A 72089-nucleotide genomic window follows, 5' to 3' on the forward strand; every position below is an offset into this window, starting at 1 on the left:
CTGGGATTCTCAAACCTCCTTCCCAGTTCTTCCCATTTGTGGAAAAAAATTTGCAGAGATTTTATTTTTTGGAGGTCTTCCAAACAATAAGGGTAAATAAATGCAGGCAGTCCTGAAATAAAACCAGTGACTTTAATCTCATACCTCCATGAAAATCCAAAGAGGAAATTGCAATTCAGGAATCACACCACCTCCTATTGTTGTAACAAACACTGTGCCCCTTATTTCTTTGCCCCAGGGTGTCTATGGTTTTAATCTCTTACAATTCTTCTCTTACATAAGAGACACAGTTTTTTCATTGATATTGATGCTGTTGTTTTTACATGAATCTGCATTGCATTGTGTTGCAATTATTCTGAATGATACAAATAACCACTTATCACTAGTGATGGGCGAATTTATTAGCCAGGCGTGAATTTGCTGCGAATTTGCGCCACCAGCGAATAAATTCGCCCGAGAAAATTCGCCCGAAAAAATTCGCCGGAGTCGAAAAAAATTGAAGGCGGAGTCAAAAACGGGCACTACCGTTTCACGCATATTCGCCCATCACTACTGATCACTGATAAAGTACAGGTGTGGAACTTATTATCCAGAATGCTTGGGACCTACTGTTTTCCGGATAAGGGATATAATTGTTCTGCCTCCAATAAAGAATAGTAATGGGCGAATTTGTGCTGTTTCGCTTAGCTGAAAAAAAAATTTTTTGATGCCGGCGAATTTTCGCTGACGTTTCGCGAATTTATCCGGCGGCAAATCGCGCAAATTCACGCATGCCGAATAAATTCACCCATCACTAATAAGGAATAATTATACTTTGGGATGAAGTACAAGGTACTATTTTATTATTACAGAGAAAAAGGAAATTATTTTGAAAAATTTGATTTACAGGTATGGGAGCTGTTATTCAGAATGCTCAGGACCTGGGGCTTTCCAGATAGCAGATCTTTCTGTAATTTGGATCATCATACCTTAAGTCTACTAGAAAATCATGTCAATTTTAAATAAACCCAATAGTCTGGTTCTGCTTCCAATTAGAATTAATCTTAGTTTGGACAAGTGAAAAAAAGAAATAATAAAATGGAGTCTATGGGAAACGGCATGTCTGTAATTCAGAACTCTCTGAATAATGGGTTTCCAGGTAACAGATCCCATACCTGTATTTGAATAAAATGCAGTATGGAATTCTTAATATTCTTTCAGATAGATAAGACAAAGACAAACTAAGAAGCTAACCCCTGGCCAAGGGAATATTTTCCTTTAAGCAGGTGATATAGTAGACACAAGAAGTTCGGCTAATTGTACCATGTTGAATAAGTGCCTGTTATCTAATATCTTACAATTTAGTCATTGAAAATGTAATGGAACTGCTTAGATTTGGATCACTTGACCTTGTGCAATGGGGGTTACTATAAGGTGAGCAGAAGGTGTAGTTCCAAAGAAGTCTGGAGGGCAGCGAGGACCCTGGTATGGGGATAGGAGCAGTGATTTTCTAGGCTTTGCAAGAGATGATGGGCAGAAATCCAAATCCAGCCTGTTCCTCCTATAGGTAATGACCTACAACTATGGGAGAGGAGGATAGTCCGGAGGGCAAGTAGGTTTTTTCCTTACTGGAAATGAACATATTAGATGTGTAAATGATTTCAGATCCCCTACGTCCTCTTCTACAGAGCATTCTTCTATTTTTTTTTTACTACTTAGCTTTTTGTGCACTGTTGTGTTGTAGACAACTTGCCATGAAACAGCATCCCATGGGCATCTATATTCTTGTTGTTTACTAACATTTCTTTACTGTTGATCAAGTAGAGGGTCCTTAGGAGCCTGTCTTAGATTCACCAGATATGCCATCAGTGTGCACTATGTTTGTGAAGATTCTCATTCATCTAGGTCATGGTATATCTGTAGAAATAAGTCATCCAATTGGCTTTCTCAATTCAATGTGCACGTTTGTGCTTTCAACTTTAATTTGCTAACAATTCCAACAATTTTTAATAGATCTGCCACATGGTCCCTTCTCTGGCAAGACAGCAAATAAGTGGAGGTGGCACTCATTCAGTCACATTCATTAGTCTAAGTCTGAACCTGGTTACATTTTTCACATTATGTACACTTGCATGTCATCTGTGGGACCTTGGCCAAAACCAAAACATTACTCACTAACCATTTCTCCCTATTATTCTTTTAGTAGCATTCCACTTTTCCAAACCCCCAGGTTTAGGACATGAGCTGTAGTCAGCATTTCATCACAATATATGCATTTCCAGCTAAAAACATATTACAGAAGTAAGGAAAAATATGTTAAAAACAGACCTCCGCCTAAATCCAAGTAATTGGTACAAGGAAATGAGTTTTTAACGCAGAACAGATATTTTGTTATCATAATGCATCAAGTATCTTGTTTGGACATGGTGGCTTATGACACAAGGACCCCTGGTCATTCATTCATCCTAATTAACTCAGGAGCTTACTATTCTGTAACCCGTCAAAGCAGCAAATAGTTGCCTATTTTAGACACTGTATACACATATATACTGTAGCTTCCATATTACTTTGGAACGTGTTCTATACACAATTTTAAGACACAAAGCACCAGAGTATGGAAGGCTGGAGATAGCAAGGACTGGACAAGTGGTATATACCTAAACATGGGTTGAAGGAATGGTTTAGTGTCTTATACATTAAAATACTTAATACTTGTCGACATGGGAAAAGCAGCTGGAAACACTGAAAAGAAGAATAATGATCACATCTGGAAAACAGAGAGCTGATGAAGCTGAAACTGCACACAGATGAGAGATTTTGTCTATTTATATCGCTGTATGTACCGAAAATGTGCATTTTCTTATACAGTGTTTCCAAGGTCAACAGAAATGGGTTTAATGCCAAAAACAGATGAGCGATTCTGGAGCATCAAGACAAGTTTATGGCACATTATGCAAATCTAGTACAAGTACCTATTTATCTGCCACATTACCAAGTTAGCCAGTTTGTGACCAAGCATCCCCACAAGTGAGTAAAACAGCTGCCTTGGGGTTATGATTCAGTAGTCCATCACATTTACTTGTCAAAACATTATGTGCCTACAATAAAAATGGGTTGTTAATTCAATCAATGCAGATATATGTTCAATTTGATGATCATTTGAAATTTTCATGTAATGGGCATTTCATAGTTACTGTATGTTGCTCATGTGATCACCTTTGAACAGAAATGACTGATTAAGTAGGACCACCAGAAATAGGAGCAAATAAATCTATAGTACTTTCTATATAAACAGTTTCGGCATGTTGATACTGTACCTTCCACCTAGGGCTAGCAGAGCAGAATGGGAACCTGGAGGTATAAATAACTCCTATGGGTTCTGGGTGATGCTCAGTTTCAATATATGAATGTGAAACAAATCAGTTGTAGTGTTCAGTCTCACCATGGGCCAGTGAGGCTACTCATATCTGAATGTCCTGAACTGAAACCCGACAAGGTTGATTCATGACAGAATTCTGAATCGTAACATTATGCAACAAATGTCATTCAAGGTTTAACAGCATTGCAACCATTACAGCCACACCAAGTTTCTGAACCAAATGGATCATAAAGCAGTAAAGAAAAATTTGCAAGAAAAATCGTGAAATTTGAAAGTTTTCACGAAAAAATTGTGGAATTCTAACGTTTTCACAAAAAAATTGTGAAAATCTGACATTTTCACAAAAAAAAATTGTGAAAATCGGACATTTTCACGAAAAATCGTGAAAATCAGAAATTGACACTGTCGAATTTTCACCAGCGAAATTTCTCATGAGATTCGTGAATTTATTTGCTGGTGGGAAAAAGCGGAAATTCGCCACGAATTTGTGCCAGGCGAATTTATTCGCCATTACTAGCTATAAGCTTAGGGAGCCAGAAGCGGAACTAGAGGGGGGCGGGCCCTGGCACAGGACGCGCAGCCGGGCCCCCCGCCTCCCTCCGCAAACCCGGAACTGGCCGGGATATGCACGGCGCACGGACTGCCGGGGGGCCCGTAGGGGTTGCGGGCCCTGGCCCGCTCACACCCCCTGCTCCCCCGGTAGTTCTGTCTCTGTAGGGAGCTGATGCTGTTTTGATAACTATGAGGGAATACCTAGCTTGGGATAGTTATAGTATCCCCTAGTACAGACTATGAGCAAGTTCAAGGTAGTGCAGTTGCTGCATAGGTAAATGGTACTGGTATTTGTGGACTATGAGCAAACCTAGGCCTGCAAAATTCATACAGAGGAATGCAGACAATTTTATGCACAGAAAATACCTTCTTAGGTGATATGGTTGGATTGCATTTGCATTTTATTGCAGTTTTATTGCATTTCTCTCTGTCTGTCCCTGCTGAACTGTGCAAGGGAATACCTATACTGGTATAGTTTTAGGGTGATCCTCTGTACAGGCTGTCCCTACCAAATTGTACTTACTACATGAGTGTGCTGTTATAATTTAAATTATACCTCTCTGTATAGGCTATGAGCAAACATTGGTCACAGTCCCTGCTGAATGCTGCTTAGTACAGGGGTAAGGTTTACTGTAGCTCTCTGAGCAAGGTATGATAACAAGAACTAAATAGTTAGTGCAGGTGCTTGTGCCTCATTCCGTTCATGTACATGTCTAATAATTTCATTTAATTGTACCTACACCCTTTTGGAATAATTTTTTCAGTTCTTCTTCATATTGTAGCTGCTTTTTTTCTGCTGATTTTTCTTATTCTTAACTGCACAGTAGCAGTCTCTTCCTTCAAAGAGACAGTGACCTACTGTGGAGGCACAGTTGGCAATAGTACCTGGAACTGCCCCTCCATGGGGTTAGTGTTGTTAAGGAGCATGTAAGACCATGCATGGTATGAGGAGGGGGTGCCTGTGGATGGGTGCAAATTTTACACCTGGGCCCATGGATCTATAGTTATGCCACTGCAGAGAGCTACAGACATGGAAGTTAATTCTGTATGCATGTGTCAGACTTTTCTTATAATTGTAATTATCTTGCTAACTTTGGATTCTCCATTAGCTAACATGGGATGCTTATACAAGAAGCACTATATAAATAGCAGTATACTTACATGCATAAGCAGTGTCAGACTGGAATGTCAGGGGCCCACCAGAAAACCATAGACCATGGGTCAACTTTCCAAAATATTTTTCCTCCACTCCTCACTCAACCTCTTTATTCTCCTATTTTTTTTGCATACTGTACTCTATCCGTCCATCTATTAAGCCTCTTTGATCCCCTACAGAAACAGTAAAGAAAACAGTGTTGCACTGTGCAGAGAAATGTTGAAGATGTGAAAGTTGCACTATTCCTGGAGGTGCAGTGTTGCCACCTGCTCACATTACACTCACTGCTCACTTAACTGGCTGAGGCTAAGCCCACGGAGAGTGCGATGAGATGCTGCAGCTGGCACAGGCTTAACCCACTGGGTGCAGGAGCCAACAGAATCCCTCGTGCTGCAAATAGTGAGACTCAAAACAAATATATATATAGATATTATTAATTATTCATTATATGACTAAGGAACGTTTCCCCTATCTACACATCATTCTGTTTGTATATGTCCCATGGTATAGCTAAACCCAACCAAGATATAGGGAAACTGTCATATGAACTACTTGTTACAGACCCACTTACCCATCATTCTATTTGTCACATCATGGTAAAACTGAAGCAGTTAAAGCAGAACTAAAGCTTAACTAAAGAATTAGGCTAGAAATATTGTACATTATATTTTGGGTTTCTGTACCAGCCCAAAGCAACCACCGCCCTTTAGCAGGGAAGATCTGTGCCTCCAAAGATGCCCCAGTAGCTCCCTATCTTCTTTTCTGCTGATTCACTGCTCATGCTCTGTGCTGCTGTCACTTACTGACCTTAGGGATCCACTCACAATATACAGTACACATAGAATAGAAATGTCACAATATAAGGCTGATTAGTAATTAATACAGATAATTATACATGGCAGCACAGACACCAGTGCAATTAGCATCAGATTTTGAATAATCAGCCTTGTAACATCATCTTATATTACAGACAAACCTCATTTTCTGCTTGACTACCCCTAAGCTTAGCTTCTCAACAGCTGCTCAGAGTTCACTGAGTATGTGAGTGTCACAGACTCTTTCCAAGATGGTGACCCCCTGTGACAAGTTTGAAGTCCTTGATCATTGCAAGTTCAGTATATAAAATATGCCATTTTTAGCCATATTCATTTTTAAGGGTTTAGTTCCCCTTTAAGGCAAAAGGCACCCAAATAATACCGGGAGCCTCAATTGATAAGAAGGAATCTGACCCTTTCTTAGCAGCATCCTACTATTTACCAGGGGTGACAAAAAGCCACAACTTTAAGGGCCAAATTCCCTTTTATTAAACTGGAAATTCAGTTCTTCTAATTGTGCTCTCTGCATTAGCTTCATGGACCCCCCTGGAAAGATGAGCACTGGAACAGTCCAACCCCCAGTCCAACCCCTTTAGAGAGGAACTTCCATAGTATTTACACACGTCACATACTGTATGTGTCTATAGTATATATATAATTATATTACACACACACACTCAATGAAAGCTGTGAAACTGGATTTTTCTATGAAACAAATTACTTCCAAAGGAGCTTGGTGATTAAATTAATTGTTTTCTAGAATGAATGGTTTTACATTTGCTGACTTTGAAAGCACACCAATAATTGAACCAAAACACATTTATATTTTTAATCCACGATTCTAAATAAAGATTTATATTTTGTGCTTGGTAAGAGGCCAGTTCAATTCTGCTCTTCACACGGGAAATTGTGCCGAGCAGGCAAAACGCTGGCATTTAAAATCCAATGGGGGAGGCCCAGAGAACAGGAAAAAACAAAAAACTTCTTATTCTCTGTCTTGTGATGTTATTTAAATGTAGTTATCAGTAAAATATTCATTCCTCACACTGAGCAGCCTGACGACTTTCTGTTCTGCCCGGTCGTCCTAAAACAGGGAAATGAAAGAAGATATTTTAGGGGAAAATTGGTTACTTTTGGCAAGATTTACACTATATATTGTATATGTAGCCTGACATGACACAGTGCTTTACATAGATTATACATCAATTCTTGCCCCACTGGAGATTACAACATAAAGTTCTTATCACATTCAAGCAAACTAGGGCCAATTTTATTAGTAGCCAATTAACTTGCTGTTTTGGAGTGTGAGAGGAAACTGGTATATTTAGAGGAATCCTATTCAAACGCAGGCAGAAAATACAAAGACTCCTCATACCCAGGTGCCCAGGTCAGAATTGAAACCAGGACTGCAGTGCTCCAAGGCACTGATTTGATAACAATTAGTAAGAGGGGTTCTGCACCCAGGGGAGAAAACATAGCGAGAACATTCGTACTCCAGTCAGTGGTGGCAAGAGAAGCAAAGGTGCAATTTATTGGTTGGAGTGGGTGGGGTTTGGGCAATTAATGGGTGGGATTTTTGCATAATGGGGAGTGGTTGGACAAACCAGGGGTGTGACCGTGCATATACTGTATACAAACGTTTTTCTCACTGGGGCATCATTACTTTTATATTGCATCAAGTATTGGAGTGAAGTAGGGTTTGTGCCAGTCCTACCACGAAAACCATATGGCAATTATTGCCTCTCACAAGTGGAAGGTCTGCTTGTGCACTTGGACCCCCAGTAGTGATGGGCGAATTTGTCCCATTTCACTTCGCCAAAAGATTTGTAAAAATCGTGAAATCGGAAAGTTCATGAAAAAATGGTGAAATTTGAACGTTTTCACAAAAAAATCTAGCAATGCGAACGTTTTCACAAAAAAATCAAGCAATTACAAAGTTTTCACGGAAAAATCTAGCAATTCGAACGAATTTTCACTGGCAAATTTTTGTGGGAGACTCTCATTTTTTCGGCGGTGGCGAAACGCGGCAATTCGCCGTGAATTTGTACCAGGCGAATTTATTTGCCCATCACTATTGGTAAGTCAACCCTGTTACACACCACTACTATTACTGGATATTTGTCAGCAATTAAAAGTAAAATTGTTTAATAGCCCTGGGTTGAAGGGGACCATATAACTAGTGCAGAGAGCGCAATTACACTCTCTGCACTAGAAGAGTCAAAATTCCAAGTTAAAAATTGGAATTTCATCACTATAAGTTACCAGGTACCTGGTAACCTGCGGGCTGCTGTTGCCGCCTTAGACGAGTTTCTCAACTCGACTCATAGCAGCAACACCCCTGCTTCTTAGAACAGAAAAATAGTCAATATACCCAGTTTTTATGTACAGGCATTGGACCTGTTATCAAGAATGCTCAAGACTGTTTTATTTTTACGGTAAAGAGTGAATCCCTTTTAAAAATTTGGATTATTTGATTATAATAGAGTCTATGGGAGATAGAACTTTCTGGATAATGGGTTTCCGGATAACGGATCCTATACCTGTAATTAGATAAACGTTGTAAAAAATTGTCCATGCTTTTTATCAAAAATAATAGACACAAAGGAATATAGGGGTCATGTAAATCTTTCTGGTCAGTCTGCAAAGTGCAAAAAATGGGTTATGCAAAAAACGGGTAGAGAACTCTGATCATTAAAGGAACAGTAACGCCAAAAAAGTGTTTTAAAGTAATGAAAATATCATGTAGTGTTGCCCTGCACTGGTAAAACTGATGTGTTTGCTTCAGAAACACTACTATAGTTCATATAAACAAGCTGTAGCAATGGCGTAAATAGGCTATATGGCACAGGACAAATAGTGGATAAATTTGCCTGGCAAGAATTTGCGGCGAATTTCCACGTTTCGTCGCCAGGAAATAAATTCGCGAAAATTTGCCAAAGAAAATTCGCTGGCGTCAATTTCTGATATTTTAACTGTTTTTTTTAGTGAAAGCGTTTGAATTTCACGATTTTTGTTTGTGAACTTTCCAATTTCAAATTTTTTTGCAAATTTTTGGGAGCGTAACGGGAGAAATTCGCCCATCACTACAGGTAGCATTATGTTCTACAGAGCTTATCTGCTGTGTAACTTGAGCCTTTTCTCCTTTGAATGGCTGCCCCCATGGCTACACAGCAGCTTATTTATATAAACAATGTTTCTAAAGCAAATACAGCAGTTTTACCAGTGCAGGGCAACACTGCATTATATTTTTATTACTTTAAAACAATTTAATTTTTTTGATATTACTGCACGAGGGAAAGCAGAAACCTCATTGCAATTATCATCCAAGGTGATTTGTTTTGGTTCCAGCGTGTACCTTATGAACTTGCTTCAGACTGATTCTGGAAGTAAAAGAGTAATGTGCCTGTAGCTGCACAGTTAGTACATAGTGTAGTTTATTTGCTTAACATCCCCTGCCTTTGCCTGTCTTTCCCTGAAGATACCAGCAACACTGTTATTCGTCAAAGAAGGAGGGTCAATGGGTCTCGCTTTTTCTTTATCACAATGTGGCTGGTATCCATGTTTGTTACCCAATGAACCCCTATGCTGCCTCTGTTCAAATGAGCATCTGATCTCTCTAGACTGATACCCAACAGTCAGTGGAGTAACTAGATATTACTGGGCCCCACAGCAAATTATTTTTAAGGCCCCCAACATGTCTAGAGGTTGACCTGTTTTACCAATATTTAGTAAAATTTTAAATGAATTAATTCTCATGGGGCCCCTTAAACTCCTGGCCCCTCCTGCAGCCGCAAGGTCTGCTTCCTCTGTAGTTAAGCCCCTGCCAGCAGTTGATCTCACTGGCAAGCCTGGGGTTAATACAATACTCAATATCTCTTTTCTGCACGTTGTTATTGGCACATTTGGGGTTATTGCAGTGCTCTATATTTATTTTCTTCAAGCTGTTTTTCTGCTGTGACCTTGCTGGTATGTCTAGGATTAATTTAATATAATATGCATTTTCTGCTGTGACCTTAATGGAATGTCTGAGATAAATGCAGCTGCTAATTGTCCATTTCTTCAGTGACCTTCCTGGAATGTCTGGGGTTAATGTAGTGCTCATTATAGAAGGAAAGTGGTAAAGAGGTTGTGACCTAGTTTTTCAATGCCATGTCATTTGTTTTAGGGTCCCAGGTTGCACATTGACCTTAGGCACCACTATAGTTGAACTGTTTTATTACATTATTCCCAACATCATAAGTACTTTACTGTTGTTTTATACTGCTGTACTATCATTAGGTAGATTGTGCACCTGGTAGAGAGGTAAGCTGATGTGACACTGCAAATGTTGCAACTTTGAGTTTGACACATTTAGGCTTCTGCCACTAGAGTTCTCTTGGCTCTTCTGTATATTTGCTGATTCTGAGACTCACCTACTATTCAAAATGAATAATGGGACCAGTGGCAAGGGTTGTGGGGATGGGGCTTTTAGAATTGTAAATAAAGAGTCCCTTTTTAAAAATAACATCCAGTAAAAATATCATCCATTTGTTGTGTGTGAGTAGCACCAAGAGCTAGTGATGGGCGAATTTGCGCCGTTTCGCTTCGCCGAAAAATTCGCGAATTTCGCGCGAAATTCGCGAAACGGCGAAAAATTCGCGAAACAGCGCTGGCGTCTCGTTTTTGACGCCGGCGCCCGTTTTTGACGCCGGCGCCCGTTTTTGACGCCGGCGCCCGTTTTTCTGACGCCGGCGCCCGTGTTTGACGCCGGCGTCCGTTTTCTCGAGAAAAATTTTTTGACGCCGGCGAATTTTTTCGCGAATTTTCGCGGGCGTTTCGCGAATTTATTCGCCTGCCGCGAATCGCGCAAATTCGCCGCGAATTCGCGCCTGGCGAATAAATTCGCCCATTACTACCAAGAGCAACAATTATGAACATAAAAAAGTGAAAAATAAAAAAACAGGAACAAATCATAGTGGAAACATACTGCCACCTGCACTATTGCCCAGTTCCCATTGAGGTCAAAAAGAGCCACATTGGGAAGTCAGGTAATAATTTACAACATCAGACATTAGTATTATAAGTTATCCAGACCCAGCTCCAGTTGATTACAGACATCTTCCTACTCCTGATGTAAACTACACTAGGCCTGAACTAAATTAACAATGTTACTATGTTACTATGTTACTATGTTACATATAAGGCATAGTGAAATAATCAGAAAACAACCTGTGTGGACCAAGGACTATATGATGTAAATAATATGCAGTACTGCTTTTTGAGAAGTGTACATTTTCATTGATTGTCATTGTTTCTTTCATTTTCGTGACATACTTTCTACTATGGGGGAATACGTGGTATTTATACAAATGACCTGTAGATGTCACTGTGTATTACACAGTACATTCATACTGCTAAGAGTGATAGAGTAGAAGTTCCTGATAGAGTTTTAATGCCTGAATTAAGTTGTTAATAAAGGACTGTTCCACAATACTCATTTCTGACTATGAAACATAACAGGTGGTAAGGACAGGGCTGGTTTGTACCCCAAGACACTGCAATGTGCATCTGATACCAGATTTTTTTTACTGTCTGAATATGTACTAAGGGACATACTCTTAAAGTAAAGTTGAGGAACTTGAAGCCGAAGTGAAAGGCAAGGAAAGGCAAGGAGCAAAATTATCTAGATGACCCCTCAGCAACTAAAACTGATTGGCTCCATTCGGACAGATTACTGTCATTGGCCAATACTGAGTTAGCACAGAAACAGCTTAGGACACAGGCCCATCATATATTTATTATGGGTGATAAGTCAGGTAAAATGCTAGTGAATCTTTCCTGGGACACCCAGCAGACCACTGCAATATCCATTATAAAGGACCAACAGGGAGAGGAGGTGACTACTTCCCGCTAAGTTTTAGAGGTATTCAGGGAATACTATAGCACCCTATACTCTTCTAAAATAGGTAAAACGACCCCAGTGATTCAGCAATACTTGGAAGGTATCCCATTCACGCTTCGGAGTCTTGAATCCCAAGCAATTTTAGATGCCCCAATTACAAACGAGGAGGTGAAAAATGCCATTATGGACCTTCCTATTGGTAAAGCCCCAGGCCCCAATGGGCTTCCCTCTGAATTCTACAAGAAACATGCAGATGACATAGTACCCCATTTAACATTGCTGTTCAGTAAAATAGCTGAGACTGATATTCTGCCTGAAACTATGTCTAAAGCTTTATTAGTTATTATTCCAAAAAAAGGGAAGGACCTATCTGAGTATACCTCCTATAGGCCAATTTCATTGATAAATTGTGATGCCAAAATAGTAGCCAAGATCTTAGCTAACCTGAAGCCTTTTATATCTAGTCTAGTTAACTCAGACCAAACTGGGTTTATCCCAGGCAAAGCCACCGACATAAATGTGAGGCAGCTCTTTAATAATCTGCAGGTATCGCATGATAATAGTGAGAATAGAGTGATCGATTCGTTAGACGCAGAGAAAGCGTATAACTCTGTTGAGTGGACCTTTCTCTGGGAGGTTCTTAGGAGATATGGATTTGGCCCCTGCTTTATAAAATGGATTAGAGCATTATACTCCTCCCCAATGGCCCAGATACATGCTCATAATATGCTTTCCCTACCCTTCCCACTTAAGAAAGGAACGAGACAGGGATGTCCGCTCTCTCCGTTCCTGTTCTGTCTAGTTATAGAACCACTAGCAGAAATTACTCGTCATTCCAATGCCATCCAAGGATTAAGAAGGGGTAATCTTTGCGAAAAGATATCTCTTTACGTGGATGACATGTTACTGTACTTAGAAAACCTTGGGCCGGCCTTACAAAGCGCATTAGATTTGAACTGAATATGGTCTTCATGCGGGGTTCAGGATAAACTGGCACAAGTCCAATCTATTTGCCATAGACCAAGCCTCAAAGAATTTCCCCAACCTCAATACACCCTTGTTGTGGGTAGACAATCTTTTATATTTGGGAATCATGGCTACTCGGGAGATTAAGCAATACAAGCTGCACAATTGTAGATCCCATTACGGCAGATATGAAAACCAAACTGACTCTCTGGGAGAGGCTTCCTTTATCTCTATCAACCTTATTGAAATGAAGTATTTGCCCACATTTTTACATGTGTTTAGAAACACCCCATGCTGGTTAACTAAGGCCTTCTTTAAGCAGTTGAACTCCCTCATTATATCATTTATATGGAGCAAAAAGGCTATTAGGATTAGCATACACTCAATACAGAGGGACAGTACTACTGGGGTATTAGCTCTGCCAGACTTTCAAATGTATTATTTGGCATCTGTTTTGGTGACAGTGAGATGGTGGTTTGAATCACAATACTCAAATCCAGCTAAAGTGTTGGAAGCCATGGTAATGGGTTCAATGGAGACTTTACGGGTCTTGCCATATGGGGGGGGGAGGCACACCATAATCTTACAATGTCCAAATGAAAGCTTGGACAACAGCCCAGAAAATGCTTCAGACAAAAGGTGTACAGTCTTATTCTCCACATGCTCCCCTGTGGCAAAACCCAGGATTACAACATTTGCTGAGTGTGCCAGACAGTCATTTGTGGGCAAGGCTGGGAATTAAATATATAACAGACTTACACCCTGAGGGACAATTTATACAACTCAAACAGTTGAATTTTATAGAGCCGCTAACCCAAAATGTACGTTTTAGATACCGCCAGCTCCATCATGCGGCGTTGAGCCAATTCACTGTAAGGGGTCCTAAAGTGGAGGTCACTGTGCTTGAAACTAAGCTTCATCTTGAGACCATGGCTAAACCTCTCTCAACAGATAACGATTGGGTGACTGTGCTACGGCACCTCCTACCGCCTTTGGTGTCAGCTAAGGACAAATTTATACAAGTTAAATTTCTTCATCGCATCTATATTTCCACATCTAGGTCAAAAATCTGTCCTAGATGTGGATTGGAAACTGGTTCCACATGATACTGTGTTGAGATCCAAGGCTATTGGACACAGGTCTTGCTAAGTGCAGTGCTTGCAGAAGCAGTGTAACATCCTGAAACATCCAAGGCTACCCAGCCAGACTGTATTGAGAGCTGGGCGGACACGGAAGTGGATGCTGGCGGCTGGCTCTGGCTTGTGCGGGTTGCCACCCTGCTAGTATTTTACCAGCCTAGCAGGTAAAATACCTGCCAAGGCCGGGGCCGATATTACAAATTTACCGGCAATGTAGTAGCCAGTAAATTTGTAATACCCTTGGCCCGCCCCAATCTTCTTAAAACTTACCTTTTTTTCTGCCTTCTGACCATCATGCTAAGTGACTCCACCACCTTTTGCAACACAGTACGCTGCTCCATCCCTTTTGCATCATGGGCCGCTCTTTTGTTCCACCCCCCTGACGGCGTGTATAAACTTTAGCAACCCTACCTGTGCTGTGTCTGCTCACACGTAACCTGAAGCCATCATCCTGGCATGACGTGATACATCGCTGGCCCAGACCTGATACACAGAGCCTGACCTTCTCCGCTCCTGACCTCTGCCCTTCCACATGATCGTATAGAAATTATGGCATTGAAGCAGGTATGCGACACAGAGGGGGGTTTGCGACTGGGGAGGGGGCCCTTGGGGGGATTCGGGGGCCCTGATGTGGCACCCCCGGTGGACCCTGACCCCTCCAATCCGACCCTGAGTGGGATAATAATCTCTGGAAAGGGACGGTGGCTGTGGGATAGCAGGTATAGTAGGAAGAGATTGTGTCTATATTAGCAGTGGGATAATAGCCTCTGGAAAGTGACTGTGGCTGTGGGATAGTATGAATAGTAGTGTGAAATGGTGCCTACAGGATGCAGGTATAGTAGGGAGAGATGGTACCTATAGAAGCAGTGGGATAACAGTCTCTGGGAAGTGACTGTGGCTGTGGGATAGTATGAATAGTAGTGTGAAATGGTGCCTACAGGAACAGTGGGCATAATAGCCTCTAAGAAGGGAATGTGGCTGTGAAATAGTAGGTAGAGATATCGGGTATAGTAGGGACAATTTTGAACAGATCTGTGTTTTTTTGTAATTGGTGTAATTCAATAAGGGTAGGGACACACTGGGCGATTTGGGGAGTTTTAGTCGCCTGGCGACTAATCGCCGCGACTTTTCTCCCCGAATGCCTCCCCTCGCTCTGCGCCTGGCTAAAATGAAAAATCGCCTGCGCTAATCACACGCGGCGATTCGTTTTCCGAAATCGCCCGAAGTTGCCTCACGAGGAAACTTTGGGCGACTTCGGAAAACGAATCGCCGCGTGTGATTAGCGCAGGCGATATTTCATTTTAGCCAGGCGCAGAGCGAGGGGAGGCATTCGGGGAGAAAAGTCGCGGCGATTAGTCGCCAGGCGACTAAAACTCCCCAAATCGCCCAGTGTGTCCCTACCCTAAATGCTCAAAAAAATTTCCCATGAAGCGGCAGACTTTTACATACTCTCACATACTCCCAGGCATGTTAACATTAGAAGTTTAGCAGTGAAACACTCAAGGTAACCAGCTCTGGGCTTTAAATCCCACAACACATTTTTATGGCAGAGGAACAGTGTCATTCCAAGGCATGGACACAGAAACAACCTGTCTCTTGTAGTCATAAAGAAGGGGAGGAAGCAATAAAACATAGAAGGAGATGTATAGAGAGTAAGTTACACCTGCCTGGCATGATCTCCTGCAACCGATGATGCTTCTGATGAGAAGCTCAGAAGTCGGATTTAGGAGTTTAAAATAGCATCAGGACATTTAAACTGGTGTGTGCCAGCTGGTGTCATTAAACAGATCAGCGGAATTAGCCTTTCACTGCCAGATTGGTTAAAAAGATGCTGTTTACCTATTATTGGCTACAGGTTTGACTCTCGATGGGGGTGCACAGCATATGTTGCAAATGTTTGCCCCCCACTGCTAGTGATGCAGCACTACCGTTGGATCATTTTGTAAATTATGTGAAAATTGTGTTTCATGTCCTAAGCATAACATTTGTATGAAAGGAATCTCTAATCTTAAAGGGGACGTTAACCTTTGAATGAATGGATCTCTTAAAAGGGTGGTGCACAGTTAAATTAACTTTAGTAAGTCACCAAATTGCCAATTCGAAGCATATTTTCAATAGGTCTTCTTCTTCTGATTTTTTCAGCTTTCAAATGGGGGTCACTGACCCCATCTTAAAAAACAAGTGCTCTGTAAGGCTACATATGTGTTGTTATTGCTACTTTGCATTAGTCATCTTTCTATTGATGCCCTCTCTTATTCATATTCTAGTCTCTTATTAAGTCAATGCATGGCTGCAAGCGTGATTTGGACCCTAGCAATCAGATTGATGCAACTGCAAACTAGATAGCAGCTGCATAAAAAACTACAATTGGTAGAACATTAAAGCCAATTGCAAATTATCTCAGAATATCACTCTCTACATCATACTAAAAGTTAATACAAACGTGAACAATCCCTTTAAAAGAAACTATGAATTATTACCCTATTCTCCTTTTTACCACTCTGGATACACATGCTGTTCTTCTGTTGTTTGGCTGAGGAATATTTTAAATTCTATCTCTCATTTGTCTTTTTAACTGAATAAGATTGTATTGAGTTATATATTATACATTATTATATAATGTATATAATAATATACAGTGTATTATCTTTACATTTACCCAGCTGTTTATATATATATTAAATACACAGTGTATATAACATTTACAGTATATACAGTTTATATAACATGATGATTGGTTTTACTATTGTTTTTTTCCCATTGAACTTATGCACACAATATAATTTTGGGTCCTGCCAACAGGAATGAAGGAACTTTAATGGATTGTTTGGCCAAAGGTACAAAATATGGCCTCTATTATATATATATATATGTAGGGATGTGAAAATCTTAGACACCCTTACACTTTATTGACAGGCACATCTCTAGCTATTTGGAGACCTAAATGGGTCCTAAAACACAGTTGGGAGGGGTACTGTGTTCCTGTGCTTATGTAATCCCTGCAATTCACACAGTGACCTGAGTGGTGCTGTGCCAGAGTATAAAAGGGTTAGGAGCCATGCGGTCTGGAGTCCATTTTGCTGCTAAATCCTCCCTCTGTCTGCAGCAGAGGTTGGGAGCGGTGGAACTCATCTTAGTACTTAGTAAGTGTTAGTTATACTCTGTTATAGATCACTCTAGGAGTGACAGAAAGGTTAAATAGTTGAGCAGCTCAAGGCTCCACCGAGGAGATTAGTGGGATTAAGATCCCCGGGTATTACTAACCCAGAGAGGGACTTAAGTGTTGAGATTAGGGATAATAGGTTCCCCCCTAAGAGCACCAAGAGTTTCTATCGACTAATTGATCCATACCTGCTGTTAATTTACTCTTTGCTGTGAGTATATGTCTCCTTTGTGCTGCTGTGTTAATCTAGGTTATATATTCCATTGTGAATGTTGCTATACTGTTCAATAAATCTAGTTCCTTGTTTAAGCAAAACAAAACCACTGGCGCCCATCATTGTGTTACTGCACCAAGTTACAGTTGCACTACACCCTGCCTCCACCTTGTGCGAGGGCTTGCCCCTGGGAAAGAGAGCTCATAGGTGGTAAGAGCCCATCAAGGAAAGTAGCTAAACCGCTAAAAGACTAAAGCAGTTTACTATAGTGCTACATTTTGGCGCCCAACGTGGGGCTCTGAAGGGGTTAACTGTAATTCCGCACCGCAGCCTAGTGTGACAGGCGCTGCGAGTGCGGACCCAAGAGGCAAAAGGAGGATTTTGTGGTTTTTACCTTCGCTGATAAGTTGTTGGAACTGGGCCTACTCTTCCAAGAGGGAACATTGTAGGTCATCATGCCGCTACTTCGTCCCCAAGAGGTGTACGCGTGGGCGGAAGCAGAGCAAGTTAACCCCCGCTGTGCCTTTGCAGTGGATCGAGTTCCCACCGGCTGCAGCGTAAAGCTCATGCATCCTACCCTCATTTACCATGTGAGGTTAAAGGGCATCCGACTCGTGATGGAAATGGAGTCGAGAGTCCTGGGGTACCGGGCGAGACTGTACTGTGGCCCCCGGGAGCTAGGGGACGATGAAGGACCGTATACTGTTTACCCGGTGGGAACTTATCCCCTTGGCTGCCCTGTTGTATATGCTGGGTCTGCAACCTCCCTGCCACTTGCGCTGGAGGTAAAGACGGAACCTCTCGATTCCGCCACAGTGGTTAGTGGACTGGATTCCCCGGGAAAAGTAGAGGCCCTTAGCTCAAGTGCAGGGACGATGCTGCCTACTCTTGTCATTGCTGGGACAAAATACCCGAAGCTGAAGGTTTTTTCGGGAACTCTCCCTGTCCCTGAAGGAGAGCAGGGTTTTGAAGAGTGGCAGGAGGCTGCAGTGCAGATGATAGAAGAATGTCCATGCCCTGAGGGGGATAAACGGATCCGGTTAACCGAAAATCTGCGCCCTCCTGCCAGTCAGGTGGTTAAGTTATTTTGCAAGGCTCACTTAAAAGCTTCTGTTAGAGATTGTCTGAAAGCACTCGAGGAAGTATATGGGGCTTGTGACAATCCGCATAATTTGCTCCATATGTTCAGAAGCTTGTATCAAGAGGAGGGAGAGCTTGTGTCCACCTTTGTGCGTAGGTTACAAAGCAAGCTATGGACATTAGTTCACAAGGAAGTTATCCCTGTTGCTGAGGTTGATGAGATGCGACGCACCCAACTTCTACAGGGACTGCAGGCAAGCCATCCCATAGCCATGGAGCTGCGTATTATGTATCGGCAGGGTACCCCGCCCGAAATGGGTGCCATCATGGGTGTAGTAAAAGAAAGGGAAGCTGAACTTGAGAGAGTGTCCGCTCACAGTAAGAAGGTGACAACTGGGAGTCTTCCCTCTGCTCAGAAGGATCTAAAGGGAGCCCTTAGGAAGACCCCAGATTCGTCCCTCCGGCCTAGGATGGCTTCACTAGCCAAGACTTTTAGTGCTACTGCCCAGCTAGACTGCTTTCGATGTGGACATCAGGGCCATAGAGTGTACCAGTGTTACCCGTCAGTTGGCTCGGGTGAATTCCACAGTAAAGGGGGTCAGTTACCTTCGAAGCGAAAGGGCACGCAGAAGGGTTGGAAACCTCTGAACCTCCCTGGGGTGGGACGACGGTGTACTTTCAGCCTGCTTGTGAATGGTGTCCCGACCACCGCACTATTTGATACGGGTTCCCAATTGACCATTATACATCGTCCGTTTTACCTTCAACACCTCAGTCACCTTCCCTTGCAAACAGTGGGTCCTGTACCGGTGTTTGGTGTGGGGACGGGCCCTACATACATGGATGGCTGTGTGGAAGTACAACTGCACATCCCCGGACTTGTAGGAGACAACGATCCCCCCATCACTGTGGTTGCTTATGTGAGTCCCCCACCAGGAGGTAAGGAAGCGGCTCCAGTCATTGTTGGCTCCAATGTGAAAGCTGTTGAGGAGGCGTTTCTACGATTCCTTCAACCCCGGGAGGGAACCCCATTAACCGTGTTGCCCGTATCTCCAGAGTTGCAAGCAATTTGCCAAACTTTCGCTCCCGAGTCACCTGGGGGTTGTATAGGAAACCCTTGGTATCCGGTGGAAATTCCACCAGGGGGAGTACGGAACCTACGAGTGTATGTGGAAATTGTGTCTACTACCCCTGGCAGTTACTTTTTGTTGGAGACTGACCCGCACGAAGCTGTCCGAAATGGTTGGGAGATAGTTCCTGAGAGGAAAGATTACCGGCGTAAATGTCCTCGTACCGATGTGGTCACAGTTAAAAACATTACCTCTTATACTGTTACCATCCCTGCCTGGTATACGGTTGGACATTGCTACCCGGTGGAGAGTGTTAATCCCTGCTCAGTTCCTGAGGGGAAAGAGGACATTAAACTTAATTTCAAGTTGGAGGAGGCTGATGATCCGATGGAACACCGTCATATGCTTGAGCAGAAGTTATTGCTGTACCGGGATGTTTTCTCCGTAGATGAGATGGATGTGGGTTGCGCTAAACGTGCTGAACATAGTATCAGATTGAGTGATGATACCCCTTTCCGAGAGAGGTCCAGGCGCATACCTCCTCGTGATCTGGAAGATGTTCGGAAGTATTTGGACAAGATGAAGGATCAACGAATAATCGTTGAATCACGCAGTCCATATGCCTCACCAATTGTGATCGTACGAAAGAAAAATGGTAGTGTTCGCCTATGTGTGGATTACCGAACATTAAATAGACGCACTGTCCCAGATCAGTATACGCTACCCCCGTATTGATGAAGCACTGGATGCATTACATGGTAGTGCATGGTTCTCTGTGATGGACTTACGCTCGGGGTATTATCAAATTCCCATGAGTAGGGATGACCAAGAGAAGACTGCTTTTATCTGTCCTTTGGGGTTCTATGAGTTCACCCGCATGCCTCAAGGTATAAGTGGGGCCCCTGCCACCTTTCAGCGTCTCATGGAGAAGGTGTTGGGTGATCTGACTCCCAGGCATTGCATAGTCTACTTGGATGATATAATTGTGTTTGGCTCTACTTTGGAAGAACACGATACCAGGTTGTTTAATGTTTTGGATCGCTTGCGGCAGGAGGGTTTGAAGCTTTCTGTTGATAAATGCAAGTTCGCTCGTAAGGCGGTGAAGTTTGTGGGACATATTGTGTCTGCAGAAGGCATTGCTACTGACCCCGAGAAAGTGGCAGCTGTCCGAGATTGGCCGAGGCCAACCAATTTGACTGAACTTAGATCCTTCTTGGGATTCTGTGGATATTATCGGAGATTTGTAGAGGGATATTCCAGACTTGCTCATCCCTTGAATGGCTTGCTGGCAGGGAGTGCTTCCAAGCAGACCCATTCTGTCCAGCCCCCCCTTAAAGATCGGTGGTCCACCGATTGTGAGGAAGCTTTCTTAACTCTAAAGAAAAGACTCACGGAGGCTCCTGTCCTAGCTTATGCTGATCCTCAGAAACCGTATGTTTTGCATGTTGATGCCAGTTATGAAGGACTGGGCGGCATTCTTCATCAAGAATACCCGGAGGGTCTGAAGCCTGTTGCCTATGTTAGCCGAAGTCTTAATCCAGCCGAAAAGAATTACCCAGTGCACAAATTGGAGTTTTTGGCGTTGAAATGGGTAATTACCGACAAACTGCATGATTATCTCTATGGGGTTAAGTTTGAGGTAAGGACAGACAATAACCCATTGACTTATATCTTAACCACTGCTAAGTTGGATGCTGCTGGGCATCGGTGGTTGGCCGCTTTATCCAATTATCAGTTCTCTCTGAAGTACAAGCCTGGTCCTAAAAATGTAGGTGCTGATGCCTTATCCAGACGTCCTGGTCTACCTCCTTGTCTGGAAGAGGATGAATGGGAGGAATTACCTAGTTTGTCAGTAGCTGCTCACTGTGCTACTGCAGCTATGAAGAATGGTCAAGTGGCTTTTTCTGAATTGCGGTTGGTGGATTCCTTGGGAGGAAAAGAAGATTGCATTCCTTCTATGTACGCATATCCTACGACGTTAGGAGTATCCCAGAGTCTTCAACTAAGTAATGGTGATATGATTCGGGGACAAAAGAGAGACCCAGTGGTTCGGTATGTCCGAGAGGCTGTCGCCAGAAAGGATCCCGAGCTTATGAGAAAGACTATACCTAAAGATAGTCGGATATTCTTGAAAGAATGGGACAAGCTGAAGTTTATTGATGGGAGTCTCTATCGGATTCAGTTGTTTCATGATCACCCGGAGAGGAGGCAGTTGGTGTTACCTCAAGTTTATCGGGCGAATGGTATTGAGGAGCTTACATGATCAACATGGTCATCTAGGGGTGGAAAAGACTTTTGGACTGATTCGTGATCGGTTCTTCTGGCCCCGAATGAGAGAGATGGTGGTCGAGTACTGCAGGCGTTGTGTCCCTTGTTTGCAAAGAAAGTCTTTACCCACTCGGGCTGCTCCTATGGAACACTTAAAGAGCACTGGGCCGTTGGATTTAGTCTGTATGGATTTCCTGTGTATTGACAAAGACTCTAGTGGGATTGGAAACATATTAGTTGTGACTGATCATTATACTAGATATGCCCAAGCCTATCCCACAAAAGATCAGAAGGCCGCTACTGTGGCTAAGGTGTTATGGGAGAAGTTCTTTGTCCATTATGGTTTACCCAATCGACTTCACTCTGATCAGGGAAGAGATTTTGAGAGTCGGTTGATAAAGGAACTACTAGATCTGTTAAATGTGGCTAAGAGTCGCACGACTCCTTATCATCCTGAAGGAGATGCTCTTCCTGAGAGGTTCAATCGAACCCTGTTGGACATGTTGGGTACTCTTTCGGTCACAGAAAAACCCTCTTGGAGTCGTCATGTAAGTGCCCTGGTTCATGCCTATAATTGTACCCGGCATGAGTCCACTGGGTTTTCGCCCTATTTCCTTATGTTCGGAAGGGAAGCACGACTGCCCATAGATGTACAGCTGGGGGTTTCTACTGATGGAATTGGATGTAAGGAGCACTATCAATATGTGAATCGCCTTCGGAATAGCTTGAAGGAAGCTTATTGCCTGGCTGAGGAAAATGCTGCAAAGGTCAATGCTGGGAATAAACGTCGGTTTGATGCTAAAGTACGGTACCGTGAATTGAAGCCTGGAGATAAAGTGCTTTTACGTAACTTAGGTCCCAGTGCAAAGCATAAGCTGGCAGATCGATGGAGGAAGGAGTTATTTGAGGTAGTAGCCAAGCTACCCAGTGTTCCGGTGTATCGGATTCAGGGTACGGATGGAAGAGTCAAAGCTTGGCACCGAAACCATTTGCTGCCTGTTCCTCAGGTTCCTCAGATGAATACTAATTCCGAAGTGGTGGAGGACGATGGTTTGGTTCCAAATGATGGTGTAAGAGAAGAAGAAGTTCCATCTACTACTGAAAGTGGAGAAATGCTTGCACTTGGTGAAGGAAGTGATGATATACTTCACGGAGGTGAGTTAGATATTGATGCCCCTCCCTTCCAGCCGCATTCTCCAGGATATCCAGCCCCTGACCCAGTGGAGTGCAGGGGGTCTAACCCTGAACCATTGAGAAGAGGTGATCGGGTTAGGAGGCCTCCTTCCCTATTTACTTATGACACTGTGGGTAGGCCCACTTATGGGGTACCTGGATATTTTGGTCCTTCCTCAGCTGTGATGAGTCTGATTGATGCTCATGCCAGATTGGTACATATGATGCCTGTATGTTGTTAGAGATGGAACTATAAAAGGATTTTTCTTCAATTTACTCCAGTTGGAGTTAGACCTATGGACTGTCTTAGTAATACCTGCCCATTGGGTAGGTTCATTCCATTTTTTTTTCTTCCTCCTAAGTGCATTTGAAAGAGGACTGTGGGTTCGACTATTTGATGGACTAGAATACTGATTGTGTTTGAACTGCAGTATTTCTAACTTGTTTTTTTTTGAAAAGGTCTTGCATGATGTGCCTTAACTGCTATATTGATTCTTTGAAGGTGCCTTGCCGGGACGGAAGGAATTCACCAGGGGGAGAATGTAGGGATGTGAAAATCTTAGACACCCTTACACTTTATTGACAGGCACATCTCTAGCTATTTGGAGACCTAAATGGGTCCTAAAACACAGTTGGGAGGGGTACTGTGTTCCTGTGCTTATGTAATCCCTGCAATTCACACAGTGACCTGAGTGGTGCTGTGCCAGAGTATAAAAGGGTTAGGAGCCATGCGGTCTGGAGTCCATTTTGCTGCTAAATCCTCCCTCTGTCTGCAGCAGAGGTTGGGAGCGGTGGAACTCATCTTAGTACTTAGTAAGTGTTAGTTATACTCTGTTATAGATCACTCTAGGAGTGACAGAAAGGTTAAATAGTTGAGCAGCTCAAGGCTCCACCGAGGAGATTAGTGGGATTAAGATCCCCGGGTATTACTAACCCAGAGAGGGACTTAAGTGTTGAGATTAGGGATAATAGGTTCCCCCCTAAGAGCACCAAGAGTTTCTATCGACTAATTGATCCATACCTGCTGTTAATTTACTCTTTGCTGTGAGTATATGTCTCCTTTGTGCTGCTGTGTTAATCTAGGTTATATATTCCATTGTGAATGTTGCTATACTGTTCAATAAATCTAGTTCCTTGTTTAAGCAAAACAAAACCACTGGCGCCCATCATTGTGTTACTGCACCAAGTTACAGTTGCACTACACCCTGCCTCCACCTTGTGCGAGGGCTTGCCCCTGGGAAAGAGAGCTCATAGGTGGTAAGAGCCCATCAAGGAAAGTAGCTAAACCGCTAAAAGAATAAAGCAGTTTACTATAGTGCTACATATATATATATATATATATATAAAATAGAGATTGGTGGAATGCACAACCAATAGTCCAAGAACGCCTGGGTGCCAGTCCGTATTTAAACAGCATGTATATCAATGAGTGACAGCACTCCGAGGAATGTAATAACAAAAAACAAAAAAAAGGGAAAAACAAAATCAGGTTTATTTAATCCAACGTTTCGGTTCTATTTTGGAACCTTCGTCAGGGAATGTTATTACATTCCTCTGAGTGCTGTTTCTCTTTGATATATATATATATATATATATATATATATATATATATATATATATATATATATATATATATATATATATATATATATATACTGTATATATATATATATATTGAATAAAGTACCCCCTGCTGTAAAATATAAGGATATTATAAGTCACATAGGTGTTCTGTGACCATATAAAAGAACAAGGCCGAAGGCCTTTTAGCATTATTTAGACCCCAGGACTCATTTACAACTTCCCTGGATGCAAGTCTAGCAGTACTAGGGGCATAAAAGTGGTTGTTGCTGGCAGGGGCAGTTTTTAGCTTTGAAGCGTAGAACTGCAAACATTGGTCAGCCCTCTTCTTACTATATGCCATAAGTGCCTCTGCACCCCCGTGCCTGGGTCTAACGTTCAATTCCAACCAAGGCAATATCTGCTACAGGATTTATGCTCTCTCCATGTCTGTGTGAGTTTCTACCGGGTACTTATTTTTCCCCCTAAACTTCCAAAACATACAGGTAGGTTAACTGGCCTCTGATTCAAAAGATTTGATTGTAAACGCCACTGGGGGCAGGGACTGATGGGAATGATGTATAATCTCTGTACAGCACTGTGCAATGTAAGGGTTAACAACCTCCATTTCTCTGCAACCACAGTCATGTGCTGCTTTGTTACTATTCACTTTGAGCTGTGTTTTCTTTTTCTAGTCGGCTGAAGAATACGAAGAGGAGTGCAATCCTAGTTTCACTCATCAGCTGCTGTCAAGTGGATCCAACCTCACTAGATTTTATTGGCATATTTTCAAGTGCAATTCTCCCATACGTTCTACGTTCCTTATTTTCCAAATATATTCCCTCCAGCCAAACCCAACAATGAAATAATGCTATTGAAAGAAAATGTAGTCTATTTTGCAAAGTTGTTTGTACACATAATTGAGGTTTCTGTCTGTCTCTTTCTATTCTTTCCTCTAGCCGTTCTAACAATGTAGCAGAAGCCAACTGATCAACAGAGCTGACTTGCCTACATTGTTTTGAGAGACAGAACCAGCAGTGCAGAAATGGATTATCAAATACAAATGTTTTTGGGAGCAATGACATCTACAAATAAGTTTAAAACCATCGGAAATGTGTAATGAATGTAAACTAGAACGTTGCTTAGAATTACACTTGCTTTAGGCAAAATTAGATTTTTAGGTATACATTCCCTTTAAGCCACACACAAATGGCATTTTGGGTGGAATGTGCATGCTCAGGTTGAAGGATTTAGTTTAATATAAAAACTTGGATCTTACGCCTTACACTTCCGCTGATTTGCTCCTTTTCTGTGCTTCTAATTCTTTGTCCTTAAAGCTGGCCATAGACGTGCGGATATATCTTTAATTACGACCAATCGTGTGATCTCCCGACCTGCTACTAACCATTCAGATCAAATAAAGTAGTAAAAGAACAGATCAGACGAGGTTCTGCCCCTGACAGCAATCGTACGAAAGTTATGTCTGACAAAAGCTACAGTCTCCCATTGATATCGTCAGCAAAACATGTAGAGAAATTATCGGTAGCTGACAGGAATCTTCTAACCTGTCTGATCGACTAAACAACAGATTGTCATGGCACAAAAAGTTTTGGAAACTCCAAACACGGTCCGTAAATTGTACGAAACTAACATTCATGGAATCAAATCTTTGCACCTATGGCCAGCTAAACACTCGCAGCCTACTTTCCACTCATTCCATTGGTTCCCCACCTAAGATATTCATTCCACTGCAGAATGTTGCCAGACTTTCACCACAAACACAAACCTGCCTTAAAGAACAGACCTGTAAAACATTTCCTGTGAAAATAATTAAATTACTGTATGATAAAAGACCACATGCTATGTGTCCTGCATCTTAGGGGTCTGTCCTGATTGACATGAAGTTTTTTCCATGGCTTATTGTGTGCCCAGAACACTCCATTTATACATATGGAAGGGAGGTGCTATATTGTTTCCCACAGACAGTACAGTAAAGCGTGATGTGTGCTCAGAACATTCCCTGTCTTAATAATTTGATTTATACATACAGTATGCATACCTCCCAACTGTCCTGTGTTCTGCAGGACATCGAAGCCCTCAGTCCCAGATTTTATTAAAAAGTCCAGCGTTTCTCTTTGATCTCCTGCACTGATGCCACAAAAAAATACAAAGTTTCTGAAACTTAATTAAATAAGAGGCCTTTTAGCCAGGGGCGCTCCACCAATGAGGCGAGTTGAGGCACTCGCCTCAGGCAGCAGCTCCCCCCTGTTTCTCAGGGGCAGCAAAAATAGCTCTCCTGGTAACTAAGAGCCAAATTTCCACCTTTCAACCCCGAAATGTGGCTCTTCTAGTGCAGAGAGCGTTCTCTGCACTAGCAACGTGGACCACCCTCGACCCCTCCGGTGCAACGTGGACCGCCCCCGACTCCCTTGGGCACTGAAGAGGTGAGTGCCGTGGAGAGGGGTGGGGCAGCAAAAGGAGGGTCGCCTCAGGCGGCAAAATTACCAGGATCGCCCCTGCTTTTAGCAGAAAGCCAAAAACACTCAGTACCTGCTCTTAGATACATTTGTAACAATAGCAAGCTAAGCATAGATACAATACTAAACATTTAAGATAAGCAAGTCTCTTGAGAGAACTGAGACTCCGCTTAAAGGGCAATTTCACCTTTAATAGCAAAACTGTTATAACACATAAAACATGGCCCTAAAACTCCAAAAATGTGTTCAAACTTTCATAACCTGCCAAATTAAGTAAAATGGGCATGCTAATTAGGGGTGTGGCCATATAGTGAACATGGTCAAAGAATTTTGACATGTTACACTTAGGGGCAAATTTACTTATGGTCGAATATCGAGGGTTAATTAACCCTCGATATTCGACTGCCAAATTGAAATCCTTCGATTACGAATATCGAAGTCGAAGGATTTAACGCAAATAGTTCGATTGAACGATTAAATCCTTCGAATTGTTAGATTCAAAGGATTTTAATCCATTGATTGAACGATTTTTCTTCAACCTAAAAATTGTTCCAAAATCTATGGGGACCATCCCCATAGGCTAACATTGACTTCGGTAGGTTTTAGGCGGCGAACTAGGGGGTCAAAGTTTTTTTTAAAGAGACAGTACTTCGACTATTGAATGGTCGAATAGTCGAACGATTTTTAGTTTCAATCATTCGATTCGAAGTCGTAGTAGCCAAAAAAACATTTGAAATTCAAAGTTTTTTTTATTCTATTCCTTCACTCGAACTAAGTAAATGGGTCCCTTAGCATATCTTATACATATGGGTGGGAGTCTCCATATTGTTTCCCTTAGACAGTACAATAAAAGGGTAGAGCTTATTTTGTGACCAGAACATTCCTTCTCTATATATTTGTATACTGTATATACATATGGTTGCGAGGTGCCATATTGTTTCCCTTAGACAGTACAGTATGAGAGTATATCTTATTTTGTGCCCAGAATATTTCTTCTCTGTATATTTGTATTTTTAAGCTTATTGTGGACCAGGTCCCTTTGGGTTAAATGTTATTACAATAAAATTACAACTACTATACTATTAAAATAAACAACATTTGTGGTCAAGCTGTGTAAAAGGTAAGAATGTTCAGTGTATCTTTATGTTTAGAAGACTTATATGGGGCCACAAGAGAAATTGTCACCAGAAATAACCAGTAGTTAGCCTACAGACCTAACTACAGGTCTCTTTCTTCTCCCATTACTGGTTGATTAGAACTTGAGGGGCACATGGACTAGTATTCTGCATCCCCGTACAATTCCCCAAAGGATCTGAAGGTGAAGACATGAAGGTAAAGGGCAGCACCAAAGGATCACATAAGGTAAGTGGTGTGTGTATAAAAAAGGGGGCTGTAACCTAAATTATACTATACTGTCATCAGTATATATTTGTTTGAAAAAAAAACAACGTGAATTTTTTGAGAAATATTACACACCATGGCTGCTAAAAGTCAGAATCCGAAAATACTCCATGTCAAGCTTGTTGAGGTCATGTAGAAGTCAGTGGCAGAAGTCCTTTTTACAATTAGAAGATATCATGATCTGCACTCAGTTTTGTATAATAATCCAAATAATTTCGGATGGGAGTTTTCAGGTCTCAAATATGAAAAATTTGTACGGTTCAAATTTTTCCGCGATTTTATCTAGTCTTTTCCCGCACCACATTTTTCGGGTTCTTTTATTGATAAATAAGGTAAAATCGTGGATGGTGAATTTAGTCGAATTTGTTTTAAAGGGGTGGTTCACTTTAAAGTTAACTTTTAGTATGTTATAGAATGGATAATTCTAAGCAACATTTTAATTGGTCTTCATTATTTATTCTATATAGCTTTTACATTATTTGCCTTTTTCTTCTGACTCTCTCCAACTTTCAAGCTAAAACAAATTCTCTGTAAGGCTAAATATTTATTGTTATTGCAACTTTTTATTACTCATCTTTGTATTCAGGTCCTCTCATATATATATATATATATATATATATATATATATATATATATATATATATATATATATATGAGAGGACCTGAATACAAAGATGAGTAATAAAAAGTTACAATAACATATATATATATATATATATATATATATATATATATATATATATATCTATATATCTATCTATCTATATATATATTCCAGTCTCTTGTTCAAATCAGTGCATGGTTGCTAGGGTAATGTGGACCCTATCAACCAGATTGCTGAAATTGCAAACTGGAGAACTGCTGAATAAAAAGCTAAACAACTCACAAGCCACAAATAATAAAAAATCAAAACCAATTGCAAATTGTCTCTGAATATCCCTCTCTAAATCATACAAGATAACTTAAAGGTGAACATATTGAGTTTTATTAAATAATCCCCTCAAAATAGGAGAACTGTTATAATAAATTGTATTTATTATCGTTATTGTCAGCTTTTGTGTTTCCATGGGGGAATATATTTACTGCTGCTAAAAAGACCCCTTTAGCTTCTGTCTGTTCAAGCCTGAAATCTTGTCGTGCTTTATGGCAGGCATTCTAGATATACACTCGGGGCAGATTTATTAAGGTACAAATGGTAAATTTGAATTTTCAATTTTTTTTTGGAACTCGCAAATTCGAATTTGAAAGCACCAATTTGAATGTAAATTCGAATGAGAGATTTATCACACCCTGACCATGGAAACAGTTCTAATTTGAATATTCGCCAAGCCAAGTCAATGGCAGAGGTCCGTTGAACCATTTGAATATGTTAATTGTAGGGATGCCCTGAATCAATTATTTTAGATTCGGCGTAACCCCCGAATCCTTCGTGAAAAATTTGGCCGAATACCGAACCGAATCCTAATTTGCATATGCAAATTAGGGGTGGAAGGGAAAAATTTTTTTACTTCCTTGTTTTGTGACAAGAAGTCATCCGATTTCCCTCCTGCCTCGGTTCGGCCGGGCAGAAGAAATCGTCTGAATCCAAATCCTGCTGAAAAAGGCTGTATCCTGGCCGAATTCTGAACCAAATCCTGTATTCGGTGCATTCCTAGTTAATTGCCTTCCTGACAATCAAGTGACATTTTGAAGGAAAACGTATTTAGAATTTTCAGGTCGGGGTCTATTTGATTGAATATTAGTAGTGATGGGTGAATTTATTCGCCGCCGGCGAATAAATTCGCAAAACCGCCAGTGTAAAAAAAAAAATGGACGCCAGTGTCAAAAACGGACACCGGCATCAAAAACAAGAAGCTGGTGCTGTTTCACCAATTTTTCACCGTTTTGTGGGAAATTCGCCAATTTTCCAGCGAAGCAAAATGGGCAAAATTCGCCAATCAATAAATATTAGACGTTCAAGTTTTTCCATAAATAACCTCCCATTCGGGTTGTGAGTACGTTTGAATTTATTTAAGTAAAAATTCACATCAATTTGATTTTGACCTTTGATAAATAACCCCCTTAGGATCCAACCAATGTAGAAGCACCCAACATCGCTATGTTCGCTTCCCACTGAGTTGGAACGTATACATGTGACAGTGCCAGTAACTGGCAGCACCTATTGCTTTAGGTACGCAGGGGTTAAATGCATGTTGCATACTTTTAAATAAACAAAATTAGTTCACAAGTATACTTGCTTTTTATGTCCGATATTTGTGACTCCTGGGGTCAGAACCAGTGCAGAGAATATAAACAAATTGTTTTAAGGTGGAGTTTCCCTTTACATTTTTACAGTAATATACATCTTGCTTTTTTACGCTTAAAGCCACCAGTTCAATAAAAATGTGCCCTAAAATCCCACACCAAGCGCATCTATTTAAATCGTCAGCATTTCACTTCTTAGACATTTTCCAAACTCCTATTTTGCAAGCAACAACTAAAACTCAAACAAGCAAAATGAGTGTCTAGGGACTGGGGCGTAAAGGCCTTCCTCCCTCTCTCTCTCTCTATAAGCCACAAACTGATATGTCTTTGTTTACCTTAAAATGAGGAGGGGGGAATAAACCCACAGTGTCACTTGTGGGAGCTCCCGTAAGCAGAGAATTTAACAGGTATGTATAACAATTAATTACATTTTGCTCCAGCCTGGGACACACTGGTCAGGTGACTGACACCCAGACAAGGGCCCTAGTGTGTACACATAACTAAAAGCATTGCTTGTGCTGCCGGGGCCATTGCCTGTTCCTGCTCGACCCACATCATTATCAATCAGTGAATCTACTGACAAGTCCTATAAGCCGTGCATTCTTGCATCTGGCACATTGTGGAACATGGAGACGGGTCACAAAAGGGCTTCTGTTAACCTTCATATGTATGTATATGTGAGCATAATCCCAAAATCTATAATAGATCTATAATAGATCTGGCGATTTTGCTCACATATACATACATATGAAGGTTAACAGATGGGTTGCCACCTGTTTGGATTTGACCCGAACAGTTCGGATTTTGTAAGGGCTCTTACTGACGAGCGGTTGAAGCTGCGCTCCCCTGCATTAAGAATTAATTTTAGTAAATTAGCTTTTCTGCATTTCAGAGCTTTCTGGATAACTGTAATTAAAGGATTGGGTTTACGCATCAAGCAGAATATAGCTAGAGATAGGGTTGCCACCTGTGTGGTTTTGAACTGGGCATCAACATTGCATCTAAGTGATGCAATAGCCTCCCCCTGGTGTCATAACTCCACCAACATCATCGTGCCCACCTCTGATGTCATCATGCCTGTTCCTACATCACTGCCCCACCCCCAATACTATCTGCCCCACCTCCCATGTTCGGGTTTAGCCATCAGCAACTCTAGATCTATTGTCTGGCATTGCCATTTAGGTTTTCTCTTTGTTATTTTTGTGTTCTTTCTATAAATAATTGGAATGTCTGGTAAGAGGGACACACACACATATATATATATATATATATATTAATTTCCCCTTAAATAAACAGAACAGTGTGAGGACATACCTTGTCATATGGCTGATCTGTTCTCTGTATATTTTTGTTTATACATGTAGATGCTTGACTTTAACCCCAGAATTAACCCATTACCTTTAAGAGTGGCAAGAAATTTCTAGCTGTTGTTCATTGTAGAATGTCATTTCACAGACTCCAAAACCTGGTGATAGACCAAATAAACTAGATGAGGAAAGGGCACGGTTTTCCCCAAAACTCGGAATGTTCAGGTTGGAAAGTACACCTGGAGCTCATTTCAGGGAAAATGATGCAGAACTTGAGGATGTTGAAAAGCCCAATCTAATGCACAACAGAGAAATGGTGAGTAAGCCTTCCTTTAAAAAAAATGTGCCTGCGTCAATGCAATTCTCATAACGCAGGCTACACAGATTTTCATGTGGCCAATGTTTTCTGCTGCCAATGCCGAAAAGGTTTGGTTTGCTACAGCATCACTTTACTGAGGTAGAAAACATAAAATGCAAAAAATCAGTGCAACTTACTTTCTTTGCCATGCAGCATTTAACCTGCGGTGCTCAGGGTCAGACCGGGCCAGTAGGACACTGGAAAAAAACTGATGGGCCCTGGCCCTTGTGGACCCTTGCTCCCCCTGCCAGAACCCCATGAGCCGTCATCATAATTGCTGCTAAAGAGGTAAGCAATACAAGGTGTGGAGATTGGGGGTGGCATTTCTAGGAGCCGGATCTTGCAACTGGGATGGGGGGGTCCAGACACCTCAGTCCGACACTGAGGGTGCTTGTCTATCTTCAACTGCACAATTGTGTTGTGACTGGCAACTGAGGTGCAAAATAGGTGGGCTAATTTGCACTAGCCTGTAAGTGCTGTATGCTTTGTGTGTGGCTACGTTGTAAACACTGTGTGGTTGCAACAGTTTGTGTAAGGCAGTTTAGCACGTGCAATATTTACAACTAGCAGTTGCATGTCCAAAAGTTCCAGATCTGTAATTTAAACCAATGACTTGGCAACTAGGGAATGTGAGACCTCCACAACTAGATAACAGTTTTTAAAAAGAATTGCTAAGTCATGGCGAGAAACTAAAAAGAAGAAAAAAAAAAAACATATTTTGTAACAATTGTGAGATAAATTGTAGTTTTACACAAACTGTAGGGTTGCTAATACCTTCTCTCACACTCATATTGGGGTTCAAAGCTTGCTACATTGCTTTGGGCCCATTCACCCCTAGCCCTGATGCTGTGGCCCTCATGCTCACAAGGGTTCCTAGTGTAGGCAACATTTTATAACAACAGGTGGAAATTGCTGGCCTGTAATTAGCAGCAGCTTTTAATGAATGGGGTCAGGGGTGAGTTGGAGAGCAACACAATCTCAGCTCTGTAACAATGTAAATAATACAGACAGGGTGTTCATAAACAGCTCATTATACACACACTTCCATCATTCTGCCTGCCTGTGATGAAATCCAAGCTTTTCCAGGGAGCCTGCTGCCTGACACAATTCCCAGAAGAGTAAATGCTTGACCAGTCTCCTGAGCTGGGAAAATTGTATAGATTATCTGTACTGCATTTGTTAATGACTTCCAAGATGGAGTTGCATTTTCCCATAATGCTTCTGGTCTACATTTGGAATTCATGTGAGGGTAATAGGCAGCACAGTGCTGATTTTGGCCAGGGCACAATCTGCAAGGAGTTTCTATATTCCCCCCATGTCTTTGTGGGTTCCTCTTAATGGCAGATGAATTGTTTCCTGATGAAACTGATCATATTGTCAGCAAATGTAACAGAGATTTAGGGGCATATTTATTATGCTTGTGTAAAAAACAACGGTATAATCGCCAGGCTTCGGAGTGTAAAAAAAAACGGCGTAAAAAATGGTGTACATTTTTTATGCATTTTTTTTTAGAGTGACTTCCGCCAGAAACAAAATAATGAAGTCAAATCTTTGCATGGCGTCAAATTACCCAAACCTTGATGAATTCGCCAGTTATTTTACACAGCTTTCTGAACTTTTTTTTTGCAAATTGAGTTTTACACAGCATAATAAATATAGATCAATTCTTAGATTGTAAGGGACAATGACTGATGTGAATAATGTATAATCTCTTTGCAATATAAATAAAGGATAGTATTTGTAAACTACTGGTACAAACATGTTATTTCTCTTCATCTTCCATCTTCATTTCCTTCACCCTCCACCAGCCAATGTATACTTCCAAATCATTGGTAAGAGTCATCTTTTGTCTTTGTTTTATTGGAAATACCAGGATCCTCAAGAATCTTAAGTGCACCCCAACAAGCAGAAATCTGAGTTACACTATATTAAATGTATTAGATTTCAGAATTGCTATGTTGTTGTATTTAACCTAACAGGGCTAGTTTAGCTTATATTGAAGTTATCGGTAGAGTTCATTAACTAGCATTGGTGCAGCATTGTACCTTATCCCTGTGATTGATGTGCCTTTTTGTAAGAGATTTTGTGACACTATAGTAGACGTGCTTTGGAATATGATTATGAACAATGGTATTAAGTGCAAGACTGAAACTGCAGGCAGATGAGATAATATGGATTTACTTCTTAATATTTCCATTTTGCAGATGCAAAAAGGAAAATACACATATCTTTGGCATTTAAGCAGCCATATCAAAATATTCAAGACTCTTGTCTGACTGGGCCCAAGAAAAGATATGAGAAATGGACTGGCTTTAACAACCTCTCAATAAATTGTTGACAGAGTTAATACGTCAGAATGGGGCCTGTTATGTTTATTATTACATGGATCAGGAACATTGGCATCTTGCTAAGCAACAAATGTCTTTCTATATTTAATGTAGGATCAAGTGATTTAGAGATCTTTGTGTGCTGTGCCAACAGTAACATCCCAAAGTATCTCAATGACGTGGGCCTTTGAGAATCACACAGAATCCTTGAGTGTAAAATAAAAGCTAATGAGACATCCACTGGAATGTTCTGCATCACTAAGCAGACCATGACGTCTAAGCTCCAGCTATAGTACAGGTAGATTCCGGCATATGTATGGCATGGCTTTTGGTGCCTACATAAGTCAGGGTGTCTCCAATCGTACAACATCTGTCTAACCCAAAAGGAACCTTGGAGATATATAAAATGTTCCTTTGACCTATTGATGATGTTAGATGATGTTAGACATTGAAGATATTAACTTCCCTACACTGTCCAATGCACCCCTTCAGACTGATTAAATTTCTGTCAACCTCAAGCTGGTGGCAATTCCAGGATTTCCTTATTGGGTTCGTTTAATAGCTACAATAGCAAGCTTCAAATGCTAGACATGGTTTGTGAGGAGAGAATGAGGATAGTGGAACCGAGACATGGAGAAAATCTCTTTACATTTATAGAATTAAGGAATGCAATGAGAAAATGATTTTGCCTTTTTCTTTAAATATACCCTTTAGATAAATACAGAGGCAAAATGTATATTGTATGAAACGATGGTGTGCCTTTAACTGCAGGGCAGAAGCATAAACATTTGAAACTGATATTATTTGTGAAAATTAGTTACAAATGACTTCAACGCAGCTGCTGTTATTACCATTGACACCAAAGCTACTGAAGAATCTTCTTCCCCAGATAAAATTGTCAGAAATATGAAATATGGTCTGGAGTCCAGCAAGCACTAGGTCTTTAAGCCCCGGGAATGTTCAAGAAAATTATCCCTGTGGCTTACACCATAAAAATACAAGTTTTGCCATAGTAATGTGTCAGATCTAATTAGGAACAAGTTAAGATTTGCTGGCATTCGGCCCTCAGATATTTGCAAAGAATGTCATATGATGAAATATATCTGAGCAAAGAGTACATGCTGAGCTTGGCTACCATATGGGCAAATAAGCCTCCTAATTAAATTTCATACCAGCACAGTGTTCCATCCTTGCAGTGTATACTCTCAGGACATGTTCTGATAGGGAGACAATCCCGCCTAATTAGTTACAAGATGACTGAGTGTGAGTGGATCTAAGACTTCACACGTTCACGCTGTCCTGCAACAATTCTCAGTTTGCCAAGTGGACAGAATGGTTTAAGAGAGATTTATGCGTTTCCTCACACGGGACATGGACACTATGGGGTTGGATACTTTTTAGGCAGAAATATGAAGGACTCTAAAAGAAACTGAAACATTTAAAATTTGTACGCAAAAATACAATGCTATAGAGTTCAGCTGAATGTAAAGATAATATTCCGATTTTTTTAAGCTATCCTATCATTTGCTATATTTGGAGAGCTAAATATTTAAATACAGTGAATAGTAGCACTTTAGTGGTTTATTCATTTCATTTGTAAAGCCTACATAATCTGTTCAGACATTAGCAACGGTATGATGCTAAGGAAAATGCTCTTAAATGTCTTTTTTCTTTGCTGAAAGCAATATGTATGAGCCTTCCCTCAACTGACCACCCTATAAGACTCCATCATGGAACATGACCAATGAGTTCAGAATAAAATGTTGATACTGGATCACTAAAATTGTGGTGATACTGGCTACTGACTGCAGCACTCTTCACAGAGTTGGCAGATTAGTTAGTTAGCACTTTAATAATATATTTCATGTATCTTGATGTATTTTTATGAATGTACACATTATTAATAACTATTTACACATACTGCACCTTTAAATGTGAATTGATTTGCACTTGGACCCTACTTAAACACTTAGACACGTGATGTAATTGTAACCCTGAGGAAGTGTTGTTCACTTAGACACGAAACACGTAGGTTGATATAGCGCACCCACTGTGAATGTAACTCTACACTGTGTGAAATAATAAAGCCGGATTGATATTAAAACATCGGTGTTCCCTCCGTTGAATGGCCGGCGCTGCTAGCGAGAAATTATTTGCGTGAAGATTGGTGTACATTGGGCTAACACCCGAAGTCTCGCGAAAGCTGCGACCAGGAAGGGATCGCTGAACGCCGCGGTGAGCTCCACCATAACCGCTTCTCCAATTGAATAATCACATTGGCAGATTAGTTGCTTGTATTTGGGGTTCTAACTATGGCCTTCATAGCAGATTTCAGTAATGGAAAATTATTACTGTGAAGGCTTTATTTAGTTATGTATGACACCTCCAAGCTCCAAGCACAATCCAATAGCTTTTATATGTCTAAAATTCAGACCTGTAGTGTTCAAGTTAAGAAACACTATCATAAATCTCACTGCTCTCACCACCAATTCCCTAAGGTTGCCATCTTACCTTGCTGTCACCAACTTCTCTTATTGTCACCATTTACTCTAGTTACCATCTTGCCTTACAGTTGCCATCTGGTCCTACTGTCTCTATCTTACCCTGCTGTCACCATTTTGCCACCTATTGCCATTCGGACCTACTGCCACCATCATGCTCTACTGTTGCCATATTGTTCTACTTTCACCACATTAACCATCATCCCTATAATCCCCTGCTCTTTTATTAAAATTGCTGCTCACTATCCTTCAGGCCCTGAGTAATCAGCTTTATCTGAACCCCCTAAAAACAACATTTCCTTCCTAACAGTAGTTCAAGAACAGCTGTTAGAACCCTGGATATCTTCTGTTAGAAAACAAAGATACAAAATGGAATGTCATTAGACCTTATGAACCTGTGACTTAGCTATGTTGATGTTTATAAACTGGGATGACGCCCATTGACGCGGAACAGGATGTATGGAGAATTTGCAGAAGGCAGAATAATTAGTGTGGCATATCCCTAGAGGAGATGAGATTCACTTTACTTTGCTCTCACAGCCTCTGTATCAAGATCAAATCCCAAACCCTCAGTTACTGTATATTTAATTCTCATAATCATTGTCACTTTGAAACTAGCCATAATGTTTTGTAGAAATGAAATACAGTTAGAACTCCGGTGGAAATGTTACTGATTAACACAGTAGGATTCTCAGGGACAAGAGGTCAAGAAATACCATAAAATTTGCTTTGTAGAGACACTACCTGATAGGGAGCAGCTGTGAAATCCATTGGCCAGGCAGAACAAAATATTTCTCAATTATAGAAATAGGATCCTCATAAGTTACACAGTTCATTATCTCAGTCAGTCATCTCATGGTTTGTCCTGGGAAATCCATGTCAAATCCCTCTCTGTATTTCTTAGTAAGAGGAGGGAGCCACAGGAGGTTTCACATCATGTAGCTTCAAGGTTTTTTTTCCAAAACAGTTATTTTCAATTTAAAATGATAGAAACTGACCATTTCACTTCACACATACAGTAAGCCTTCGGTAATAAATGGGGGTTTTCAGTGTTTATATGTGCCCCATTGCCCCTGCCTCTGAATCGAGTTTTGAGTCTCACTTTCTAAAATAGAACTAAAATAGAATTACATTCTGCTTTTCTGAGGGGAAGCAATATGAAGGTTTGACTCATTTACATATACAAATATCTAATATGGCCTTCCATGTGTATAATGCAAATATACAGAGCCACAATGTTTTGGGCACACAGTAAGCTAAACCCTCATACTGTTTAAAACAATATGACACCTCTACCCATATGTGGGATAAATGTATATAATTAAGTACATGGCCCTTGTTTGTTACTTGGATTGAACATGAGGAAAAGTAGTGCTGAAGTTTGTTGTTGAAGGGTAAGGATTAAAGGATCGCAGAGAAATGGGGCTGAAGAATAGAATTTTCTGAATTTTCATTTAACCAAGATGCAACTGTGTTTTCTCAGCACACACTTCCTAATTAATGCATCTACTTGCCTTGTTTTTAATCTCTGTCTGCAAAGATGCCTTGGGTCTGCAGGTGGGCCACCTTTCTGATTATTACTGCATCACAATGTACTCTCAGACAATCCCATATAAAATGCCTTAAAACACTGGCAATCTTTCCCATATCATATCAAGGAAGCATATATATCTTTATGGCCTCCCAGTAAGAACACAGATAGATATATTATCAGATATCACACTGAGGAATGCCAAGGATAAATGTTACACTCTACAAAAAGGGGCCAACTCCCATACTGATACGGTATAAACAGTCTGCTTAGAGCTTCACAGATATCCTTTATGTGTCATTCCTTATCTTACTGAATTGTACATATCTGGGTTTTATTTTGATTTGTTTACTGATACTTATCTTAATAACTAGGGTCAGTAAACTTTTTGCAAAAATGTTATTCAATCAGTAATCTGTTTAACAGATAACCAAAGCCTTTGAGAGATACTTTTATTCATAAATTTGAATGAGTGACCCTTACTTTAACATACTGAATGCTGCAGAACATCTGCTTGTCCTCCCTGCAAATGCAAAGAACTTAACTACCCCCTTCCCATGTAAATTGCTATTAGAGTGTGCAAAGTCCGCTGCTTGACATATATACAGTATATATACAGTATGTATATAATATATGTGAATAATATATATATATTATTATTATTAACATGTATTTACATAGTGCCAACATATTGCGTAGCACTGTAAAGTAAATGTAATTATACAACTAAATCACATGAATTATATACATAGAATATATGGAGTAACAAACATCACAATCAATACAGGTACAAAAGGTGAGGGAGGCCCTATGCATAGGCATACAGTCTAAATGGAAGGGAGTAATACACAAGGTGTGGGAGTGGGCAAGATCGAATTAAGTGGGTGAGAAATGTGGTACTGTATGTGGTGTTGTGTTTGGTAGCTAAGCAGAGTGAGGGTAGGCTTCTCGAAAGAAGTGTGTTTTAAGAGATTTCTTGAAGGTACAAAGGTTGGGAGAAAGTCGGACAGACCGTGGGAGAGAGTTCCAGAGGAGGGGTGCAGCCCTTGCAAAGTCTTGAATGCGAGCATGTGAGGAGGTAATGAGAGAAGAGTTGAGTAGCAGGTCAGTAGAGGAGCGTAGTAAGCGGTTGGGTGAGTATATAGAGATGAGTTCAGAGATGTAGGGTGGGGCAGAGTTATGAAGTGCTTTGAAAGTCAGTGTCATTAATTTGATTCTGAAAGGTAACGGAAGCCAGTGCAGGGATTGACAGAATGGCGAGGCAGAGGAGGAGCGGTTGCTGAGGTGTATGAGCCTCGCAGCAGTGTTCATTATGGACTGGAGAGGTGTCTCTGGAGGGGAAGGTCAATTAAAAGAGAGTTACAGTAGTCTAGACGCGATATGATGAGAGAGTGAATATAAATTTTGGCAGCATCTTGGGTGATAAATGATCGTATTTTGGATATGTTCCTTAGTTGGAAGTGACATGATTTAATAAGTGACTGGATATGAGGAGTGAATGACAGAGCAGAATCTAGGATAACCCCAAGGCACCGGGCCTGGGGAAATTGGGTGATAGTGGAATTGTTAGCTATGTACTTCCGGGATGTTACTGGTGTTAGTTGGAGGAAAGAGAACCATTTTAGTTTTAGAGAGGTTTAATTTAAGGTAGCGTTGCGACATCCAGGTAGAGATAGCGGACAGGCAGGAGGAGACGCGAGTTAGGAGTTCTGGGTTGAGATCAGGAGACGAAAGATAGGAGGTATCGTCAGAATAGAGGTGGTAGTGGAAACCATACGAGTTGATTAATTTGCCGAGGGAGGAAGTATAGAGGCAGAATAGTAATATATATATATATATATATATATATATATATATATATATATATATATATATATATACACACATTTCCAAAAGAACCACACTCCAAGGACTTGTAAGGTTAAAAATAGAGTTTGTATTTTATTTCATTCATATTTCATTTCGTTTTGGCTGGCTCCATCACTTGGCCCGTCTTCAGAAAGTGTGGATCTTTTGGTAATGTATAAATTGTTAATTTGACCAGCACCTAGGCAATTGCTGTTTTGTGGTTGTGAGTGAAGTGCACCAGACTGGATTGGATTGATATAGTGTGTGTGTATATAGATATATATATATATATATATATATATATATATATATATATATATACACAGTATATATATATATATATATATACAATCCAGAAAGCTCCTAGCGCACACCGTTAAAGTGAAATACCTGGGTGCTACCTTCAATGGCAGATTACGTAGTTTGCAAAAACGAAGATGCACACCAGGATTTGGCAAAAAAGTTAAAAATTCATTTTTATTAACTTACATTTAAAAAAGAGCTGGTCAACGTTTCGGTCTAATTCTAAGATAATTCTTGATAAAGGTCTTAGAATTAGACCGAAACGTTGACCAGCTCTTTTTTAAATGTAAATGAATAAAAATGAATTTTTAACTTTTTTGCCAAATCCTGGTGTGCATCTTCGTTTTTGCAAACTATATATATATATATATATATATATATATATATATATATATATATATATATATATATATATATATATATATATATATATATATATATATGCGTGAGTGTGTATAATATATTATACAGACGTATCATATATATAATCATATATATAATCATGTTTCAATCAGATGAGACAAATCTGCTTCTTTATAACTGAAAGGTGTTATTTACAAACGCAGTGTAAAAAGCACAATTTCTAAAGTTTTTACAAACAATGCAGCATTTCCCCCCCTAGGATTCTAGTATAATTGTGATCTAATGCATCAAAATGATGCAATTATGATTGTGTTTTGATGAAAATCTGGTTCAAGTTGTATCTAGTATTTTCAGAATGGTAGTTCCGTAGGCATTCAAAATTGAGTTTGCTTGAATTCACAGAATACAGGCCTGGTGCTCCTATTGAAGTCTCCCTCTATGGGAATATTAGAGCTAAAGTCAAGTCCAAGGTAGTTGTAGCGCCAGGGTTATCAGCATCAATAGATACAATTGAGCAATCTTTTTCTGGAGTGGCAGGATACAAAGTAGAAATTGCATGGGCATGTTTGATGAACAGCATCTGTTTGTGCTCTCGTAAAAAGCCCTTGGAAATTAAATGACCCCAATTGTTGCCTCCGGGGGCCAGGCAGATAGATTCGAAAAGTCCTTGAGAATTTGCTCATGTTGTTATCTATGTCACCAAGACTTTTTTTTATTAATCAGTCCCTATATTGAACCAAAGCCTATTTTGATTGATTGTGCTCAATACTGACTGATATCCAGTTCTTTCCTCTTTCCAATTTCCGGTTGGAGGTTGAACATTAAAGCTAGAAAGAGTAGACAGTGGAACAAGATCTCCCCCTGTTGGCTAGAACATTGACTATATGTCAAGCAGGCATTCCAACATTGTGAAACCACGTCTCAAAGTGCTACATTTCTCCCCCTCAGCAGATGATTCCACAATGAATATTTCATAAACTCTCAAAGTCCAAAACAGTTGCGTACATTTGAAAAAGGCTAAACAATTATTTTAAGAAGAGTTAAATTAATAGGTTCTTGACCATGAAATCAGCTTCTAACTTTGTGATGAAATAAAGTTTAAAGAGGATTTTATCATGTACAAATGACGGGAACAAGAGCAGCCATCCATTAGTTGGAAGACATCTTTTGTGTGGGACTATACTACAAGTTTTGCTGCAGGCGTTTGGTAAATATGGGGTTCCAGTGGCCAAAGAAACAACAGAGGGACCTTTTTGCATCATTAAAATTTTGGGTAATTAGAATGAAATTGATTCCCAGAGACAAAATGCAGCTGCTTTTGTAAACAGCCCTTTTTTAATTCACAATTGATGGACTTTTTTCCATAGGAACTTCTGTTTGTAGAGTACCCCCCCCCTCTTCCAAATAATTGTTCTTGGTCCTTTCTGTTTAAAATAATACCATCGGCTTTCAGCAAATCCTGAAACAATGTTGTAGCCTCAGCCCTCTTCCAATCATTAAATGGCTTGAATGTTCTGTGGTTAACCTGTAAAGAAGCAGATCACTCAGTTTTAGCCAGAGTAGTCAGGACCAGCAGTGCAGATAACAGCAAGTGACATGTGTATGGTGCAAAGATAGAAATCACATTTACAAATGTTATTTAATGTATTTTGAAAAATGAGAATTGCATTTACTTGCACTTTGCATTTGGGCTGGCAACCTGTTTCATGCAGTGAGATATTTTATTGGCTTTATCTGCAACAGACGGACATGTGCCCAAATGACTGTGATTCTGCTGTCGTGCATGCTCTTCATGTCTGTTTAGTATCATGCTGTTATTAAAATGTTTTAATGTGCCTTAAAATGTTTATATTTAGAATGGCATTCCCTGTATCTGTTTTGAAGCTGCCTGTTTCTCTTACACTTTAGATCTAATTTTGGAGCGCCTTCTTCTTAGTCTTACCTTGAACAGAGATCAAGAGGCTTTCAATATTGCAGCAGCTGGCCCGTACAGTAAACTGGAATCATTTAAAAGAGCTGTTTTCCACTCTTTTTACTAATGCAATATGGACACTAAGGCTTTTGGCACAGTTGGGTGTAAACCAATCCTAATGGGCGATGTGAGTCATTGTTTAAAAGGCTTCAGAAATGGTGTTTGACATGAGCTAATCTCTTGAAGCCTCTCTGAACCTTTCAATTGTTCTTGTTGGACTGAAAAGAAGTTTTTTTTCCATTTCTAATTCACTTTCTTTCATAATAATCTCAAACCCAGCATTCTGTGGCAGAAATTGAGAACACCCTGTGCCGAGTGATATTTGGGCATCTCTTTGTTCCTGCTCCCAAAATACATTTCCAAGGTCATTTATTCAGACCTTTCTCGCTTACAGTGGACAACAGAGAATTGAAAAGGCTCAAAACTCTGTGCCAATTTTAATAGCAAAATTTCCCCAGTTCCAGCAATTCCATCAATATTAGTTTTGTCTCTGCAGACTCCATGATGCTCAAGATTTGGTGTGGGTTTCTGAAGCCATAATTATAGTCTCTGCCCACAGGCCATTTCACAAAGCCAGCAAGGAAGAACTGGAGAAAACTACAAAGATTTGAGGTAGTTGGTGCTATTCCGTGAGTAATGTTCATCCAATAAATAAGTTAGAGGAGATGCACAATCCAATCCAGGGTTTTAATATTAGAAAGTTGAAAATGGTGGCTGCCATATTTTTTGTCTCCTAACTGGGCCTTTCAAAAATGGCCAAAGACAAACACTCAATGTTTGCCTGCAATACTGGATGATTGCAGGTCTATGTACACTATGGGGCAGATTTATCAAGGGTTGAATTGAAAATTAGAATTTCAAATTTATTTTAGTGTAACTCAACTAGGGAATAGTCCTAATTCGATTCAAGTTTGCAGGTCGATCCCATTCACCCGAATTTAAAACAAATTAATTTTTTTACTAAATCTCAGTAGGTTTTTTTTTCCGAGTTTATGGAAACTGTCATAAACTCGACATTTGACCCTTGATAAATCTGCCCGTTAATGTACTGGAGTTGTAAAGGTATCAATATATTGTGATCTCACAAAATGGTACACTGTTATATTTATGTGCTTATTGACTAGATACTGAACAGATATGATCTTATTCAGTGATCTGTTTTTGTGTAGCCTGTGTTGTCAAAGGGACACAGTTTCCAGGGGATGCAGACAAGCATATGCTTGGGAGACAAAGGATTAAAAATGTTTTTTATTTAATATGGAAGATAAATTTTTGGAAATAAAAAATGCTATTTTAAGTAGAGGTCAGAAAAATCAGAGAACTTTTCCAGTTTTGACAGTGTTGACCATTGATCAATCTCATCCATGGTGCATTGCAAAGTTCATTGTAAGGATAAGATTCATTGTTAATGTCTTTCCTGGATCTCTCCTCTTGGAACTACATGACCCATTAAATTCTTTAACCTGTCAGTTTTACTGATTTGAGCAGTAAAAAACCCTGACAACTGAGTTTTGAGGTTCTTTATAGCTAATCACCACTGTAGAGCATTCCACGTGGAGGACCCTCAGCAGTGCAGCTCCAAGAGGTAGGCTTCAGTTCTTATATGTGTGTATATAGAATATACAGTATGTCTATCTATCTATTTATCTTCTATCAACTCTCTCTGTCTCTCTCTCTCTGTCTCTCTCTCTCTGTCTCTCTCTCTCTCTCTCTCTCTCTCTCTCTCTCTCTATATCTATCTCTCTCTCTGTCTCTATCTATCTATCTATCTATCTATCTATCTATCATCTATCTATCTATCTATCTATCATCTTTGTAACGATCTGTTATCTATCTCTTTTACCCGTCAGTCATTTTAACTGCATAACTGCTCATAAAACTGTAGTATTGTTTGGTATTTTCCTTTACCTTTTTGATAAAAAAATGTAAATTGTGCTAAATTGCATTTTGTCATTTTTGACATTTTCTAGCTCTTCGTATAAAATCCACATGGTGAAAGGCTATTCAACTGTTTATTTACATGTGCACTGCAGGCTGCTAATTACATTTTAAAAAATATAGTTAGAAGAAGCGTTTAGACCTGGCTAAAACTGCTATTTACCAATATACTATACTATATATTATATATATATATATGTTACTATTCTTGAGTGTCTGCACTCAAATGCAAAATAAAATCAATTTTCAATGGGTGCACAGCTAAACATAATATACAAAAATCATTATCAGCTTGGCACACCTTATAAATATTCCCAACATCTTTATTCCAGACACATTGTACAAAAAATGTTTTGGTCCGTATTTCTTGAGAGTGTCGGATTTTTGTACAATGTGTCTGGCTTGTTAGTCTGTGCCAGTTAGGGATGTAGCGAACGTCGGAAAAAAAGTTCGCGAACATATTCGCGAACTTGCGCAAAAACGCGAGCGGTTCGCGAACGGTTCGCGAACCCCATAGACTTCAATGGGAAGGCGAACTTTAACATCTAGAAAAGACATTTCTGGCCAGAAAAATGATTTTAAAGTTGTTTAAAGGGTGCAACGACCTGGACAGTGGCATGCCAGAGGGGGATCAAGGGCAAAAATGTATCTGAAAAATCTGCCTGTGTGTGCTTGGAAGAGATAGTGTAGGGGGAGAGCTGTTAGTGATTTCAGGGACAGATGATAGTAAGTTTGCTGGCTAGTAATCTGCTTGATACTGCTCTGTATTGGAGGGACAGAAGTCTGCAGGGATTTGAGGGACATTTTAGCTTAGGTAGCTTTGCTGGCTAGTAATCTACTGTTCTCTTTAAACAACTGCCATACGTTGACCTTGTAGGCATTGTTTGCCCAGTTTTTTTGGACGCAGCCACTGAAGCACAGTTGCCAGAAAAAATATGCCATATAAATGCTGAAAATAGTCATTTTTCGCCATACGTTGACCTTGTAGACATTGTTTGCCCAGTTTTTTTGGACGCAGCCACTGAAGCACAGTTGCCAGAAAAATTATGCCATATAAATGCTGAAAATATAAATTTTTTTGGTTGCAGCCACTGAAGCACAGAGGCCAGAAAAATTATGCCATATAAATGCAGAAAATATGCATTTTTTTGGTCGCAGCCACTGAAGCACAGTTGACAGAAAAATTATGCCATATAAATGCTGAAAATATAAACTTTTTTGGTTGCAGCCACTGAAGCACAGAGGCCAGAAAAATTATGCCATATAAATGCAGAAAACATGCATTTTTTTGGTCGCAGCCACTGAAGCACAGTTGACAGAAAAATTATGCCATATAAATGCTGAAAATATAAATTTTTTTGGTTGCAGCCACTGAAGCACAGAGGCCAGAAAAATTATGCCATATAAATGCAGAAAATATGCATTTTTTTGGTCGCAGCCACTGAAGCACAGTTGCCAGAAAAAATATGCCATATAAATGCTGAAAATAGTCATTTTTTGCCATATACGTTGAGTCAACGTATGGCAAAAAATGACTATTTTCAGCATTTATATGGCATATTTTTTCTGGCCTCTGTGCTTCAGTGGCTGCGGCCAAAAAAACTGGGCAAACAATGCCTACAAGGTCAACGTCGTTGACCTTGTAGGCATTGTTTGCCCAGTTTTTTTGGCCGCAGCCACTGAAGCACAGAGGCCAGAAAAAATATGCCATATAAATGCTGAAAATAGTCATTTTTTTGGTCGCAGCCACTGAAGCACAGTTGCCAGAAAAATTATGCCATATAAATGCTGAAAATATAATTTTTTTTGGTTGCAGCCACTGAAGCACAGAGGCCAGAAAAATTATGCCATATAAATGCAGAAAATATGCATTTTTTTGGTTGCAGCCACTGAAGCACAGAGGCCAGAAAAATTATGCCATATAAATGCAGAAAATATGCATTTTTTTGGATGCAGCCACTGAAGCACAGTTGCCAGAAAAAATATGCCATATAAATGCTGAAAATAGTCATTTTTTGCCATACGTTGACCTTGTAGACATTGTTTGCCCAGTTTTTTTGGTTGCAGCCACTGAAGCACAGAGGCCAGAAAAAATTAAACCAGTAGGGTTTGCACCCTAGTTTGTAACGGTGGCGGAGGGAGGAGGAGGACGCTAAAGGACAGCTGTGTGTGGAGTCATGAGGCTTGAAGAGAAGGACAGCTGCATAGAAGTCAGAACAAGTCTTCCGGCGTGCAGTAACCCTCCGAGATCCACCCCTCATTCATTTTAATAAAGGTCAGGTAATCGACACTTTTGTGACCTAGGCGAGTTCTCTTCTCAGTTACAATCCCTCCTGCTGCACTGAAGGTCCTTTCTGAGAGCACACTTGAGGCTGGGCAAGACAAGAGGTTCATGGCAAATTGTGACAGCTCTGGCCACAGATCAAGCCTGCGCACCCAGTAGTCCAGGGGTTCATCGCTCCTCAGAGTGTCGATATCTGCAGTTAATGCCAGGTAGTCCGCTACCTGCCGGTCGAGGCGTTCTTTGAGGGTGGATCCAGAAGGGTTGTGGCGCTGCCTTGGACAGAAAAACATTTGCATGTCTGACGTTACAGACTGGCCAAAGGGCTTTGTCCTTGCAGGTGTGCTCGTGGCAGGATTACTGGCACCTCTGCCCCTGGAATGTTGATGAGTTCCTGAAGTGACATCACCCTTAAAAGCATTGTACAACATGTTTTGCAGGCTGGTTTGTAAATGCCGCATCTTTTCGGACTTGTGGTATGTTGGTAACATTTCTGACACTTTATGCTTGTACCGAGGGTCTAGTAGCGTTGCGACCCAGTACAGGTCCTTCTCCTTAAGCCTCTTGATACGGGGGTCCTTCAACAGGCATGACAGCATGAAAGACCCCATTCTCACAAGGTTGGATGCAGAGCTATCCATCTCCGCTTCCTCATTATCAAGGACTGCATCATCCACGGTCTCCTCCCCCCAGCCACGTACAAGACCAGGGGTCCCCAAAAGGTCACCACTAGCCCCCTGGGAAGCCTGCTCCTGTTGGTCCTCCTCCTCCTCCTCCACAAAGCCACCTTCCTCCTCTGACTCCACTTCTGGCACCTCTCCCTGCGTTGCAGCAGGTGCCTGGGTTCGTTCTGGTGATTCCGACCAGAAATCATGCGCTTCCAGCTCCTCGTCACGCTGGTCTACAGCCTCATCTGTCACTCGTCGCACGGCACGCTCCAGGAAGAAAGCGAAGGGTATTAGGTCGCTGATGGTGCCTTCGGTGCGACTGACCATATTTGTCACCTCTTCAAAAGGTCGCATGAGCCTGCAGGCATCGCGCATAAGCACCCAGTAACGGGGGAAAAAAATCCCCAGCTGTGCAGATCCAGTCCTACCACCCAGTTCAAAAAGGTACTCGTTGACGGCCCTTTGTTGTTGCAGCAGACGTTCCAACATAAGGAGCGTTGAATTCCAGCGAGTCTGGCTGTCAGAAATCAAACGCCTGACTGGCATGTTGTAGCGCTGCTGAATGTCAGCAAGGCGTGCCATGGCTGTGTAGGAACGTCTGAAATGGGCCGACACCTTTCTGGACTGGGTGAGAACGTCCTGGAATCCTGGGTACTTGGAGACAAAACGTTGGACTATTAAATTTAACACATGTGCCATGCAGGGCACATGTGTTAAATTGCCTAGTCTCAACGCTGCCAACAGATTGCTTCCATTGTCACACACCACTTTTCCGATCTGCAGTTGGTGTGGGGTCAGCCACCGATCGGCCTGTGACTGCAGAGATGACAGGAGTACAGATCCGGTATGGTTTTTGCTTTCCAGGCACGTCATCCCCAAGACAGCGTGACAACGGCGTACCTGGCACGTCGAATAGCCTAGGGGGAGCTGGGGGTGCACAGGTGTGGAGGAGGAGAAGGAGGACCCAGCAGCAGAGTAAGAAGAAGAAGAAGACGAGGTAGAGAGCGATGGAGGAGTAGAGGTGGTGGCAGAACCGCGTGCAATCCGTGGCGGTGACACCAACTCCACTGTTGTTGTTGAGCTACCCATTCCCTGCTTCCCAGCCATTACCAAGTTCACCCAGTGGGCAGTGTAGGTGACATACCTGCCCTGACCATGCTTGGAGGACCATGCGTCAGTAGTCATATGGACCTTTGGCCCAACACTAAGTGACAGAGATGCGGTAACTTGGCTCTGCACATGTTGGTACAGGTGTGGTATTCCCTTTTTAGAAAAAAAATTGCGGCTGGGTACCTTCCACTGCGGTGTCCCAATTGCTACAAATTTGCGGAAGGCCTCAGAGTCCACCAGCTGGTATGGTAAAAGCTGGCGGGCTAAGAGTGCAGACAAGCCAGCTGTCAGACGCCGGGCAAGGGGGTGACAGTCAGACATTGGCTTCTTACGCTCAAACATGGCCTTCACAGAAACTTGGCTGGTGGCAGATGACTGGGAATGGGAACAGGTGGTCAAGGTGGAAGGCGGAGTGGAGGGTGGTTCAGACGGGTCAAGGAGAGCAGAGGTAGAGCAGTAAGATGCTGGACCAGAAGGAGTGTGGCTTTTAGTTTGCCTGTTGCCTTTGAGGTGTTGCTCCCAAAGTGCTTTGTGCTTGCCGCTCATGTGCCTTCGCATAGAAGTTGTACCTATGTGGCTGTTGGGCTTACCAAGGCTCAGTTTCTGACTGCACTCATTGCAAATTACAATGCTTTTGTCAGAGGCACACACATTAAAAAAATCCCACACTGCTGACTTTTTGGAAGTGTGCGATCTGGCGGTAACAGTAGAAGTTGGCGGAGTTGGCGGTATTGGCGGCAATGGCGGGTGCGTTGGCCGGCTGAACACAGGTGCCGATACATGTTGTTGCCCTGCTGATCCCTGCGGGCTGTCCTCCCTGCTTCTTCTAAGTCTTATTCTCCTACTGCCTCTCTGACTCTCCGTCTCTCCATCTGAACTACCCTCCTCTTGCTCTCTTCTACTAGGCACCCACAAAACATCAATCTCCTCATCATCATTCTCCTCAGATGCATCAATTTCTTCTGACACATCACAGAAGGAAGCAGCAGCGGGGACCTCCTCCTCATCACTCATTATGTCCATCTCTATCGTGTTCTCTGCCAGAATTAAATCTGGTGTAAGGTCCTCATCTCCTTCATCTTCTTCTGGCAATAATGGTTGCGCATTACTCAGTTCAAGAAACTCATTGGAAAATAACTCCTCTGACCCCAGTGAAGAAGGGGCACCGGTGGTGGAGGAAGTGTTACGTGGGGTGGCCATAGCAGTGGAGGATGAGGAGGATGTTGTGGTAAAGTTAGAAACGGTAGAGGATGGGGTGTGCTGTGTAAGCCAGTCAACTACCTCTTCAGCATTTTGGGAGTTCAGGGTCATTGGCTTTTTAAAACTGGGCAATTTGCTAGGGCCACAGGATTGCATAGCAGCACGGCCCCTAGCACGGCCTCTGCGTGGCGGCCTGCCTTTGCCTGGCATTATTTTTAAAAAAACAACAACAACAACAAAAACTCAGTTGGTTTTTCTGGAAACGATAATACACACAGCTAGATGGCGGGTTGAAGAAAACACTGTGCAAATAATGCCTACAAAGTCAACGTATACACTACTACAGCGGTGGATACGGATTACGTAAAATATATGAATGCTGCTTGAAAAAAAGTAACTCAAGTGGTTTTTCTAGAGACGATAATATTATCAATATTTAGACAAAATGTGAACAAGCTCACACAGCTCGATGGCGGGTTGAAGAAAACACTGTGCAAATAATGCCTACAAGGCCAACGTATACACTACTACAGCGGTGGATACGGATTACGTAAAATATATGAATGCTGCTTGAAAAAAGTGACTCCGGTGTTTTTTCTGGAGACGGTAATATTATGGATATTTAGAAAGAATGGGAACAAGGTCACACAGCTCGATGGCGGGTTGAAGAAAACAGTGTGCAAATAATGCCTACAAGGCCAACGTATACACTACTACAGCGGTGGATACGGATTACGTAAAATATATGAATGCTGCTTGAAAAAAGTGACTCCGGTGTTTTTTCTGGAGACGGTAATATTATGGATATTTAGACAGAATGGGAACAAGGTCACACAGCTCGATGGCGGGTTGAAGAAAACAGTGTGCAAATAATGCCTACAAGGCCAACGTATACACTACTACAGCGGTGGATACGGATTACGTAAAATATATGAATGCTGCTTGAAAAAAGTGACTCCGGTGTTTTTTCTGGAGACGGTAATATTATGGATATTTAGACAGAATGGGAACAAGGTCACACAGCTCGATGGCGGGTTGAAGAAAACAGTGTGCAAATAATGCCTACAAGGTCAACGTATACACTACTACAGCGGTGGATACGGATTACGTAAAATATATGAATGCTGCTTGAAAAAAAGTAACTCAAGTGGTTTTTCTAGAGACGATAATATTATCAATATTTAGACAAAATGTGAACAAGGTCACACAGCTCGATGGCGGGTTGAAGAAAACAGTGTGCAAATAATGCCTACAAGGTCAACGTATACACTACTACAGCGGTGGATACGGATTACGTAAAATATATGAATGCTGCTTGAAAAAAAGTAACTCAAGTGGTTTTTCTAGAGACGATAATATTATCAATATTTAGACAAAATGTGAACAAGCTCACACAGCTCGATGGCGGGTTGAAGAAAACACTGTGCAAATAATGCCTACAAGGCCAACGTATACACTACTACAGCGGTGGATACGGATTACGTAAAATATATGAATGCTGCTTGAAAAAAGTGACTCCGGTGTTTTTTCTGGAGACGGTAATATTATGGATATTTAGAAAGAATGGGAACAAGGTCACACAGCTCGATGGCGGGTTGAAGAAAACAGTGTGCAAATAATGCCTACAAGGCCAACGTATACACTACTACAGCGGTGGATACGGATTACGTAAAATATATGAATGCTGCTTGAAAAAAGTGACTCCGGTGTTTTTTCTGGAGACGGTAATATTATGGATATTTAGACAGAATGGGAACAAGGTCACACAGCTCGATGGCGGGTTGAAGAAAACAGTGTGCAAATAATGCCTACAAGGCCAACGTATACACTACTACAGCGGTGGATACGGATTACGTAAAATATATGAATGCTGCTTGAAAAAAGTGACTCCGGTGTTTTTTCTGGAGACGGTAATATTATGGATATTTAGACAGAATGTGAACAAGGTCACACAGCTCGATGGCGGGTTGAAGAAAACAGTGTGCAAATAATGCCTACAGGGCAAATAATGCCTAAAAGGTCAACTTATACACTACTACAGCGGTAGTAAAATAAAAAAAAGTAAAATAAAAAAAAATGAATATTAAAAAAAAAAATTAAAGTTGGTGCTGCTGAACTACTAGGAGCAGCAGATTAGCACACCAGTCCCACTCCCCAACACTGCTAGACTAATAGCACTGGGCTCTTATAGTAGTAGTAGTAGTAGTAGTAGTAAAACAACAAAAAAATAAATAAAAGCAGTCCTTACAAGGACTACTGTTATTGCAGCAGTCAGCAGATGAGATCAGAAGCAGGACAGCTGCCCACTGCAGCTACATACAGAGCACTGCAGTAGAAGGTAGATTACTAGCCAGCAAAGCTACCTAAGCTTAAATGTCCCTCAAACCCCTGCAGACTTCTGTCCCTCCAATAACAGAGCAGTATCAAAACGATTACTAGCCAGCAAACTTTCAACTGTCCCTGAAATCACTAACAGGCAGCAGCTCTCTCCCTACACTATCTCTTCAGCACACACAGGCAGAGTGAAAAAACGCTGCAGGGCTTCGGTTTTTATAGGGAAGGGGAGTGGTCCAGGGGAGAGCTTCCTGATTGGCTGCCATGTACCTGCTGGTCTGGGGTGAGAGGGCAAAAAAAAGCGCCAACAATGGCGAACCCAAAATGGCGAACGTCGCGCGACGTTCGCGAACTTCCGGCGAGCGCGAACACCCGATGTTCGCGCGAACAAGTTCGCCGGCGAACAGTTCGCGACATCTCTAGTGCCAGTCTGATAATGATGAGCTAGTCAGCGACTTGTTGTGGTACATAAATGTTCAGTGAGTTTGCAATTGATCCTCAAAATGCAGCTCAGTTTTCAAAATCAACAGATATGACCCATGTGGCCCCGCCTCAAGTCTCTGATTGGTTACTGCCTGGTAACCAGGGTAACTGGCCAGTGTAAACCAAGAGAGCTGAAAAGCAGGAAGTAGTGTTATGTAGTATTATGTTATACATCCAGTCACTTCAGCCTTTATACATTAAATTTTTTATTTTGCACAGCCTATCTATTTACCCAGTTTTTATTGTTCACTGAACAATTCCTTTAAATACATTGATAATGGTTTTAGTGCAGAGGTCCTCTTTTATTTGTCTGGACACAGTCTCATTGAACACTTGAGCTAATGCTATACAAATGATTTGCAGGGACAACTTTTCCTTGTTTGTATATCTATCTTTCTATGTATCTATATTAATATATTAACATAATTTATGTATATAGCGCCGACAAGATACGCAGTGCTTTACCTTGGTTATAACAAACAAGGGTTACAGAGTACAATAGGATTAGAGTTTACAAACTAAAATTTAGGGTACAATTGAGACATTATGATTTTACAACAATTTTGTGATTTATGATACAGGAATTATTGATTTATTAAGGTACAGTACATTGAATAAGCTTTTTTAAACAGATGGGTCTTTAAGGAGCGCTTGAACGTTTGGAGAGATGGAGAAAGTCTGACAGCTCGAGGCAGAGAGTTCCAGAGAAAAGCAGAAGCCCGAGAGTAGTCTTGTAGATGAGAATGGGCATAAGTGATGAGAGGAGAAGCAAGGCGAAGATCAGAAGCAGAGCGAAGGTTTCGTGAAGGAGAGTATTTGGAGATCAGAGATGAAATATAGGGAGGGGCTTCATTATTCAGTGCCTTGAATGTGAGTGTTAGCAATGAGATTGATGAACAGACTGGAGTTATGAAAGGTGACTTGTTGGAATACCTGCAAGGAGTAGGTTGCAATAATTAAGGCGGGAGAGGATGAGAGACTGAATCAGTGTTTTAGTTGATTCTGAACTGAGATATTGTTGTATTTGGGCAATGTTGCACAGTTGAATACAACAAGATTTTGCAAGTGTTTGAATTTGTGGTGAAAAAGACAGATGCGAGTCTATGATAACTCCTAGGCAGCGTGCCTGTGTGGTGGAATGAAAGGTGGTGTTATTTACTGTGAGAGATAACTGAGGGACAGGGGAAGATCTTGGAGCAAATATAATGAGTTCTGTTTTTGAAAGGTTCAGTTTCAGGTGGCGCTGTGACATCCATGATGTAAACCATGAAAGAGCAGTGTCCCGAATGCCAGCTGAGTATAGAATGTCTAGGAGGAGTGTGTGGTCAACTGTCAAAGGCTGCAGAAGGATGAGTATGGAATAGTGACCTTTAGACTTTGCCAGTAGAAGATCATTGGTTACTTTGGTGAGTGCAGTTTCAATTGAGTGTAATGGGCAGAAGCCAGATTGCAGGGGGTCGAGTTGTGAGTGAGATGCTGGATCAGGCGTTTGTAAATAAGCCTTTCTAGTTATTTGGATGCTAATGGAAGAAGGGACACTGGATGATAGTTAGTGGGAGAGCTGGGATCAAGGGAAGGTTTTTTGAGGATAGGAGTGATTAGTGCTTGTTTGTATAAAGATGAAAAAGTACCAGTAGAGAGTGAAAGATTAAACACGTGAGTAAGTGCAGGAGAGAGTGTATTAGAGATAGGATAGAGGAGGCAAGAGGGTATGGGGTCAAGGGAGCAAGTTGTGGGCTAGAAGTTCATCTAGTGGTGCAGGGGTGAAGGAGTGCAAAGTGGATGTGAGTGGATTGCACGTTAGTCTGAGATTGTTGTCAGATGGTATGCTCAGCCTAATGAGATTGATTTTTTCATTAAAGAAATGAGCAAAATCTTGGGCAGTTACATTAATGGGTGGAGGGGGTGGAGGGGGGCATAGGAGTGAGTTAAATGTGGTAAACAGTCGCTGTGGTTTAGAGAACAGAGTGGAGATTAAAGAAGAGAAGAATTGTTTTTTAGCTAATGATAGAGCTTGATTCTAGCAGGAGAGCATGAATTTGATGCGGATGAAGTCAGGACCATTTTTTGACTTTCTCCACCGTTGCTCAGCTGATCTACTACATCTTCTGTGGTAGAAAGTTACACCAGTACGCTCTAAACAATTACTCCTGCTTTCCACGGACGCAGAAAAAGCGTTCAATCGCGTTAATTGGAAATTCATGTTTGATACCTTGAGACAATATGGCTTTGGACCTAACCTCCTTAAATGGATTCAGGCCCTTTATAACAATCCAACAGCTAAGGTGAAAGTCAATAATGTCCTCTCCGAACCCATTGTCATCAAAAACGGCACGCGTCAAGGCTGCCCCCTTTCCCCCACGCTATTTATCTTGACCCTCGAACCTCTACTGCATGCAATTAGAAATAACCAGGATATTAAGGGACTTCAGATTGGCACCAGACACCATAAAACAGCGGCTTACGCTGACGACCTGTTATTTGTCATAACAAACCCCATCATTACACTTCCGAATCTTAATAATGTCTTATCCAAGTACGGGGCTTTGAGCAACTTTAAAATAAACCATAATAAATCCTATGCCCTTAACGTCTCAGTACCTGGTAGGACGATACAAGGGTTGTCTCTAAACTTCCCTTACAAATGGGTGTCTCATAGTATCACTTATCTAGGTCTTGCACTTACAAAAGATTACAACAACTGGGGTGAATTAAATTGCTCGAATTTATACAAGAAAATAGACTCAGACTTGAAACGTTGGAAACTTAACACGCTTTCATGGTTCGGCCGCATAAATGTCGTGAAAATGAATATTCTCCCTAGACTGTCTTTTTCAAGCTCTTCCACTCAAATACCCTAAAGGGTGGATTGATAAATTTCAAGCATCCATCACAAGATAAACACCCCAGACTGGGCAGGCATATCCTCACTAGACCTAAAAGATCGGGAGGGACTGCATTGCTGGACCTACATAAGTACTATAAGGCAGCTACTTTGAATAGGATTTTAGATTGGTCTCATCATTTGGATAATAAGTTGTGGATCGAAATAGAGCAGCAGGCTACCTCAACACACCTCTTACATCTCCCCTGGATTACTAAAATCAATAGACGAATTCTGACTAAGGGTCATCCACTTCTGGCTAATACCTTGGAGATATGGGACAATCTCGATAAAAAATTTGGCATTACTAAACATCCCTCTATACTAACCCCGGTCACAAACAACCCGGCCTTTCCACCCGCTATGGATAAAGACCAATTTAAACATTGGCTAGTAGATGGTCATCTACAGATTATACATCTACTGGATAAGGGTAGATTGATTTCGAAAGAGAGGATTGAGGAGCTCCGGACTCTCACCCTGCTCCAACACTTACAATACGGCCAACTTAAGCATTTCTATAACAAATTAGGTGGGGACAGAATATTTAGCAGAAAAATTTCAGATTTTGAGAAGTTATGTCACGTTAGTACGCCACCTAAACATACACTTTCGGCTATCTACAAAAATTTGATAGATGACTGTCAGCTAGAAGAGCAATTATTTATTAAGAAGTGGACTAGAAAACTGAATCTAACGTTAACAGGGGGAGAATCAGCAGACATGGTAAACACTTTAATGAGAAGCTCCAGGTGTACCAGAATCCAGGAACTTAATTATAAAATCCTAACTAATTGGTATTATACACCTTTCAGGTTGCACAGAATGTTCCCGAATGCTACTTGTATATGTTGGAGATGTAAGGGCGGGGTTGGTACTATGTTACATATCTTTTGGTCATGCCCACTGATAGTACAATATTGGAAACAGGTGCTCCAATTGTGTTCTCATTTTGCTTGTGGTAGAGAGTTGAATGATCCCTCATTTACCTTGTTATTTCACATGTCTCCTGAAGACAGGTTGCATTTCACTAGCTCAGCCCTTCCTCACTTGTTGAACGCGGCCAAACTTCTAATTCCCAGACACTGGAACACCCAGCAGGTACCGACAATCAGGGATTGGATTAATACAGTGAATGAGATTCAACAATTTGAGGAACGGTCCGCTCGCACTGAAAAACAATTTAGGGAGTACTCTGCCCAGTGGATGTCATGGATTTTATTTAAAAGCGAACAGGAGTATAAACAACACTTATTGTGAATTAGCCTGACTAGGATTTCTAGTATGGTCCTGGATGCACAATCTGCATAATAGAGCTAACTTCATTGCCCTTTTTTCGCTCTTTCCCCTCCCACCCCCTGTAACCCCCATTGTGTAATAAGGTTGTTGTTGTATTGTTTACTCGAGTGAGCGACATTTGTAAGTACGTAAATTGTTCATGACTGTACTTATCAATGGTGTATTATGTTGTTGTATAACCTTGTGTTTAACAAATAAACATATATTTGAAAGAAAGTTACACCAGTGTGCCAGGGTTGGGGTTAAGATGGTCGAGTCAAGAGCTGTTGAAATAGCATTGTTATAGAGAGAAGCTGCCTTATTGGGACAGGAAAGATTGTTAATATGAGATATTTGGTTGTGCTGATATTGTTGATAATTGTTTTGGATCAAAGGCGTTAAGGTTTCTGTATGTGTGGGTAGAGAAAGATGGTTGTAATAGTGCAGATGAAAGTATTATCTGAAAGGAGAGTAGGTGATGGTCAGATAGGGGGTAAGGAGAGTTAGTAAGGTTGGATGGGTGGCACGAGTGGCAGAATATAATATAAAGAGCATGACCCTCGATGTATGTTCTGTTTCAACCCACTGTCCTTAGTGATAGTTCCCTTAGATCTGGGCCAGGACCTTTACAGGACACAACTCACTGTTATTAGCAGATCTCCACAGACAGCTGAACTCAACTGGACCTACAGAAGTATGCAGATATTACTGTAGTTTCTTCCAAAACTGAAGAAAATCACCTATACATTGATCAGACCAGTAGTTCAGAGAATATTTCTTTCACCAGGGTTGGTTAGGCAGTTAAAGAGCACCTAATATGGCTGCTAAATGTAAACTGGGAACAGTTGAAGACAGTATCGGACTGGGACACCAGGGGATCACCCAAAAACCTTAGACCAGGGGCCCAATCTCAGTACTATTATTCTTCCTCTCCTCACTCAACCTCTATTCTCCTAGTCTCTTTTCTTTAAATGCTAAAATTGATTATTCCACAAAACAAGTTGTGTGTAACATAACAATGTGTGTGGGTGAGTCGGTCCACTGAGAGAGACCAAATCAAGTTGTTCGGGAGAGGAGTTTAGAGGTTGCAGGAGAAGCAGAGTTGTCAGTGGGGATGTTGAAGTCACCTAAATGACAGCAGGTGTCTCTCTGGAGAGAAAATATGGAAGCCAAGCAGCAAAGTGATCCAAGAAAGTAGAGTAGGGACCAGGGGGTCTATATATGACAGCAACACGCAGAGAGATTGGAGAAAACAAACATATGCTGTGGACTTCAAAAGAAGTGAAGGAGAGAGACGTTGGCGTGGTTAGATTTTGAAACCTACATTTGGGGGAGAGAAGAAATCCAACCCCACCGCCATGACGGCCATCCGGTCTAGGAGTGTGACTAAGTGAGAAGCCTCCATAGCAGAGGGCAGCAGGTGAAGCAATGTCTGTGGGAGAGAGCCATGTTTCAGTGATTGCAAGAAGGTGAAGGGATTTGGATATAAAGAGATCATGGACTGCTGTGAGTTTATTGCAGATTGACCGTGCATTTCAGAAGGCACATGAGAAAGGCAGAGATTATAATTATAATTAATATATTGATAAACGAGCATTATCTTAATAAATGCTACTTTCCTCAATTTACTTAAAGCAAGAAAAGAGAATATCCTGAATTATTAGCCTGGGAAACTCTGGCTAGATCACTAGTGGGGGAATGTAATATGTTTCATTAGTGCAAAAAAACACCTTTGTGAATGTTAGTGACCATGCTTGCGGCATTTTTGACTGATTAAAGACCTCAACGACTTTCTCACAAAGATTGCAACCAAATTGCTTTTGTGAACGTTCGCAGTGTATGTAATAAAATTTCGCAATCGCAAACCATTTTTTGTGACACAATATTTAATGAAAATCCAGAGCAGGTATTAAAGGTTCACAATGCGCAATTAAGAGTAGCAATACAATAAAAACCTAACAAAAAGAATATTACATTGTGACAGGCAAATTTTTATTCACAAAGTTTTGCTCTTTGCGAACATTATTAAATTTCCCCCAAGATCTTCTGTTGTGATAACTCTGGCTACATGTGTATACAGTATATAAAACGTTCCTGCTCTTCAACGTAGTTGTCAAAAGGGGTTATTTATAAACACAGGGGCAGTGTGCTTAGTTCAATTTCAGACACAAGTTGCTGTGTGGTTTACATAGAAACCACAATTCACAGAACTTTGCATGTTGTTCTTTACATTGAAGTGCATTGTGTGTATTGGCACAATAGGAACACAATAGGCACATTTGCAGGCTAAGCAAAGGCAGTTGTTGCAGAATTGCAGAAAGCATCTTTAGGTGCAATTATCTTTACTGAATAGCATTAATATAAGCCATATTTTTTCAACTCTGAGTGAGGCCATAATTACACTGTAATTATGGGGGAAACTGCTGAATTATGGGTAAGAAAACCTAGTGATTTGCTCCTGAAATTGCACTTTACACAAGGAACATCCATGTGTTTGCAACCACTTAAAAGTGCAGGATGTGTTTGGATGCAGATTTCTTAATATACGTTGAGTGTGTTTGTGTTGGTTTCCAAAAGCCTTAGATTTGTATAAATGACAAAGTAACATTGGAAAAATATTGATAACATTGTGGCGCTGCCATTGGATACCAGATTCCTTATAAAGTGCAGACCTTATTATTCTTTGTTTCCAGTTTGAACAAAACAAACTAACTGCTAAATGTTTTGGTTCTAACATGAGTATATTTTTCCTTTAATTAAATTACATATCTTTATTTATCTGAAATGCAATCTGCCCAAATGTTTTGGTGAAACCAAACGTGAGATGGGTTTGTTCATCTCAGCGTCATTTTAAGAAATCTGGAAGCTTCTCAGTGCCAAAATGAAGGTTTTAAAGCAAAACCATGAACAGTGTGTTCTTTTTTTTATCCCCGTGGTGCCAGGTACCCGTTTGGGTCTATAAAAAGCCATGTTAATTTGTTAGAAAAACAGAAGTGTTTCAGTATTGCTTCTATTTCACTCCTGGTACCAACAGAACATATTTCCTTTCTGTAAGCATTATAAGGTTCTTTGATAAGTCTTATGTTTCCTTCATGTCTATTAAATAGTTCTTAGCAATGATTAGCCAGAGAAATGCTGCTCCTGGAAAGGTACTTAGCATCTGCTAGAGAACATGTTTTACTCTCCCAAAAAGCCACACGAATAGAAGCTTTAAGCAAAACAAGCAAAGAAAAACAGCAGAAAAAGGAAATAAGGAAATTCCCTGAAAAACACAGAAGAGTCACAATATAAATCAGCTATTGGTGTTTTGGACACATCCCTTTTCCTTCTGAGCAGGTAATTGCTATGAAATACGCTCTGTCCTTTTTTTTTTGCTGTTTAGGCTTTGAAGTCGATACATGGCTTCTGTGTAAAAACTATGAGCCAATATTTTATTTTCCCTCTGTTTGTTAAACATATTAAGTAACAGTTATTTGTCTACATTATATGATGTTGTTATTCGTTATATGATGTGGTATTGATTTAGCAAGACCCAGTGTCTGGTAGTAGCCAAGAAGCAGATATCCGGTTGGAGTACCTTACCTACCCAGACCACCAGAAAATAATCACTCAGGAAGCATTCTCTCTATAATTCGACAGCACAGGGGGATGCTAAGTGAGGGCGGGGGGATTTACATTTGCATCGAGAAACATTTCACTTGCTTCAGTTTCACAGATTCCTCTATTCTCTGGCGATGGCTGCAGAGCTGCCTGGGCCGTATATCAAAGCTGAATGTTGTAATATTGTAATGTGTGCTTTCAGTCCAAAATGTGAAATTCAAACACCCCTTTACAAGCATTTATTATAGCTAGAAATGTTCCTGAAAACAAGAAGCCATTGATGCACTCACATTCGGATATAATCCAATCCACGCAAAAAAATAAAGTATTTTTGCTTGCACCAAGGGATTGTGGGACATATATATATTCTCCTTTGACCTAATGGCTGCATCCCAGATGAGCAGTTGTGCTGCTAAACCCTCACCTTGAGTATGGAGTGCAGTTTTGGGAATCAGTCCATCAGAAGGTTATTAATGAACTTGAAATAATGCAGAGTAATACAACTAAACTAATAAAAGTAATTACATGACAAGGGCAAGGACAATTACCCATCTTGCACCTTTTGTAAACACATAGACCTAGAAAAAAGGATCACATATAACTGTTACAATTCTAATGCAATGGAATTATTAGCCACAATTTTTTTGATTATTAAATATAATCATAATGGTAACTTATCAGGCCTCACGTACTTATTAGACCTCATGTACAATGCCTCTCATAGTGGGCAGAGTGCGAATAAAGGCTGCAATTGGCTGGGGGAGGCACATAGGCACCCACCCCGTACGTGTGTATCATTCAGACTCGGGCACGGAGGTGCTAAAACAATTAACTGATCCCCATGTCCATACCAACAGCTTTTCAAGTTGAGCAAAAACTGTACCAGCCACCAGTCTCCAACAATCCCCCTACTTCCTCCAACATGGTGGGCATGCAAGGCTTTGAACCTGACATCTATAACAACAAAAGCTCTCAGGGCACCTTTGGTCTTAAAAAAAGAAATAAGAAAATCCCAGTGCATGACCAACCAGAGTACCTTCCGCATACTCTCTTAATTGTCAGGGACCTGCTCACTAACTGTAACAGCACTGCCTACTTCCTCCCTTCACATGTGCCATACTGTAGGTTCCATTCCACTATCATGCCCTGTACATAGATTTGACACCTTTTTATAAGAACTATACTGGCCAGAACTTTGCATGTCTGCAAGTACATTGCTAGTAAATTTTTAATACTGGTCCTGGCCTTGGCTAGGCAGGTAAAATACAGGCTAGGTGGTTACCCTACACGTGCCTCACTGCCCATGCCACAATTGTTATAATCACAACTGGCTTAACCAACAGTTGAATATGAGGGTGGGTGGAACTGTCAGGTCTGGCTACAAGTGAGTGACTGGCAAGTAGGAGCCTAAGTGCTGTATACCCCAAATAATGCATGTAAATGACTCGATGAAAAGCGGAAATTTTGTTGTTATGAAGTAAGAAAATGAATGACTAGAAACATGAAAATAATACAGACGGTTCTGTGCAAGTCCATTAAACAGGCAGAAGGTCTGGGCACACAGCAAACAAGGAGTGTCCGATAGGTTGGCTGGCATCAGGGGAGCCTGTATAAAGAGGACAAATCCAGTAAACAGACCGCGTTCAGTACCAGGAGATCACACAAGAATCAGGCAAGGAACATGGATGAGGGCACAGAAACAAGGCCAGGGCTCTGGAGCTCGGGAACTAGGAACAAGCTTATACCAGAGTTGCAGCAACTGGAACTAGTGATGGGTGAATTTGTCCCTTTTGCTTCGCTTAAAATTTTTGCAGCAGTTTCTCAAAATGTATTCACTGGAGGCAAAACACAGAAATTCACCACAAATTTGCGTGTGCCGAATTTATTCGCCCAACAAAGTAGAAAAAGAGTAGCACGGAGAGATGGATACAAATTCAAATAGTTGAGAAACTCGCCTCAGGTGGCAGTGCGCCACTAGTTACCAGGGGCGGCAAAAATGCTGCTCCTGTAACTGTAAAAGACACATTTCCGGTTTTCAAAAGCAAATGCAATTGGAACCCAGGGTCACCCCTGCAGGAACTCATTTCTCTCCCTTCATGTCCTGTAATGATCTAGATCACCCACTGCACCCTCCCCAACTACATATTTAAGAGTCACTAACTTTGCAGGAAAAAAAACAAACTCTGCTCCGTCATTGGAAAGTTCCGCTCTGGACTTGGTTTATGAGGAAATACTATCAGTGTTAGCTATCCTATATACGGTATTATGGCATTTATTTAGTAAGACCCAGTGTTTGGTACCAGCCAAGAAGCAAATATCCTCTTAGGTAGCTTTACCACCACCAGACCACTAAAAATAATAGATATCTGGCTGGACTAGCCTTATCCCCACCAGTTATTACATTTATTCCAACATTGGATTCCAGTATATAAATATGATTAGGTTGTGCAATGCTGATCCAAAACCTATTTTGTCAGGCTTTCTTTTGGTGCACAGACTGTGAGTTTTTGCAAATAGAGGATACACCTGCCAGAGTTGCAGGACCGGATTTGTGGAAAGGCCAGGGTGGAAACATTGTAGGTTCTCCCACTTTCCACAGTGATAGGGATAAGGATCCTTGCCAGGCTACTGAGCGTGCTTTCAAACCTTCTGTCCCTGGTGCACGGGTTGAGGAGAGAAGGCAGTGTGCATGGCTCCATTGTAGCTTTCGCATATACTGCATTGCGGGTTAAAGTTTGGCCACGAGTTGCATAAATTTGAAATCTGGCTCTGATTTCAGCCTGTGCAAAAGAAAGATCATTCTGGATGGAAATTTGTCACATATGTGCTGATATTAAAAACAAAAATGTTACCACAGGGAAATGAAACAGGGTCTCTAGCATGAGAGACCACATCCAAGGCTGTTCACTTGCGTGTCTAACCTAGGGGTGTATTTATGTCAGGAATTTGGTGCTGCAATTAGTTTTGGAGGACCAATATCAATTTAGAATGCCAAGCTTAACAGTACAATACAAGCACAGAACCCGCACACCCCTTACTAGGGTGCAGGATACAGATTTTAATTTTACAGAGGGATATAGTGAAAGACCCAGTGCTTAGTATAAAGGTGTCAGCATCTATTTTAATGTGTTTTATACTCAATTAAAATTAAATCAATGAGTAATGAGCTACTTATTAACTTTTACAGGAGACACATCTCAATTGTGCGGCTGATTCAGAAGCTATACTTGTTTATGGGAGCTTGGATTGAGTCCATTTTGCCAACTTTTTTTTTAATTCTCTTTTTGGCAAGCACAAATCATGTGAAATATTAAAGTGAAATCTATCAAGTCCAAAATAAACATTTTTTTAAAAAAGGGCTGCGCCTATGTTTCACATGCCAGGCAGGTTTATTGCTTTCTCTCTCTCTGCCGCAAATATCCTCCCTGTTAAAGTCTTACCTTGTCTAAATGTTTATGCTTGGAATTGGAGCAGCCATGTTTGGTTGGATGTTGCAATATTTGTGCCCCAGTGAGCAGAGAAATAATAATTTTATGGTTTCAATTGAATTCATTTTGAATAAATCCTATCTTAATGCCCGGCCATCTGGGGAGTGGAATGTGGATACTTGACATAGAGCTGACACCATCTTTAGTGGTAGCAGAGCTCAGAGCAAAACACGCTTATGAGGTTCTCTTTTAAAGCAGAACTACATAACCATTAGCTCTTCAGTTGTTCTTAACTACAACTCCCAAACACTTTTGGCCAATAATAAAATATACAATACAAAACTATCACAATTTCTTCATAATTAGGAGAGGACCACATCAACACACTAATGAGGTTCTCACTTTTCCAGTAGATATATGGCTCATGTTCAGCTCCCATTCATAGGCCAATAAGCTTCTGATTCATTTTGGAGGGACACAGTTGGCAGTTGTTATCGACCCATGTTTGACCATTTTAGAGAGAATAATGTCATTTTCTCTTAATTGTATAGCAACATGCAATCCCTTAGATGCCAAAATAGTACTGCAAAAGGGATTTGCAGCAGAGGAACCTAAGGACAAATGTTAAACTGGTTCAGGTCAGGTGGCATGTATCATAATTCATAAGTCCTATATCCAGTTTGACAAGTGCATTATGCAGGAGATCATGTGCATTGTTGACTGCAAAGACCTGCCCTGAGCAAATCCTGGATCCTACAAAGCCAGGAAAATAAATTAGGCTGTAAGTATTTCATCTTTTTTTAACTTCCTCTACTAATGTGACTATAAGCTGCTGTTTTATTAAGCTACACTTGTTCAGGATTTATCAAAGTTGTCAGCTCCCTGTTCAGTTGCGACTAAAACTGTCAGGCCCAGCTAGAAAAGGTGATAACCCCAAGCAAGCAAGCTATCCATGGAATCTTCTTATCAGCAAAACAATATGGAGATTGGAGATCAGGGTTGTGGCAGGTAAGGTCACACCTAGAGATTGGGGGAGATTTTTCTTTCTCCTGCTACAATGAAAAAATGCCTGCGGCATGGCACTCACGGTGCTTCGTTTTCCAAAAGTGCCCAAAGTTGCCTCACGAGGAAACTTTGGGCGTCTTCGGAAAACGAAGCTCCACGAGTACCATGCCGCAGGTGTTTTTTCATTGTAGCAGGTGGAAGACAGGGGGAAGCAGTTCGGGGAGACTAATCTCTAGGTGTGACCTTACCTGCCACAACCCTGATCTCCAATCTCCATATTGTTTTACTGATAAGAAGATTCCATCTTTTACAGTTGAGTCTTTATCTGATTATTATAGTATAAGTTGGTGGTGTCCAACCCACTCTTCGTGGCTTCCATGGCTATGGCAACCATAACATGGTCAGAAGTGCCAATATAGTTGCTATAAATAAAGCACTATTTTTCCCTGGTAGCTGTCATTTACATTACAAAAGAGCCATAGGACACATATTTTCCAAGCAGATAACTAATATGCATGGTGAAAGGGGGCATAGTCTGTAAAACTCAGATGTTCATAAAATCACTGACAACTTCTCTGCCACAAAACCCAGTTTCCTTTACCACTCCAGTCATTTAACTCTATCCCTACTTGTGGGATTATAAAACAAGGCTTGGAGGGGGGGCAGTAAAAACCAAGGTCTTGGGCCTCAGAAAGCACTAACATTGCTTTTGACCTATGCTCACTATATTTTATTCTTTTGAATATATAGTGTACAATCCAAATATTTGTCCTATGTGACCCATTTATCTTCCAGTTGCAGTTTTAGCCCCCAGAGCCCTAGTAGAGATTTCTTTGGATACATAAGCATAGGCATATTTAATTTGTGATGATAAAATACTGAATTGACCCATGGACTTTCTGCTGGGCTGGGGAGTTCAGAGCACATGTATGTATCTGCTGCACATTATTTATTACCAACATATCAAAATAAACGAGAAAGCCAACCTTAAAAACATTATTTGCCTCCAAATAGTTTCAAGTGTGCTAAAGGTATCTGTGTTGTTTATAGTCAAGTTAATTCTGCAGGGATTGTTTTTACCCACAAGAGTCATTCCAAAGTCATTAGAATGAGGCTGATTCCAACGTTCGTTTCCAATGGCAAAAAATGGGCTTCTGCCAAGTGGAATAAAATAGCAAATTTTTGCCCCACCAGATGCTAGTTTGGAAGCACATGATATGGAACATGGCCCAGTCCTTGTTATAAATCTTCCAGAAAGAAATCACTAGAACCAAGAAATTCAGGCTCTGTTTATTTGATTTATTCATTTCTGTTCAGTGATTTTGTAACTAAATCTGACTATGGAATGTATTTCTACAAAGGCAATAAAATATCATCACTGGAGTGTAAATTTATTGGGTAATTGCAGGGGTGGGCAGCCATGGTATATAGAGAAGCCCATTTGTTTAACTGAATTTTGATTTTGTCCAGAAGAGTATGACAACTTATTGTGATTGCTGATTTTAAGCATGAAGATAATTTTTTTGTTGCTGCTCCTTTTATCGCCTAGACCTTGGGTCCTGGTGCACAGATGTTGGGCTGATGGGGTGATATATTTGGCTTTGAGATTAACTTATACAGGTCTACGCACAGTATGTTTCCTGCCACAGAGATTAAAAAACAGACCATCCTAGAGTTCCAAGCAAAGCATTATGGAGCTTAGCAGCAGTGGTGTAACTATAGAGGAAGCAGGCCATGTAGATATGGGTGTCCCAGGACTAGGGTCTGCTTCTTTTATGTTATATGTAAATCTCTCCAAAAAATGAGGACTTCCTGGAAGGCAGGGCAGAATCTAAGATTGATTAAGGGTATATCCGAGCCTAAAAGATAATGGTGTGTTCTACACACTTATTCTCTTTTAGTTGCACCTCTGTACCCCCTGCATTGAAATACTGACCTGAAATGACAATAGGTACATACATTTTTCCAAGTGTCCAAAGCTTTATCTTGTTTAGTAATTTGCTAAATTTCTAACAGCATTAGTAGATAAGCTTTAATGTTTTTCTTTCATTTCTCTTGAATTCTCCTGATGTCTTCCTGGTGATATGTTATTTTTACAGAAAATTCTTTTGGACTTCCTACCCAAATCCTAAAATTTCTATAGCAACAGACCAAAATATTTCAATGTTATTTTGTTTTTTTAACTCCATGTCTACGTTGCTCTGGAAATAACACATGTTATTTTAACTGAACTCTTCTAACTAAAATGGGAAATGAATGGTACATTTCAGATTTACTGAAAAGCAAGGCAGATATCAACATACTTAGAGAGAAAAAAAGACTCTGAAAAATTAAAATGGGAAGCACTTTTCTTTTGTAAGACCCAAAGTAATTACAGCAATCAAACATTACAGGCACACTAAGGGGCCAATTTATTAAACATCGACTTTTTCGGACCAAGCTTTTTGATGCCAGAAATCTAACAATAATAATTTAATGATAATTTTATCATAAATTTCATGACATTCATGGTTTTGGAGAAAATGAGTTTAGTCGTGACACCAGGAGATTTATTGGCATCCTAACTATTAAAGTAACTAACTATTAGTCCTAACTATAAAAAATTTTTCAACCAATTTGAGGGGCATGCCACGTTTGTTTTTGGGTGGGCTCATGTCTAGGGCATCAGATGATCGCTTTGGTATTTATTTTGCTTCCTGGGAAATTTGTAAAAATAAGTAACCATTTTAGCATTTTAACCTACAGTACATCTCTAATAAAGACATCTATATGACCTATATGTACCCGCCCTATTCAAATTGACCAAATTGAGAGTACTAATGAAGTTTTGCTAAGCAGAATTGAATGCTAGCGAAATATTGATAAGAAATGCTAGTGCTGATAAATAAACAATAGTAAAACTTCACCACCGTTCAGCTTCTGAGACGCAATTTAGCATTTTAGTGAATCAGCATAGTAGTAACAAATTTACGCCTGAAAATTCACCCTTTAATGTATTTGCCCCATTGACTTTTCCAGGGTCATCAAGAGTTGCTATCAAAAGCTGATCAATTAACCATGCCAATACCTCCTCCAGGAGCCTAAATTGAGAATACAACTATTAATAGAGCAGGCAAGAACCTATTGTGTCCTAGCAGTTTAAAGACCTAGTGTCCTATTTCTTATCCTTGAATATATTCATGTTGCTGAACTACAGTTTGCATAATAATTTCACCTTGATATTGTTAAGAATGATCAAAGTTATAGTCCATCATTGTTTGAGGACCCAAGGTCAAGGAATGGGGGAGTAATGGGTTTCGTACTGCTCATAATTTTAAAACAGATTCCTTTCCCTTAACTTAGTGAGTAAAATATCTGGATCAGCTCAGTAACTGGTAGTTATAACCTTGATATCCATAATTACTTAGGTGTCATCCTAGATAACCAGTTACACAATGACTACGTACTCTGGTTTAGACCTGATATTTCAGTTTGGTAACATTGCTACTTATGGCATTCGACTAGCCGATAAGAAGTGGGATGGGGAAAACATTAATCATTATCCTTGAACGTTAATCCGTATCCTTGTAGCCTGACACAAAATGAAATATGATAATCCTTTGTATCAGTATGGATACCAGCTCACCTCATCACAGCTAGTAAATCAACATTTTGTTCTAGTGCCAGAATATGTTAGCAATATCATATGGAATGAGGAGTTAATTGTTGAATTGGGAAAAAATGTCTAATTCTGGAGACAAGAGTTGGATAACTGTTGATGTCTATAATATGCACCATTTTTGCCTCTTTTTAGGTCCCTAGTAATGCCTCATCTGGAGAATGCAGTGCAGTTTTGGGATCCAGTCCTTAAGAGGGATATAAATGAGCTGGAGAGAATGCAGAGATGTGCAACTAAACTGGTTAGAGGGATGGAAGACTTAAATTATGAGGGTAGACTGTCAAGGTTGTGGTTATTTTCTCTAGAAAAAAGGGGCTTGCGAGATGACATGATTACATTTTACAAGTACATTAGAGGACATAATAAACAGATAGCAGGGGATATTTTTATCCATAAAGAGGATCACTGAACCAGAGGACATACCTTCAGACTAATGAAAAGGACTTTCATTTGAAGCAGTGTAGGTGGTTCTTCACAGTGAGATAGTTTATTGAATGCACAGAGGGGTCAGTGGGAGGGTGTGTGTATGTATATATCTAGCTATGTAACTATGTGTATGCTCCTCCATCAAATAGACACCTCATTGTCTCTGGAGTAATAAAATACATACTTTATCCTTTACATATAAACCTATTGAGACCAGAGCTGGCCATACTTTAGATGTGCAGATTTTAGTTTCATGTCCGACATTGCAGTTGCAATCTTCATGTCCAACATGCAATCTTCCAACCTACAACTAACCATTTAGATTAAATAAAGTAATAAAAAGAACCTTAGAGGATGTTCTGGTCAAGAATTGACAGAGATCGTACAAAAATTATGCCTGACAAATAGTAGTGACAGTTACCCATTGATATCATCAGATAAGCAATACATGCAGAGAGATATTATCATAAGCCAACAGAAATCTTCTAACCTTTTTGATCCAACCGATCGCCATGGTATGAAAAATGTTGGGATGATAAACACCCGGTCCAAAAATCGCACAAACCTTCGCTTCTTATGATTTTATATTTGCATCTATGGCCAGCTTAACTCACTTAGACCTATTTCTCTATCTATTGAGATCACACATTTTATGGGTTTCATAGCCCCTGGCTACTTCCTCAGAAGTGATCTGATCCCATGGGATTTAATCACATTAGCAAACTCATAATTTCACTTATCGATTTGACAGTCTCTATTTGGTAAAGTTCACAAATGTCCAAAAGGCTCAAAATTACTGTTATCTTTTACCAAAATGACTTTCTCTTGAAAAATATGAAAAAATGCCTTGGACCTCCATTTGGTGTTTGCCCTCTGTCATCCACACCTCTTTGTCCCCAGAAACATAGAGATGCAATGGGTGCTTTCTTTGTACCCACATATATCAATCTTTTTATGGGTTGCTGGGAGTGGCTCCACCTCTTTGGAAATGTTAACTCTTTCAGGTCAAGAATTTACAACTTTTATACATATGACTATTGTGTAGGTATCTGGGATGGTTATGAGGAGTTGTATAAAGCCTTTGTGGATTATTGAAATCGAACCACTAAGGGGGTTATTTACTAAACTCTGAATGCAAAAATCACGAAGAATTTGTGTTTTTTTTATAAAATCTGACTTTTTAAATAATAACGAATTTTTCGGAATTTATTAAACCCCGAGGATGGGAAAAGTCTGAATCTGAAAATCCGGCATCTCAAACCTGTCGAGGTTGCATATAAGTCAATGGGAGAAGTCCTAATGATTTTTTGATGTGCACTAGGTTTTTGACAATACCCCCAAGTTTTCGGCAAAATTCCAAGTTTTTGGATGAAAAATCCGAAAAAAACTAGAAAATCGTATGAAAAAAACAAAAAAATCATGAAATTCGGATTTTTTCCTGTAAACAAAATTTTCGGGTGTATTAATAAATAAGCCCAAAAAACCTGTGCGGATTTGTTTGGAGTTTTTTTCAGAAAATATTGAGATAAGTTCGGACTATACCCTAAGGGTATAGAATTTACATATGAAACTGACACAAGGCAAATTCCTTTTCTAGACATTGTATTGAAGGCTGTTGATGGTGGTATTGAATAATATTACATGTATTTATTTGAACACATTCTTTAACTTTCATGGTTACACTTTTTTGTAATATTTATGCGGATATGGAAGGGTTCATGTTTTTAACGGGAGGTGGGCCTGTATTAAGGAGGTATTAATGTGTGTTACTAAGTCCTATGTGACCAGATTGATTCTGAGGAAGTAGCTAGGGGCAAAAGGGGTGTGATCTCCTCTGGAAACCTTTTTTCCATGTGAAGTTCTTTACTTTTCAACTGAAACACATTGGATTTTTAAACTCTAAATCCATGGTGCACAGTTTGCTTAACTTTAGATGATGTTAAATGGCACTGGATCAAGAGTTGCTTCCTACTTGTTGCATTTGGTGTTATGGCTGGAAAGTGTTTCCAAAAATTCTTTAATTACTGTTCATACTGTACCTATTGTTACTACTGAAGTGAACTACATTCATTTTGGTCTCTACAGAGGATCCGAACCACCATTGTTTTATGATGCTTCAGACTTATAATTCCCTCTATAGCACATCAGATCCATTGTTGAAGTACAGTGCACCAGACCTATCACTGCCTTTACAGTGCACCCTATCTTTTGCACTGTATTGATGTAGACTCATAATTACCTCCAAACTAAATTATATACATCATGACCTGTACAGTTCATCAGACCTACAGTATTCTCTGTAATCATTATTTTTATGGTGGATCAAGCTCATTTATTTTATGGTGTGTAAGATCAACTCATAATTATTATTGTCTTTGCAGTAAACCATAGCATACAAGGCCTCAACAGTGGTCAGACCCATCATTGCCCCTATAGTGCATCAGACGCATTATTGCGTCTGTAGATCATCTAACCCTCTACAAAAATCATCATTACTTTTATGGTGAATCAGTCTAATTATTGGTTTAATGGTGGACTAGATCCATTATTGTCTCTGAAGTATATTATACTAATCATAGCCTCTACAGTGGGTCAACCCCATTATTGAGTCTGTAGTGAACAAGGGTCATAAATGCTGTGAATTAGACTTATTATTGCCACAGCAGTGGATTATACCCATTATTATCTCTACAGAGAAACACTACCTTTATTACTTGACAATTAAACAGAGCTAACATTATCTCTGCAGTTAAATGGACCCATCTTTGC

At 40.6% G+C, this 72089-nt stretch overlaps 1 protein-coding gene across 1 annotated transcript; it reads left to right on the top strand.

The window, feature by feature from the left end:
• Positions 1-17516: 17516 nt before the first annotated feature.
• LOC121398789 lies at positions 17517-21630 on the top strand (the record flags this gene model as incomplete). The annotated part of the gene is given in 2 exon segments (XM_041578090.1): positions 17517-20117; positions 20119-21630. Coding segments are annotated over 2 exon segments (3930 nt in total), but the record flags the coding sequence as incomplete, so codon positions are not given.
• Positions 21631-72089: the final 50459 nt, after the last annotated feature.

The sequence above is a fragment of the Xenopus laevis genome, chromosome 9_10S, assembly GCF_017654675.1.
Source record: "Xenopus laevis strain J_2021 chromosome 9_10S, Xenopus_laevis_v10.1, whole genome shotgun sequence".
Taxonomy (NCBI): domain Eukaryota; kingdom Metazoa; phylum Chordata; class Amphibia; order Anura; family Pipidae; genus Xenopus; species Xenopus laevis.